This window comes from Lacerta agilis, chromosome 6 (genome assembly GCF_009819535.1).
Source record: "Lacerta agilis isolate rLacAgi1 chromosome 6, rLacAgi1.pri, whole genome shotgun sequence".
NCBI lineage: Eukaryota > Metazoa > Chordata > Lepidosauria > Squamata > Lacertidae > Lacerta > Lacerta agilis.
Window position 1 is genome coordinate 89,227,501 of NC_046317.1, and position 71,471 is coordinate 89,298,971.

Genomic DNA, 71,471 nt, shown 5'->3' on the forward strand with positions numbered 1-71,471 from the left:
CCACATTACTCAGCAGGGAGATGCCAAGGTAGTTCTTACAGTCATGGGAGTACGTCTCATTATAAATGAGATTTCCTTCCGAGTAGATATGTTGGCTGCGTACGCACCACACATTTTAAAGCACATCCACCCGGCCCCAAGGATCTTGGGAACTGTAGTTTGTCCTTCTCAGAGCTAGAATTCCCAGCACCCTTAACAAAATACAATCCCCAAAATACAATTCTTTGAGGCGGGGACATACTTAAATGTATGGTGTGTACTTAGGTAAATTTAAAAGCACGATTATAATGGCTATTTTGGGGGAATATGCCAAGACTATCCAAGGAATAGTCAAAGGAGCAAACTGGGAGTGGGAAACACTTCCCCCCCACCTCTAAAAGGGAATGTTTCGGGGCTTCTGGTCTCCTTCTCTTCCCATGAAGTCTATCCGAGTCAATCCCTGCCTGCCTTCCCCACACAAGTTTTAGAGTTTGTTTATTACAAAGGAAATGTGCAGGCCTTGCTTTGTTTTCCCTCTCTCTTTCTCTCTCTCTCTCCCCATTAGTGAGAGAAAGGATACAGCACATCTGGGGATGGAAGGAGGAAAAAAATAAAGAATCTATGCAGACACTTCCGGGGGAGACCATAGCTGGAGATGGGGGACCTTGGCAGGTGCATTTCAGGGGGGGGACAATTTTTATTTTTATTTTTTATTATTTTTTAGAGGCCTGGGAGAGGAAGAAAGGTGGAGAAGAGGGAGAATAAAAATGTAAATCATCCTTGTATTATTGTGGTTGGTAGTATTGTCTGATACCTCAGGAGATGGCTGGGCTCAGCATCCGGTTGTTGTTTTTCCCACAGTCGGCATCAGGAAAAAGCTGGGGTTTCGTAAATACAAAACAACAAAAACACCGACACCCCCCTCCTCAATTTAATGCTCTTTCCTGACCTCCCCCACAACAATCCATCCCTCTAAACCACCTGCTTCAAGGGAAGTGGGTTGTGTTTTTTTTTAACACAGAAAGGAAATGGGGGGTGTCAATTGAAATCCTAGGTCGAAACCATAAAGGGAGTATAAGGGAGTCCTGCCCCATTTTCTGTCCCTTCTGGTTTATAAGATCACGCCTCTAGGGACTTCCTTAGGGAGCTGTTGCACCTGGGATGCAAATGGCTTGGGCCTCCCTCTGTGTGTGATACTACATAGTCAAAACAAAATAAAATAAGAAATTCCTTCCAGTAGCACCTTAGAGACCAACTAAGTTTGTTCTTGGTACTAGCTTTCGTGTGCATGCACACTTCTTCGGATACCACAAAGATGATGTCCGTCTGTACATGTGCAAGTTTCTCGGTGACGTTGATGGACTTCCATTTCATGCGGCTCAATGTGGTGCCTTCCATCGTTCCAGTTACAGGTAGGTAGCCGTGTTGGTCTGCCATAGTCAAAACAAAATAAAATAAAAAATTCCTTCCAGTAACACCTTAGAGAGCAACTAAGTTTGTTCTTGGTATGAGCTTGGTATGAGGTATCTGAAGAAGTGTGCATGCACACGAAAGCTCATACCAATAACAAACTTAGTTGGTCTCTAAGGTACTACTGGAAGGAATTTCTTATTTTATTTTGTTTTGACTATGGCAGACCAACACGGCTACCTACCTGTAACCATGATATTATATAGTGAGAGATTTTACTTTCTTGGGTTCCATGAGCACTGCAGATGGTGACAGCAGTCACGAAATTAAATTAAATTATTTGCTATTGTTTTGCTGTGTTATAATAAAGCTGTTACTATGTTGAAATTGTTTTTGTAGGGTTGGTTTGAAATGTATTTCAGCTTTTGCATTTTAAGCTGCTTTGAGGATGATTTTTTTTGTGGAAAAGCAGTATACAAATAAAATGAATGAATGAATGAATGAAATGGAAGGAAGGAAGAGCCCCAACAAAAGATGAATGTCAGATGAAATTGTGGGAATATTCTGAAATGGCAGAACTAACAAGCAGAATTCGAGACCGAGAGAAGGAAGAGTTTAAGAAAGAATGGAGAAAATTTGTGGAATATATGAAGAATCATTGCAAACACCTTTAAACGTTAGCAGGATTTGAATAATTGGAACAGAGAAAATAAAATAAAATAGGATGGAAATAGAAGGGGAAAGTAGTATTTTGAATATTCAGTTGAATAGGGGAGACAATAATGAATCATGGAAGGAGGGAAAGGCAAGTTGATGTGAATAAAATTATTTAAATAATTATATAAAATTATATATAAAATTATATATAAAATAAATAAAATAGGGTTGCTATAATGCCCAGTATTTGGCCTTGGTAAACAGTGTATGGGTGAAAATGGCTGAAATGTCTGGTAAAATCCAGACATATGGCAGCCCATATTAGAAGTGCATCTTGGCAAATTTCATTTAAAAGCAGCTCAAAATCTATTTTTTTTTTTAATGTTGAGATGTAGTCAAACAACAACAACAACAAAAAAATACCTCAACAACTTGGCAAAAAACAAAAAAGCTCAGCAATTTTTGTGTCCGGATCTTCACTTTTTGAAATATGGGAATCCTAAATACACATACACACACACACACACACACACACACACACACACATATTGTCAGGCCCCTGACGACAATTTCCACCTGCTTGATGGGCAAGGTCTGAAGCAGTTATCCATGCCACAGGATCAAGTGTCAATCCAGATCGGAGCTTCCTGCTAGGCACCACAGTCACAGTGTGTGACAGTTGCAAATAATACCAATTGGGATGCTTAAGAGAAGACACGAAAACTTGGACCGACCCCTCGCGGGCTGCGGAACACACAAAACGCCGAGGAGGTGGGCAGGATCCGTCTTGAGGATTATGTTTTCATTAATCCAAGTTCCTTCCAGATGTCGTGCTCCTTCCACCCTCAGCTTCAAAGGCCCCTCTTGCGGGTTCTGACGAAGCCACGAGGGAGCGTGGGACAAAAAGAACGAGGGTGGCGGGGTTTTAAAAAGGGGGGGGCTCCTTCTCTGAGCCCCGCTTCCCGGCTTGTCTTTGCACACGTGTGTGCAAAATCCTATTGCCCTCTTAAATTATGTGAAACAAAATGTGCTAACAACATGGAGCATGTGGGGGGCATTTGTTTATTTCGTGCATCATAGTGAGGGGGTGTAGATTTGGTGTGTGTGTGCAAAGGAACATTGTCCCGGGCTGTTTTGTAACATCTTCTTGGCCGCTTGCCCACCATCTTGGCAGCAGCCCGGGGTTCCTTCTCTCCAGACCAGCCGTGCCATTTGCAGCCCAGGGATCCCTGCTTGCTGGGGGGGTAGTGTTCCTTGGAGTGCCTGGGGGGCCTGCCCTGAGAGGCGAGACCATTTGCCACGGAGGCACATCCTGTGCAGCCCAAGAGGAAACTGGTTACATGAAGAAGAAGAAGAAGAAGAAGAAGAAGAAGAAGAAGAAGAAGAAGAAGAAGAAGAAGAAGAAGAAGAAGAAGAATTTGGATTTGATATCCCACTTTATCACTACCCAAAAGAAGTCTCAAAGCAGCTAACATTCTCCTTTCCCTTCCTCCCCCACAACAAACACTCTGTGGGGTGAGTGGGGCTGAGAGACTTCAGAGAAGTGTGACTAGCCCAAGGTCACCCAGCAGCTGCATGTGGAGGAGAGGAGACGCGAACCCGGTTCCCCAGATTACGAGTCCACCGCTCTTAACCACTACACCACACTGGCTCTCAGTGGCCCATGCGCAGTGCCGGATTTATGTATAAGCTAAACAAGCTGTCGCTTAGGGCCGGATTTACGTATAAGCTAAACAAGCTGTCGCTTAGGGCCCCACTCTCTTGGGGGGCCCCAAAAAAATTAAAGGGGAAAAAAACTGGATGCACATTTCCAAAATGTAAGAAATATAAAAAAACAAATAAAATAAAACCTACATACAGCAACAGTGTTTGTGTGTTGTGTAGGCTCCTATGATGTAAGTCATGGGCCCCGCCTGCTAGCCTGCACCCTAAGATATCACTGGTTTGCTCATTTCTATATAAAGTGGTATCTTGGTTCTCAAACTATATATACTTCCTCTTAATTGTACAGTGGTACCTCGGGTTACGAACGCTTCGGGTTACAAACGCTTCAGGTTACAGACACCGCTAGGGTTGCCAGGTCTGCTTCCAAAAAATAGCGGACAAGCGGGGGGGGGGGCGTTAAATTAAATTATATATTTCCTTACAAACATTTTAACACGTATTAAAATACCATTTCATCATAAAGCTTTTGAATAAAAAAATGTCCACTATTTTGTGGGGGGAAATAGTGAACACAATGTGAAAAAAGTGGACTGTCCACTCAAATATTGGACACCTGGCAACCCTAGACACCGCTAACCCAGAAGTAGTACCTCGGGTTAAGAACTTTGCTTCAGGATGAGAACAGAAATCGCGCGGTGGTAGCGGGAGGCCCCATTAGCTAAAGTGGTACCTCAGGTTAACAACCATTTCAGGTTAAGAACAGAGCTCCGGAACGAATTAAGTTCTTAACCAGAGGTACCACTGTATTTCAGTTCAATAATTAAAGGTAAAGGTACCCCTGACCATTAGGTCCAGTCACAGACGACTCTGAGGTTGTGGCGCTCATCTCGCTTTACTGGCCAAGGGAGCCGGTGTACAGCTTCCAGGTCATGTGGCCAGCATGACAAAGCCACTTCTGGAGAACCAGAGCAGCGCACGGAAACACCGTTTACCTTCCCGCCTCAATGTTACCTATTGATCTACTTGCACTTTGACGTGTTTTCGAACTGCTAGGTTGGCAGTAGCAGGGACCGAACAACGGGAGCTCACCCCGTCGTGGGGATTCGAACCGCCGACCTTCCGATCGGCAAGCCCTAGGCTCTGTGGTTTAGACCACAGCGCCACCCGTTCAACAATTACTCTGATAAAATACATATTTTGTTACATGCAAATGGCTTTAGATACCTATTAGGTCCATAAATTACCATATAGCATATATTCAACACAAAAAAACAGTGACAATTGGTTGTTGACAAAGATCAGCTGGACACAGAAAGGGCCCCATTTCCTTCAGTAGCTTAGGGCCTCATCAAACCTAAATCCAGCCCTGCCCGTGCATCAGCCTTTTTTTGAGGTGGGTGTCACCTTTTTAATCATCCCAGAAGGAGGTGGGTCCTTTGCCACTGGGGCACTGTAAGGCTGGCACCAGGGAGGCTGAAAAGTAAATTAAGAGCAGCTGTACTAGACCCTCCAAGTGCCCTTATTTTCCAAGGACATCCCTGATTTAGAGAAGCCACCCCAGTCTCTGATTTGATCCCAGAATGTCCCACTTTTCCTTAGGACGTCCCTATTTTCATTGGAGAGATGTTGGAAGATATGCTAGAATGCCCCTGTTTTCGTTGGAGGGTATGGAGTTATTCAGCCCTTGAGCCAGAACGAATTAAGTTATTAACCAGAGATACCACTGTATTTCAGTTGAATAATTAAAGGTAAAGGTACCCCTGACCGTTAAGTCCAGTCGCAGATGACTCTGGTGTTGTGGCGCTCATCTTGCTCTATAGGCCGAGGGAGCCAGCGTTTGGCCGCAGACAGCTTCCAGGTCGCAGATGACTCTGGGGTTGTGGCGCTCATCTCGCTCTATAGGTTTTTTTTTTTAAAAAAAGGGGTTAAAAAAAAGTTTAATGTTTTATTATGTTTTTATATATGTTGGAATCTGCCCAGAGTGGCTGTGGCAACCTAGTAAGATGTGTGGGGTATAAGTAGTAAAATTATCATTATGGGATGCGACGTCCCTACTTTCATCCAAGAAATGTTGGAGGTTATCCTGTGCACACCCAGCATCTTGTACAATCTGGACCCTCGGGCAATGGGAGTGTAAGACGAGTGAGTTAGTCCAGTGACCCCTCCGGGCCACCAATCCCTGGCATGCAGAAACATCTGGATGGCACCAGGTTGACAGAAACTGGTCTACTCTAACCGCCAATGATTCTCCAGGGCTTCAGAAAGGGCCTTTTTTTCTAGCCCTATAATCATGTGTGTGTGTTCAGTCGTGTCCAACTCTTCGTGACCCCATGGACCAGAGCACGCCAGGCATCCCTATCCTCCAATGTCTCCCGCAGTTTGGCCAAACTCGTGCCAGTCGCTTCGAGAACACTGTCCAACCATCTCGTCCTCTGTCATCCCCTTCTCCTTGTGCCCTCCATCTTTCCCAACATCAGGGTCTTTTCTAGAGATTCTTCTCATGAGGTGGCCAAAGTACTGGAGCCTCAACTTCAGGATCTGCCCTTCCAGTGAGCACTCAGGGCTGATTTCTTTAAGGATGGATAAGTTTGATCTTTTTGTAGTCCATGGGACTCTCAAGTGTCTCCTCCAGCACCATAATTCAAAAGCATCAATTCTTCGGCGATCAGCCTTCTTTATGGTCCAGCTCTCACTTCCATACATTACTACAGGGAAAACCATAGCTATAATCATAGACCCCCTTTTAAAATGAAAATCTGAAAAGGCAAGGATCTGAAACTGGCCCCTTCTGCATGCAGAGTGCATTTTCGGCCAGCGACAGATCCTCTTAATTTTCGAAATGCCAGGCTGCTTTGGCCAGGCTGCAATTGCGCTGCATTCCACCCCAATTATGTTTTACAATGCTAATATAAACTAGTCCCTGACAACAGCATTCATATTTGAATTGCGGTCGGGGTGGGGAGATTATTTCTGCCAACTTCTAAGTGGGACTAACATCCCTGAAGCACATTCCGGAGACAAACCGGCTCTGGAGTGCTCTCACTAATGACTGGCAATAGGTCAGCGGGAACCTGTTTAACCTGATGGGACATTTATAAAAAGGCCCCAGCGGAGCCGAAAGCATTCAGAGCAAGGCTGGCTCGGTTGAGGCTTTAAGTTCAAGAATTACTTCTCTCCATCCCTCTGGGAGAAGGCGAGAAGCTCATGAAGGCAGCGGCCGGTATGTATCTCTGGAGAGCTTGATGATCTGCCTTTGGAATAGACACCAGAATTGAGTGACATGGGATTAGGGACTTCAAGAGCAAATTTGGCCCTCAACACCCTCTCCAAGTGTCTCAATTTTCCAGGGACAGTCCCAGAATTACAAAGCCATTCCGGCTTTTGATTTGATCCCAGAAAAAAAAATAGAAGAAACTTTTTTAAATTTAAAAAAAAAACCTTCAAGGAAAGGCTCAGAAAATAAATATCCCGTTGATGTAGTTCAGAAGTGTCAACAAACCTAGGTTAGAACTTTATAATAGCATTAACTCTTCAGTAGTGTTGGTTCCTGCATTGCAGGGGGTTGGACTAGATGACCCGCAGGCCCCTTCCAACTCTGCAATTCTGTGTCATAGTAAATGTAGACCAAATGAGAGATTCTGAACCCCTTACTGGATTATTGGAAAATACATAACATGCTCCATCCCAGTATATCCTACTGAGGCTCTGTCCTATAGTCAGTCTCAGACTCTCTCTCTTTCTGAGGGGAGCAGGTGGGACTGTGGTCTAAACCAGTGAGCCTCTTGGGCTTGCTGATCAGAAGGCCGGCAGTTCAAATCCCCGTGACGGGGTGAGCTCCTGTTGCTTTGTCCCAGCTTCTGTCAACCTACCAGTAGCAGTTCGAAAGCATGCCAGTGCAAGTAGATAAATAGGTACCACTGCAGCGGGAAGGTAAATGGCATTTCCATGCGCTCTGGCTTCTGTCATGGTGTGCCAGAAGCGGTTTAGTCCTGCTGGTTACATGACCTGGAAAGCTGTCTGTGGACAAACGCTGGCTCCCTCAGCCTGAAAGCAAGATGAGTGCCGCAACCCCATAGTCGCCTTTGAATGGACTTAACTGTCCAGGGGTCCTTTACCTTTTACCTTTTACCTCTCTCTCTCCCTCTCCCTCTCCCTCCCTCCCAAGGGAGGGCACATGCTGCAACTTGCAGGGGTATATATCTGACAGTGGTTCCCAAGAGTTTTCCCCAACCCTAGCAAGGGTTGCACAGGATTGAACCTGGCCGACGTTCACCAACTGAGCTACAGCTCTTCCTGTTCCTGTGAGATAAGTAAAGCAGCGCGGGCCTGCTGGAGATTAAAGGGTTATGCTCCCTCTCTTATCACCACGAATAGACACAAGGGGAGACTTTGCCCTCTGGGGCTTGCAAGGTGGAGAACAGGTGAGGACAAATCATTTCACAGTCCTTGGGTGGGTTTGATCGCACCTGTTCAGCGATCGCTTGTAGGCTTTATGCCGGAGATCGAACCATCACATGGAAGTGGGATCGACAGTGAGAATCCCTCTCCCCTTACCACTCATTGCCTATTCCCAGAAAACAGGGATCAGGTGCCGAGTGCCGTGGGCTTTCAAACCTTGTCAGAGCACTCTTTCTTCTCAAGACGGCTCCTTTCCTCTTTCTGCAACAGGTGCAGCAAACTCCAAACTGGCTTAGAAGAGAGAACTGCCCAGAAGCTTCTGAATTTGCAAATCCCTGCTGTCAGGCAAGTAGAGTCTCAGAGGGCCACCTTCCCCAACCCTAGCGCTCTCGAGAATTTTCTGGGCCATGGTTCCCACCCTACCTAGCCATTGGTGATGCTGCCTGGGGCTGATGGGAGTTGCGGTCCAGTAATGTATGACGGTGACCGAAATTCTCCGCCAAGGTGATAGAAATTCTGTCGCAATAACAGCTGGATTTTGCAAGTGTGCATATCATTTGTCTCCTTATACCCTGCAGGAAACTCCAGGGTATAGAAACTTAGAAAGAGAGAGAACTGTATTTTTTGCATCACTGTACATTTCCGTGTATAAGACCCCCCCCCCCCCCCGTGTATAAGATGCCCCCGATTTTGGGGGACTAAATTTAAAGAAAATGTGGGGAGGTGGTCCAAAGTTGTTGAGCTTTTTCTAGGGGGAATTGCACAGGGCCGTTGCTGGGGGTTGGCAAAGTGGGCAGCCGCTCTCCCCACCCCACCCCACTGCAGGTGAGAAGCTCCCTAGAGCTTGCGCCTCCTGCAGCTGCATGGGGAGAATTGCTCGCCCGCCAAACAGCTGGCGGGCAGCACGCAGCTTCCCCCCCCCCACGCCTCTATCCATGTATGGGACGACCCCAGTTTTTGTACGTGATATTTGAGTCAAAAAACCTTGTCTAATAATGCGGCATTTGTTTTAAATCCCTTCAGCGTTTTAGCGTGCTTTACTCCTAATTTTGTATGCAATTTTGCTTAATGTGTACATTTATGCAAGCCGTTTCCCCGTAAAATAGTGTGTTTCATGTGCTACTTTCATTTGCATAAGCATTTTTTTATACATGCTATCCCTAATGCATTCATTTGCGTGCACATTACCGGCTTGGAGAATTGCACTGCAGCGTTCAGAGGACTGCAGATATTGAAGGATAGATGTGTTTCAGTTTATGTTATCGTTTTGAGAAGTAGAAATTGGACATGAGAGTCCTGTTGCTCTCAGGTGCTGCTTGCTGGCTTCCAATGGGCATCTGCTTGAGCCCTGTGAGGACAGGATTCTGAACAAGTTGGGCTTTAGACCAGGAAACACACACACACACCCCGGATTTCCCTAGGTCCTTAGGTTTATTTGCCATTCGTCAGTAAAGCCAGAAGCCTATGCAACAGTGCACACACGCATCATGGTGGCAGCCTTGGCAGCAGGCAACGTTTGTATTTGCGCACGTGTCTTTTAATGGTTCAAGAAACTGAAAGACACATGCAGTTTGGGAGTGCTGCAGAAAAAGAAGCTCAGTTTCCAAACAGTTTCGAATCTATCGCTGGTTAATGTTTAATGCCACTATTAAAAGATAAACAGTGACAGTACCTTAAACACAGCGTTCACACCAGAGCATCGGATGTGGAAGTTATCGGTCTATTTCCCCCCCCCCATGGGTCTTCCTATATGGTAGGGGGTTTTTTGTTTTGGTTTTTTAAAAAAAGATTTAATATCCTATTGTGTTGTGTAGTGCCAGCTCCAATCTAGCAGTGGGGCTGTGATGCAGGACCCTAGGTGGCAAAGAAAGACCGATAGGGAAGGGGTGCAAGAAAGAGAAGGAATGAAAGAGTTGGCGGGAAGAGACCAAAGGAGTTTGCAGAGGGAGAGAGAGAGAGAGAGAGAGAGAGAGAGAGAGAGAGAGAGAGAGAGAGAGAGAGAGAGAGGGAAGGAGGGAGGAAGGAAGGAAGGAAGGAAGGAAGGAAGGAAGGAAGGAAGGAAGGAAGGAAGGAAGGAAGGAAGGAAGGAAGGAAGGGGGAAAGGGATAGCAGGAAGGGAGAGTGAGAGAGAAAATGGAGAGAGAGAGAGACAAGAGGTCTAAAAAAGAGAGAGCAAGAAAGGGGTGAAAAGGGAGAGATAAAGAAGAAAGAGAATTAGAAAGGGGTAGCAAAAAGTGATTGAAAGAGTATGCAGACAAGAAGGAGAAAGGGGTACCAAAGAGTGTGGGGGGAGGAGAGAGAGTTGGCAGAAAGAGAGATCTGAAGCCAACAAGAATATGGCAGGCATTTTTAATTACCTCTGACTACAGCGCTTGCCAATGAACTGGCTAACCTTATGGTTTTGCCTTCCTCTTTCTGCAGGATCTTCTTGGCATCTCCTGCTGGAAGATGTCCAAAGTGTTCTCCACCAGCCTCCGCTGGCGGTTGCCTGCCTTGCTGTTCCTCTTCCAGGGAGCTGTGCTGGTGATCCTCGCCCTCTTTGTGACATACGATGAGCACACGGACGCTGCCGGCCAGCCTGCCAACGCCGACCCATCTGCCAACCAGGTCTACGCCATCTTCCCCCTCTTCCAGGACATCCAGCTGATGCTGTTGGTGGGGTTGGGCTTGCTGCTGGCTTTCATGAAGGGCTACGGAGTCAGCGCCGTGGCCTGCAACTTCCTCCTGGCCAACTTCTCCACCCAGTGGGCCCTGGTCGTGCAGGGCTTCGTACACTACGGCCAACATGGGAGAGTCCACCTCGGCCTCTACAACATCCTCACAGCCGAGTTTGCAGCCGTGACGGTCCTCATCTCTGCTGGGGCTATCCTGGGTCGAACAAGCCCCATCCAGCTTCTTCTCATGAGTCTGTGCGAAATCCCTCTCTACGTGGCCTGCGAGTGGCTCATCGTGAGTTATTTCCAGGCAGTGGATGTAGGAGGAACCATAACCCTCCACGTCTTTGCTTGCTATTTTGGGTTGGGCACTTCCATCGCTCTCTACCGGCCAGGATTGCAGCTGGGGCACCCAATGGAGACTCCATCTTACATCTCCGACCTTCTGTCCTTGGTGGGGACCATGTTTCTTTGGGTGTTCTGGCCCAGTTTCGTGGCTGTCCTCGCCCACCAAGGAGATGCCCAGCACAGGGCTGTACTGCACACATGGCTTACTCTCAGTGCCAGTGCCCTGACCTCCTTTGCCACCTCCAGCCTCCTGGAGAAGAAGGGGAAACTGAACCTGTGCCACCTGCAGAATGCCACGTTGGCCGGAGGGGTGGCCATTGGCGCAGTAGCAGACATGGTCATTTCACCAGCTGGGGCATTTGCCCTGGGCATTGTTTCCTCGCTAGCCTGCATCCTTGGGTTCAAGTACATGTCACCGTTCTTGGCCACTAGAGTTCGCCTCCAGGACCAGTGTGGTATCCACAACCTTCACGGCTTACCGGGCATCATTGGCGCCGTGGCCGGAATTGTAGCCATCTTGTTGGTGCCGGATGAGGCCTACGGACTTCGCCTTCGCCAGGTCTTCCCTCAGCGTGGCCTGCTGCCACGGAACGTCACCCTGGAGGCAACCTCGGCGGGGGAGAACATGGGAAGGAGCGCCATGCAACAAGCTCTCCACCAGGCTGCAGGTCTCGGCGTCTCCATACTCGTGTCCCTTGTGGGTGGCTACTTCACCGGGTTGGTTTTGAAACTGCCTTTTTTAGCACAGCCGCCTGACCAACTCTGCTTTGACGATGCTCTTTACTTCAAGATCCAAGAGTCAACGGAGAACTCGAGTGCTGAACAGGCTAGAGGGGACCTCCTGGTGCCCCTGAAGGACAAAGCTTGAGGGTCTGCCTGCTTGTGCCTGCAAAGCAGAAATAAAACAGCAGGGCATCACTGAGTGGGAGAGTAACATTTGTCATGGTTTTCCTGGAGTGCCATGCTGTCGGGGCTGGAAGATTTGAAGCAGGACCTTGCCTGCTGCTTGGAGGCAGGTGGGACAATTGACCCAAACACAGAGGTAGCTGCTGAAGTGAGGGCAGCGGAAATGCAGCTAAGAAGCTCAAATCATATACAGTGGTATCTCGGTTTACGAATTTAATCCGTTCCGGAAGTCCGTTCTTAAACTGAAACCATTCTTAAACAGAGGCGTGCTTTCCCTAATGAGGCCTCCCACCGCCGGTGCCCCTCCACCGTTCAGATTCCGTTCTTAGACCGAGGTAAAGTTCTCAAACCGGGACACTATTTCCAGTTTTGCGGAGTTCGTAAACTGAATCCTTCTTAAACAGGACTGTTCTTAAACCGAGGTACCACTGTATATGACTGACACCTGAAATTAAATCATTGTCCAGACTTTAACATTCAAAAACTTTACTTGCAGAAACTTATAGATGAGTTACAACATAACATTTACAGTCACGTGCTTCTCCAAGCATGGGTTTACAGTCTCTTCTTCTAACTTCCAAAACAACTGTATTTTCCTCTCTTTCCAGAGCTCAGCACTCAGTTTTCTGCATCTCAGTTAGGCCATGCCGTGATGCTCCTATGAAATATTTCTACTTTCACCTTCTCCTGCAGCTTAGCTCTCTTTTCTTCCAAGCAGAGAATAAGCGCTCCAACACTCTATTCAACTTAGCAGTGTTCACAGTGGATTCTAAAACACAGCCATCTTGCTTCTCATAAAAAAGGAGTCTCGCCTTCACGAGATACCTCCCATGTGACCAATGTTAGCCAATCATGTGAGAACCGCTAGAGAGCTCTCTAGAATTCAGCTACCGACCCATCAGCTTTAAACACATAGTAATGCATGCAAGCATTTACAATTTCGGTGAATCAAATCACTATACTTAACAGCAGCACAGAGTTGTCAGCTGCTGGGGTATACAGGTTGATTTTCCCCGACCATTTTAGCAGCTCCGAGATGAGTTGTTCCAGCACCCCCTTCTCTTGGACCAGACATAATGACTAGGCCAGGGCTTTGGTAGCAGATACGTCAAGGGAGGACAACTTTTAGTTACAGTGGACATTTTTACCTTAGTGGTATTGGACTTGAAATTGCATACACACATACAATTCTGGGCTGCATCAATAGGAGTATAGCGTCTAGATCAAGGGAAGTAATAGTACCACTATATTCCGCTCTGGTCAGACCTCACCTGGAATACTGTGTCCAGTTCTGGGCACCACAGTTCAAGAAGGATACTGACAAGCTGGAACGTGTCCAGAAGAGGGCAACCAAAATGGTCAAAGGCCTGGAAACGATGCCTTATGAGGAACGGCTTAGGGAGCTGGGTATATTTAGCCTGGAGAAGAGAAGGTTAAGGGGTGATATGATAGCCATGTTCAAATCTATAAAGGAGGGTCATATAGAGGAGGGTGAAAGGTTGTTTTCTGCTGCTCCAGAGAAGCGGACATGGAGCAGTGGATTCAAACTACAAGAAAGAAGATTCCACCTAAACATTAGGAAGAACTTCCTGACAGTAGGAGCTGTTCGACAGTGGAATTTGCTACCAAGGAGTGTGGTGGAGTCTCCTTCTTTGGAGGTCTTTAAGCAGAGGCTTGACAGCCATCTGTTAGGAATGCTTTGATGGTGTTTCCTGCTTGGCAGGGGGTTGGACTGGATGGCCCTTGTGGTCTCTTCCAACTCTATGATTCTATGATTCTATACACACACACCTGCCCAGGTGTTAAGCACTTTTTCTCTCCTATCAATATCAGAGGCATGGTTGGTGGTGGGACAAGAGAGAGCCTTGGACCACATCAGAGAGGCTGAGAGTCTTGTCACTTGGGCAGCCCTGGATCTCCATCCACACTGCCCAGACTTGTGCTCCAGGGAGATCACTTCGCTGCTGCAAATGCAGCGGTTTTACTTCACCCCTGGAGGTGTACTCCATTGTCTCTCAAGACAGACGGATGCCAACATACACATATATGTATCAGAGCATGAGGAGAGTTGGGCGCAGTGTGTTGCGGATATTGAAAATTCAGCGTGCGGCGCTCCGGCGCATGATGCGGGGAATTCTTTGCAAGGGAGCGAAGCTTCCCACACTCGCGAGGCGCCCCAGGGACTGGCCTGACGACACGTTGGCGCCCTTTCAGCGCTCTGGGAGGTGCCGGGACGTTCGAGGTCCTCCTCGTGGAGCCAGAAGCTACCACCAAAAAGCAGAAGAGCTTCTGGAAGACGTACTCGACAACTGCGCCCCCCTCCGCTTGGCGCAGGGCCACGCGCGAGAGAAGGCCCGAGAGCGAGGCTGGGGAATCGTTAAGGCAAATAATCACAAACAGACCCGAGAGCGGCCTGTGTTTGTTTTGTTAATTGTCAGCGTAAAATGCTGTGCAGAGCCTGACAAAGGAACACCAGCGCTGAGTCCTCCACTTGGGGGGAGAAAAAATAAAAGCATCGTTCTCTTGAAAAACAACCCCGTCTCCTTTCGAGGCAGGAGGCAACGGAGGGTGGGGGGTGGGGAGATGCGATGCCATAGGGGAGGCCTAGGGGGAGGGAACCTCAGGAGTCTGTTTGGTATATGGAGAGTACCAGAGGGTACGGAGGTGGTGCGTCAGAGGAAGAAGAAGAGGAGGAGGAGGAGGAGGAGGAGGAGGAGGAGTTTGGATTTGATATCCCGCTTTATCACTACCCAAAGGAGTCTCAAAGCGGCTCACATTCTCCTTTCCCTTCCTCCCCCACAACAAACACTCTGTGAGGCGAGTGAGGCTGAGAGACTCCAGAGAAGTGTGACCAGCCCAAGGTCACCCAGCAGCTGCATGTGGAGAAGCGAACCCGGTTCACCAGATTACGAGTCCACTGCTCTTAACCACTACACCACACTGGCTCTAGAACACCAACTAGAATGGAATTGGTTATCTATGGCACATTGTTTTACATGTTAAAGGCCCCCCATGTGATGCTCAAGGCTGCCAAGCAGAGATCAGAAAGACCTGTGTCTCAAATCCTGGAGAGGCACGGCTGGTCAGGGGTGTCACATGGAAGAGGGAGCAAGTTTCCTTTCTCCTGCTCCTGAAGGTAGGACTCGAACCAATGGCTTCAAGTTACAAGAAAGGAGATTCCGACTAAACATCAGGAAGAACTTTCTGACAGTACTAGCTGTTCGGCAGTGCAGCAGACTCTCACAAGAGGTTGTGGACTCTCCTTCCTGGGAGGTCTTTAAGCAGAGGTCCATGCTATAGGTAGAGAGTGTGCTGTGGAATCCCTTACACTAGGGTGCTATGTCTTTTCACACTTTTTTTTCACCCTGTGTGGGATGCAGGAGAAATTCAAAGCCAAACCTATAAAACCCACGCTTTCCGAAATAATGCACATCTTGAAATAGAGCTATCCTTTGAAAATTCGCACTGCTCTGAATTCTGCAGGGCAGTTCTCCGGCCAAATAAGGTGTGCTAAAATGCAACATGGGACGCGGGTGGCGCTGTGGTCTAAACCACAGAGCCTTGGGCTTGCTGATCAGAAGGTCGGTGGTTTGAATCCCCACGACAGGGTGAGCTCCCGTTGCTCGGTCCCAGCTCCTGCCAACCTAGCAGTTCAAAAGCATGTCAAAGTGCATGTAGATAAATAGGTACCGCTCCGGCGGGAAGGTAAACGGCGTTTCCGTGCGCTGCTCTGGTTCGCCAGAAGCGGCTTAGTCATGCTGGTCACATGATCCGGAAGCTGGACGCCGGCTCCCTTGGCCAATAAAGCAAGATGAGCGCCGCAATCCCTGAGTCGTCCGTGACTGGACCTAATGGTCAGGGGTCCCTTTACCTTTATCTAAAATGCAACATACTAGGGTCAAGTGTGCATGAAAAAAGCATACATATTAATGAAAATAAACTACAGAAATGCATTATATTGGGAGAAATGGCTTTGCCAAAACTGGTATATTTGACAAAATTGCATGCAAAAAAAAAAGTGTATATTAAGAGAAATTTGCACTAAATTGCTGGTGGGTTTTTTTCAGGAGGAACTTTAAAAGGGGGGAAAGCAAACAGCTGTGGAGAACTGAAAGATCAGAAACTGAAAGAAACCAAAATGGATAGTTTCACCCTTCAACCTATGCCACATAGCTATATCTCTATTTTGCCAGTTGAAGACACATGTTTATTGGATTACATGTTTAGGCAAATTTCAAAAAGTATTGTGTTGAAAGTGGCCAGAAAAATAAAACACTAACAAAATAAAAAAACCCTTCACTTGGGCACAAGACAGCCCAGCCGAATCTGGACCGAGTCAGAGACCAGGAGGATAGATTACAAATTACACCTAATAATCCAGTCGCTGGTCTCCATAGCTGGCTGATGGCTGTCCAGGCAAGAAGGGGAACAAACACATCAACTAACACTTTTGTTGATCCATGCCTGGTGGGTAGGAATAGAAAGTGGCATTGCAGGAGGCAAGGACCTAGACCTCTACATGCTCCTTGTTCAGGCATGGTGTGAACTGTGTAGATCCCTCCTAAATATAAGCTCCCCCCCCCCACTCTCTCTCGGCCTTCCCTTTGGTCTAGGAGACAACCTGCCGCAGGCCTGGATTAAGAGCCCTGCAAGGGAGCTGTATAAAACCCTGTTAATAAGCCTGTTAAGCCAGAGAAACTGTGGAACTCTCACCCACAAGCTGCCAACCTGGACGGATGAGACAAATTCACACAGGAGAGGACTATTGATGGCTGCTATCCAATATTTCTGAATGCCAGTTGCTGGAAACCATAGAAAAGTGCCCTCGCGCTCGAATCCTGCTTGCAGATTCCACACAGGAATCTGGTTGGGCACTGTGAAAATGGGATGCTGGACTAGACGGACCCCTGGTTCGATCCAACAGGCTCTTAACTTCGTCTTCTTTGGCGATCGCTCGTAGCCGAGTAAGATTGTCTTCCATGAGCACGGCCTTAACCTACTATATCAGGCTTCCTCAAGCTCGGCCTTCCAGATGTTTTGAGACTACAGTTCCCATCATCCCTGACCACTGGTCCTGCTAGCTAGGGATCATGGGAGTTGTAGGCCAAAAACATCTGGAGGGCCGCAGTTTGGGGATGCCTGCTCAAGAGGACCTAACAGCACAGCCCTAATCAGTTAAATTTGATTTGCACAATCAGGACCAAAGCAGAACTAAATGTTGAGATGTTTTAAAATATACATAAATTATAATGTATAATGGAGCTGGCATGTTCACTGCTGCCCTTAAAGCACACCTGCTTAACTGACTGATCAAAGCATGTGCTAAATTTCATTGGATTTACTGCTGCGAAATAGCATTTTCCCCCTATAATCTCAAGGAGACAGTGGAAACACAAGGAAACAATTCCGGGGTGGTGGTATGCTCAAATTACTTGTGCTTGTCCAATGACTCCCCTTAGCTAACCCTTTTCCAATAGAGCAGGCATACGCAAACTCGGCCCTCCAGCTGTTTTGGGACTACAATTCCCATCATCGCTGACCACTGGTCCTGCTAGCTAGCGATCATGGGAGTTGTAGTCCAAAAACATCTGGAGGGCTGAGTTTGAGGAAGCCTGTACTGTATGAAGCTTGAACTGGATCTGCAAGGTTTGGTGGCCAGGATACCTATTTAAAAATGCTGGGCAGGGCAGGTAATGGGGGCTGCTCATGAGCTGCAGGCAGCCATCCCTTATCCAAAGTCTCTCTCTTCACACACATACACACCCAATGGGAGCCCAAGCGATTCTCTATCCCCTTTCCCCTTTGTTCTGCACTTCATACACCTGCCTGCCTGCCCTCTGTCGGCCTTTCCCATCCCTCCGCATCCTGAACGGAATTCCTCTTGTCTGTCTGGAGCCAGCGAGAGGACAACAGATGGACCCTCCCTAAACGGCTCCAAAAAATCAGGACTGTCTGCCGAAAGTCTGGCCCATGAATTCTTATTAACCACAATCACCGGGCCGTGCACTTGCAGAACTGCAAAGCTGGAAGAGGTGGGGGATATTTATTTCCTATTTAATTGGAAATGCATGTACATGCTGCCCCTTCAGTTCAGGACCAGCAACAATGATCCAGGGTGGTTAACGAGCCTCTTATTTTATCCGGGGAGTAAATCATTTAAGTACGGTAAATATGAAAAATAAGCAATTAAAAAAATCAAACATGAGCCGGGAGAAACGGAAGAATAAAAACATCGAGTCGTGGCAAATGGAATAAAATCAATTCGGCCGGAGCTTCAAAGGACCTGGGGGAGTGAAAAGGGTTGTGATAGGATCGTTGAGTTGGAAGGGGTCCTGGAGGGCAATTAGACCTAAACCGTTCGCTCAGGGCAGGATTTGCAATGCAAGATGCAACTGCAATCTCTGCGGCAGATGAGCATCCATTCTCTACTTAAATGCCCAGAGCAAAGGCATTTTGTGCCACTGCTTTTTGCTGTTAGGGTTGCACAGTGTGCTGTAGTGGTTAAGAGCGGTAGACTCATAATCTGGGGAACCGGGTTCGTGTCTCCACTCCTCCACATGCAGCTGCTGCGTGACCTTGGGCTACTCACACTTCTCTGAAGTCTTTCAGCCCCACTCACCTCACAGAGTGTTTGTTGTGGGGGAGGAAGGGAAAGGAGAACGTTAGCCGCTTTGAGACTCCCTAGGGTAGGGATAAAGCGGGATATCAAATCCAAACTCTTCTTCTTCTTCTTCTTCTTCTTCTTCTTCTTCTTCTTCTTCTTCTTCTTCTTCTTCTTCTTCTTCTTCTTCTTCTTCTTCTTTCTATCGGAAAGGTTCTCCTGATGTTTAGCCCCAAACCGCTTCCCTTCAATTTACATCCCTTGGCTCTAAGTCCTGCACTTGGGATGCCTGCCCAATCTGCTCCATAACAGCCCTTCGGATATTTGCAGGCAGCTATCAAGCATTCCTCATCGGACGTGATTTCCAGATTCCTCGCCGCGTTTGCAGAACTCGCCAGTATCATTCTTCCCCCTGGTCTGCTTTCTCACCTAAGGAAAAACCCCAGATGCTTCAGTCTCTCCTTGTAGGGAAGAACTCCACCTCCATTCTCATTCCATCATTTCAGTTGCTCTGTTCTCCGCAATCTGTAGAGTCACGCATGGGCTGGGGAGAAAGTGCAATATGAGTACAATATAAAACCATCTTTTTCCAAGGGGCAATCTGAACTGTATGCAGTATTCCAGCTGGGCGCAGGTGCACACAGAGAGGCCTTGAAGGCTTTCCTGGGCCTTCCTCAGGAACCCCGGCCCCTCACTCGCCCCCCCATGGCTGCTCTGGGAGGAAACATCCCTCGCCTCCTCTTCCTCCCCCCCCCCCCGCTGCTATTTTGGTGAGACTCTCCTGTCCCCCCGTTTCCTTCTTCCGGTTGTTTTGCTCTGATCCTTTCTCCTCCCTGCCGCTTCTCTCTCTCTCTCCTGCCCCCTCCACTCTTTCCTTCCTTCCGTCCTGAGTTTCCATGCCATCATCCCTCCGAGGACATTTGGTGACATTGTTTCTGCTATGAGGAAATCCATCCCTGCTTTCTCCACCTTTTCAGAACTGAGCTAGCAACTCCCATACTGCCCTCTGACTGAGCACAGAAGAGCGAAGGCTGTAATTGGGAGTGGAATAGCATTGGGGGTTTTTTTTGGGGGGGGGGATTCCCATCCCTTCCTGGTCTTCTTCCAGTCCCCACCACCGATTTTGGGAAGGGTTAAGCAACCTCCCTCCCTCCCTCCGCCATCCGCTGAAATTGGCAACCTCCCACCCCTGCTTTTCAACGAAATAATAATTTGTAAGAATCAAAACAGAAGATGGAAAAAAGAGTGCATTTCTTCATATCTTCTGCATTCATGTGTGCATGTTCTTACAGCCAAGAATCACATCACAGCATTTGGAGAAGTGTGATATCTGTGTGCATGTGAATTGGTTTGGTCTGCCTCAAAACGCAGGCCAAACAAAATCCTGAAGCATCCCTGGACTAGAAAACACCCTCACCTGCTCTCATGGCCACCAAAATCAGGTGTTTTTAAAGGCATGTGTGTCTTTAATGGAAGATAAAGGCTACCAACAAATACCAGCTATGAAAACTCAAAGATCAGAGGGAGCGTATCTCCAAACACCGGTTGTCCAGGATCTTGAGTGCTCAGGTTCTGCTTGCAGGCTTCCCAAACGCATCTTATCGGCCACTGGGGGAGGACTGGACAATGTGGGCTGTTGGCCCGATCCTGTTGGGCTCCTTCTTGCGCTCATCTGTGCTGCACATGCAAAACAAGGTCTCTTTTTAAAGAGGAGCTCTGAAGCTTGGGCAACACAGCCAAGGAACTGTGGGAAGGAGGAAGGGGAGCAGAAGGCTGCCTGCCTGTGGAGCATTCATCCTGATTTGTTTTCAGTGTGGTGTAGTGGTTAAGAGTGGTAGACTCATAATCTGGGGAACCGGGTTCGCGTCTCCTCTCCTCCACATGCATCTGCTGGGTGACCTTGGGCTAGTCACACTTCTCTGAAGTCTCTCAGCCCCACTCACCTCACATTGTGTTTGCTTTGGGGGAGGAAGGGAAAGGAGAATGTTAGTCGCTTTGAGACTCCTTCAGGTAGTGATAAAGCGGGATATCAAATCCAACCTCCTCCTCCTCCTCCTCCTCCTCCTCCTCCTCCTCCTCCTCCTCTTCTTCTTCTTCTTCTTCTTCTTCTTCTTCTTCTTCTTCAGGAAGATTAGGCAACGTTGGTCATTCAGTGAGCGTTCATGCTGATCCGATTGCAGAGAGATTCAATGCCGTTGCCAAAGAAGTGTTATCCTGCATTGCAGGGGGTTGGACTAGATGATCCTCAGAGTCCCTTTCAATTATTCTCAATTATTCTCTCCCACACTTTTAGGTGCACTTCCCCATCACGTTCCCCTTTTTACTACCTGCATTTTACTAGATTTTTTTTTACATCAACTTTGAATTCTATTGTCGTTTACCTACTTTTTTGCTGTTTATAACTATCTGTGCTTTAACTGTGTTAGTTTTAAATTTTGTGAGCTGTCTCGGGTCCTGGTTCTGGGGGAAAGACACAATATAAACAAACAAATAAACAAACAAATGGATGAATGAATGAATTTTGGGAAATCAGGTTTGCAGCACTAATTGCACAACCTGGATTTGCCATGATGTGTCTGAATGCCACCCTAAGACCACGACAGTCTTGAAGTGCCCCGAGTTTCTGCTTCAGACCCTTTCCCAGTATGTATTTTAACACTCCAGAGCGTTCTTGCTTATCTGCTTTAGCGACAGATTCCTCACTTCTTCTTTCAACTGACTGTGTGCCTTTTTTTCCTTTAAAAAGTGGATAGTTGTGGAAATTTAGCAGGGGAATCTTTTGACAACAGTCGTTTCCTTGCCAGGAAAATAAACACCATACAGAACCTTCCCCTGCTAAAATGTCTCTGGTGCTGGGATGCCATGAAAGGCACGGGAAGGGAACTAGTAAAATGAATATAATTAGATTTATAGCAACTGTCAGAAAGTGCTGCCTTTTAGGGTCTGGGGTTTGAATGAATGAATGAGTAAGAGTCTTTCCTCATCCACCATTTCCACCTTTCTGATTTGGCTAGACTGCTGAGACTTCCGACTTAAGCAAAACACAGCAGCAGGTAAAGTATCAGGTTTCTGCCTTGCTCTCTTTATGATTTTTACTGTGTTCTTGAAAATATGCACAAAAAGAAGGGGGAGACTCTCACTGTTTAAAGTGAAACCTTGGCAAAATAATCGTTTTTACCAACTGCACAGTCCCCTTTCATGCTCACCGGGCAGGATCCATACCTGCGCGTGCCCCGTCACTCAACCCCCAATTATCCTGCAGGAAGTGAACAAAGGGGCACAGGAAGCCCCCTTCCACCGGGTCAGACCATTGGGTCCATCTGCCTCTATACCGTCCACCCGGACTGGCAGAAGCAATCTGGGGTTGCGGACAGGGGGACAACACACATTGTCCTCCCTGTAGAGGCCATTGGGTATTGAACTTGCAACCTTCTGCATGCAGAGCGGGTGCTGTAACCACTGAGCTATGGCCTGCCCTCTTTCGCAACCGCCAAACCTTTCCCTGTGGGGTTAAGCAACCCCAGTGAAGCTCACCTGCCGCACATACCTCAATTTCGCCAAGTATCGCTGGTGTCCCTTATTTGAGTTGGCCTGGGCTCCAACCCCTCACTAAATACAGTCATATAAATAGGGCACTCTTTGAATTGACCGTGGGGAGGCCCTGACTTTCCTTTCTTTTTTAAAAGAATTGTTAAACGAAAAATTCAGAACGGAGCATGAAGTTACATCTGCATAGATTTCGGGGAGAAAAGAGATGTTGGACAGCTCTCTGCTGCCCCTTGGTGTTGAAGCTGGCAAGATCTAAGCGAGGGAAAGCTTTAAAAAAAAGTTGAGCTGTATAGAAATATACTCTAATGTGCATGTTTCTGCACAAAGAAGAACCTTTAGACAAGATCAATAGATGGTTTTGTTTTGAATGAGTGCATTAAGTCAAATGCGTTGTAGCTCCTTAGCTCTACACTCAATGGGTTGCGTTGTTCTTAATTAAATTTTCAATGGCACAATATATACCAGTGGTTCTCAGACTTTCCCCCCTCTTTTTGCCACACTTTCAGAATTTTCCTGGCGCCGCACCGAATTTTTTTATTGATTAAAAAATACACTGGGAAACAATAAACAAACAAACCTGCTAGCAGTGCTTAATTTATAACACAGAACACAACTATTTCATGCCCCCATGAATCATTCCTGAAATATAATTATAAATGAGCCTCTTACATGTGTACCTTAAATTACAGGTAGGTAGCCGTGTTGGTCTGCCATAGTCAAAAGAAAATTAAAAATTAAAAAATTCCTTCCTCTAAGTAGCAACTTAGAGACCAACTAAGTTGGTATCTGAAGAAGTGTGCATGCACACGAAAGCTCATACCAAGAACAAACTTAGTTGGTCTCTAAGGTGCTACTGGAAGGATTTTTTTATTTTATTTTCTTTTATATTGTTCTTGCCCCTCTTTTTCGTAATCATCATCATCATCAAGTACACCACACAGGACATAATAAGAGAGGAGTTATACAGGCACCCATCCCAACTCAGTGGCTGATCTATAGCTGATGGGGGGGAAAGATCCCAGTGACCTCTAGGAACAGAATCTGCCCTATAGTCAGGCCACTAATCCACTAAGCTCAGCATTGTCAAGACTGGCAGAATCTCTCAAAGCTCTTAGACAGGTTTTCCCAGCTGAACCTGGGCCCTTCTTGTGCAAAGCTCTACCGCCGAGGTGCAGTTCTTTCCGCTGGCAGATCTTGTTTATACACGGAGAGTCCATTTCACTCCTCACTCCCACCACCCACAATTCAAGACCTGCAACACGCTTATCAGCAGGATCTGGCCCCATCCAAACCATCTTTGGAGATACAGCAGTGGAACAGTCTTTTTAGCTGGGCTTCAGCCCACCGCAAGCAAGTTGGATCTATTCATTGCCATGTGCACGATTCAGCCTTCAGCCGGCATTGCGGTTTATGGCACAAACGCACATACTGAAGGCAGAATCCTGCATTGAACAAGCTTGACTGACACGATGGTCAAGGAGGATGCGCTTCTTTCTTTCCACCAGCAGAGGAGGCTGGAGGTAAATAAATCTCCCCTTCAGGAAGGAGAACTGAAGAGTTCACATGTACATTTGACAGAAAAGAACCATCTTTTTTAAAAAAACAAACAAACAGGGGTGTGCTTTCAATATTCTAATTACAGTATAAAAATCAAGTTTGGGCATAAAAACACACCCCGCCCTGTCATTTGGAGAACGATTCAGGAGAATCTAATTGTTTTGAACTCAATTATTTTGCCAGAATCTTCAGAGGCTTTTTCAGGGTTTCGCTTTCCACTCCTTTCCCAGAGATTGTACTCCCAAATCTGGCACGCCCACAAGTGAAACTATATAAAGTGTGTGTGTGTGGGGGGGCTTTTGGCACTGCAAGATCAGCAACAATTAGAAGTGTGATTGGTCTCAGAGCCCCATGGCGTATGTTGGAGAAACCTATGTAGCAACCTCCAGATATCGCTGGACAATATCTCCCATCTGAAAGGCAAGACATGGGCTACTCCTGGTGTATGGCAAGTGAAATCTCTCCCAGCCTGGTGCCTTCCATGGTTGGGGGTGACACGTGTTTCAGTCTGAAACATCTTGAGGACAAGACATTGGAAAAGGCTAGTCTACCGAATGTCTGGACATCCATGCCCCCTTCCCCCATCACCGCTTTAGGGGTTTACCACTTTATAGAGGTTTTCCTATAGTAAACATTCTGCCTCCACTCCCACCCACCGGTACGTGTTTTTTGGTCAACTCCAAACAACTGCACTCATCTCTCACACACAGTAAAGATCAGAGTCAAAAAAGCATCACAAAACGAAACAGGATTTTATTTTACAGCTTCTTACTATGTACAACCATCATTGGTTCATGTTCTTTTAAAAAAAAAACCAACCAAGGTTTCATCCAGAAACACACAAAATATATCTTAACACAGAAGACGTTTTGGGAAAAGAAATGGTGTCAGAGATGCTGGATTGTTTCATCTGGGGATGGGGAAAACTTTGGTGTGTTTTCATGGGAAGGACTCAAGCAAGGAGATTTATTTTTTAAAAATCCATCTACACGAAAGAAAGACTTTCATCCAAGGCAGGCACACACGTCCATCACTGGGACATATTTATGCAAGTTCCAGTGAAATGAATGGGAGGTTCACACGGACCTGTTGGGACAATTGTGCTGCACCCATTCATTTCACTGGGATGTGTGCAGGTGACATTCCTGCTGGGTTTGTGTACAACCCACAGACCTCGCCGACCCACCTCTGTCCTCCCAAAAAGCCACCTCTTCTGTTTGACATGGAAAGGCGTCCAGCCTTATGCCACCGACTTCTATGGTTAAGCATGTGGACTGCAAATGCTATTTTCAACTGCTGTTCTACTCCTGTGATACCTTTCTCTTAAGAAAGATGACATGTCTTAATTCTGGAGAGAGAAATTTAACAATTGACAAAATCGTCCCTCTACCTTAATGTGGCTAAAGGCATTTTGCTGAGGTTCTGTCCTAACCCCACTGAGCTCCAAACGGGTCTCATCCTGAAGTCAACCTTTTCAACTTTTGCCTTTCTACTGCCACCTGTGGTCTTTGAGCAATCGTTGCCTTCCAGGCCTCGATGGGGTCAAATCTACGCAGCAAACCTGAACTGGTTTCAACATCGCAGCTTCCCACACAAGAAGCACTGCAAACTCCGGAAAAGGTCCTAGGTTTTCCTTAAAGATCCCTAACGTTCTCTGTCAGAGAGAATCCCCCTTGTGGAACACCAGGACAGCTAAACTGGTTTGAAAACAGGTTATATCTCACTGTTTGTGTTCCGCAGGCTGCCATGCCCTAAACAGCTAGGAGTCACTTTCATCGAGGACACAATAAGACAAACTGAGTATTGGAAAACTGAAAAGGCTCAGTTGCTTTTCAAAGGTAACACACCAGGTGGAGTCCAGGCAGAGTGAAATAAAATGCTGGCCAGCTGACAGGCCAAGGTTCCCACTATTCCTGCTTCAGGGTGGCCAAGATAGTAAATAAAGCTCTCTCCCTACACAATCGTTATTTTGCTTGTTAAGAAGTGCTTGGGGGAGGGATTGGCTTTCCTTTTAAAAGCTGACCAGGGGAAAAAGTCTCCCCCTTTTCTCTGCCCTCCAGACTCCTTCCAGGAGCCATAGCCTGAGGGGACGAAGTCCAAGGGGTGGAAGCCAAGCAAAGAGGCCATGGCGTGGCTCAACAAAGCCTCCTCCCTCCTCTAGAAGGTGTTCTTTATCTTGGCCGCCACCAGCACCAGGATCTCGCCAATCTTGCTCTGCCAGTTGCTGATGTCCTTGGAGACCTCACACCACAGCTCTCCGTGGCGCGGCTCTGCGTTTTCACAACGCTTCCTCACCTCCTCTTGCTGCTCCTGCAGGGAGAAAACAGCAGAGGAATCAGCTTTGACCATTTACGTCCAGAAGAATCCCCCAAAACGGTGCAATTCTAGATATCTTTATTCTGTTTTAGATGTTTTAATTTTGTATGGATAAATGTATTTTTTTCTGACTGCCGGTCGAATAAAGAATGATGATGATGATGATGATATCTTTACTCATAAATGAAGTCCCACTGCACTCTGTGAGGCTCACTGACTGGGATGTGCATTTAGGGCTGCAGCTTAGAAGGAAGCGCAAGTTTCTTCCTAAACTCTGCCCTATTATGTGGGTTTGGTTTCACTGGGCTGGGAAGGCCAATCCACCCCTCTCTAAGAATTCCACAGTTCTCAAGTCATGTGCATTCAGTTGCTGGAATGATTGGCAGTGTTGGGGCCAATGGAAAAGCTCACCGTTGCAAAGGGGATGCCCTGAGATCCGCCCAAGGAGCTGTGGAACCACAGGCTAGGAGTACTGCACACTGCTTCCACGTATGAAGTAGCAGGTACATTGCCCATCAATTCCATTTTTTAAAAAAGGACTTTGCCAGAGGACTGCTGAAGCATTTGAAAGGAAGAGTTACATCCTTCAAGAGCTCTTTCGAGAAAGGCAGGCCCTGTCCAAGGGGAGAGATATGGAGCAGGTGAAGGAGCTCCCATGAGATCCTTGCTCGCTCTCCCCAGAAGATCACGGAAGCTCCTTCCCAAGAAATGTGGAATGCTGCTCAGCCGCAGCTTTGGCAGACTTGGAAATGGAAAGTAGCAGGAAAGTGGGGTGCCCCAAATCTCCTCAGCGGGTCCAATTAAAGATTGGCAGATCCCTTCAAGTTACCTCTGTGCCGTGCTGAAGCTCGAATTTGTAGAAGAAAGCCCAGGCATCCCCTAGGTCAGAATCTATCTTCACTGTCCGATGGAACCACTCACGAGCCTTGGTTATTTTACGTTCACTCCAGAACAACCTATGGAGGAAAGAGAGTTAAAGTAGATGAGCTGGGGAGACCAGCAACACCTTTCTGATAACACATTTTGCACCGGGGCATTTGCCCTGACCAGTATCCAGTCACACAGCCTAAGCAGAGGAAACAACTTTTGGGATGCTCTTCAGAATATTATATTGGCCTTTGCAAGGAGATAAAATGCAAATGCTAAGCTGCCTTTTAAAAGATGAGTCGCTCCAGGGAAAGCAGTAAATCATCTCTAGCCTAGCCAGAATGGACCCTCTTTAGTTTATTTGTGCAATGCTCATCCATCCCGCAGCACTCCATTCAACACCTGCATAGCAGTCCCATAAACGAGGGACAGAGAAACAGTGACGCTCCAAATGCTGCCAGGACCTCAATATTTCATCAGCCGCAGCCAGCATGGTCAAAGCTGACAGTAGCTGGAAGCCCAGCGATACTAGGAGGGCAATAGGTCCCCCAACTCTGCCGCAAACACACAAACAGACCTAACTCGGCCTGCTGCCAGCAGGCAGGGGGATTAGGAAATGGAAGACTGTTTAGATTGCTGATCGAACGAACGATGGGCACAGTGCCGCAGAAGTGGTTCCTGTGCGTGGAAATGAATGGGAGCTGCGTCAGGAGACACGCTTGGTGGACTGTGTACAATGCTGAAGTCTGCAACCAAATTAGATCCCCTTCTCCAATAGAGCACAGCTGTTCTACGGAAAATCCACCTGGGAAGCAGCCAGGCAAAGACGCGGAGCACAGCTGTGGAGGGAGAACTAAGGGATATGCTTAATTCCAGAGCTTTTCAGACTGCACGTTCTAAAAATCTGCTTGTGCACTTTTAAGATTTGTCCCCCGATGAACCAGCTGCACTGGCTTTTGTTTTGTTTTGTTGTGACAGGGGTCAATTTATGCACATCAAAAGACAGGATCAGTCAAGACCAACAAATCTCATTTGCTGCGATTTGATAGAAAAGTTGCCTGGAAAGCTGAGCTGCATGATTGCGGCTCTGGATTGCGGCTGATAGAGGAAAGAAACACTACCTGTAAGATTCACATCTGATGCTCTTGAAAGTCATTTTAAAGCCCACTGATTATTATGGGTTGCACCATATCACAGGGCAGGGACACAGGTCACTAGGGCAATGAAATGTTGCTTAGATGACCAGCAAAAGCTAGATGGTTTTTGTAGAGAACTACAGGAACTCCTCATTTACCCTGAAATCTCCCAGGAACCTACCCATTTGTCTTGGAGTTTAGACTCTCCAGGCCAAGCATTCCAGTGGTTTTGCAAATTTATATCTCCATTCGTGCAATTTTCTTACCCTTTTGCTATCTTTAATCCATCTGCCCTGGGATTTTTTAAGTTAACGAAGTGGGGGTGGAATCATTTCAAAGATACGTGTACAGCCAAGTAATCCTTGAACTTATCATAACAAATTAGTAGTGCTGATTGGGTCATGTACTAAACAACCCCACTCCTGAGTGTCTGTAGCAGAACTCGAGCAAACTGCAGGCAGTTCCGAGGGGCAAATGCTCCAGCCCCCGAGGGCAATGCTGGCCAGGCCTGTTGGGGGTCTGTATAGGGAGAGCATGCTAGAGCACAGCCAATGCTTCCTAGTGCATTAACAGGGGAATATCAGGAGGGCAAGCTGTCATTGTGAGAAGACTGTGTCCACCTCTACTCATTTTCCATTCGAGGAAAACTCCGATATTCTCAGAACACAGTTTCAAAGCCACTGCAGTACTTGATAATGGCTGACAAATGTGCTAAAAGCATTCCTGCGCAGACAAGCCTACGAAGTTGCTTAGAAAGTTGAGGCAATTTTAACTTGTTTTAATATTTAAACTTTTGCACATTTTCAAGAAAGGTTGTGAATTTACTGTTTTAGCTTTTTGTAAATCTCTTTAATTGTGAGTTTGTTTGTTTTTTTACAATCAAGCAGTGTATAAATTTTATGGAATTAAGTAAGTAAGTAAGTAAGTAAGCCAATGTCAGCCACTCCAGCATATGCATCAAAATCAAATCATATGCTGTTTGCTCCAACTTATTAAAAGCTGCTCAAGCTGGAGGTGGGAAGATCCGGGATTTGTACAATGCTTACTGACTGTTTTTAACACAACACATACTGTATATTCCGGCGTATAAGACGACCCCCAACTTTTCCAGTTAAAATACAGAGTTTGAGATATACTCGACCACAGATTTTCCACCCGGCGTATAAGATGACCCCCAACTTTTGAGAAGATTTTCCTGGATTAAAAAGTAGTCTTATACGCCAGAATATACTGTAATTTTTGTAATTTACCGCAAGTCTTTAAAAATGGGAAATGTTTTCTCCGGAAATTGGGAGTATGAAAGGAAAAGGAGGCGAGGGGAAGAAGAGCTGTGCAGCGCATGTGCCGACTGTTCCTAACTTCATGTGACTTCTTGATCGCTCAGCCTTTAAGCAAAGTCCACCAAGGGGGACCTGATCTTTCTGAACCAGACTTTTCTTATCCAAAGATGGCTTTATAAAGCCTGCAAGTCAAGATTGCAAAGCAGACGCCGTTACTCACTTGGCCACAGCCAGGAGGACGTGGGGGTCGTGCTCACATTTCTTCAAAGCATCCACACTCTTGGTCTTCCTCTGAGGTCTTGCCTCTAGGAAGATTGCTTCTGACCACAGGATTCCTAAAAGTCAAAGAAGGCTGAAGTCGCACCAGATAACAGACAATGGCAAGTTGCTACTGCTTACTCACAGCAGGTATTATAACCTCCAAGCCAGGAGGCTCCCACAAAAAGACTCCACCGTTTTAATTTAGGACAAACTTAGTTGGTCTCTAAGGTGCTACTGGAAGGATTTTTTTATTTTTTATTTTGTTTTAATTTAGGTAGTTTTGCATACATTTGGTGCCAGCAGATGCTCGGTATTTCTGCATCTCTCTGAAGACTAAAACCTCTGCAGATGCTAATACTGGCAACAGAAGCAGAAGGGATTAGATTTCTGAGACCCCCAGACTGAACAGTGTGCTTCTGAATGATGCTTCTCACCTGTCCTTTTTGCATGTCCCTGCTCAGCAGCAACCTTGCCAGGTGGAGTGGTTCACCGGTAGGTGAACTGCTGTCGCTTACTGGGGAGGGGAGGTTGGGATGGTGGTGGGGAGGTTGGTGTGACGCAAGCACACTGGAACAGCCAATGCAACACTCAAGAACTGCGCTGACCTCCCCACCAGCTCCTTCTTCCAGGTAAGCAACAGTGACCCTTTGTACCTGCCAGGAAGTTAGCATAGCAGCTCTGCACCATCTGGTGAGCCATTTCTGTGACTGCAGTGCAGAACTCCTTGCCCCAAGGGGTCTCTCTAGCTGCCCTCTTGATTAAACTTCTGCAGTTAACATTTTCTGTTTGGCCTGAATTTTGTTTTGACTCTTTTTTCCTGTGCTTTCTAACACAGTTTTATTACTGTTTTTCCATACTTGACTTTTTTTTTTAAAAAAAAAATGTTAACATAGGCAAGTTTTAATCTATGGTGTTGTGTTCAGACTTTTTTTTGGTGGGGGGGAGAAGACGAAAAGAAATAAACTTTGGGGAAGGGCCGTAATTCAGTGGCAGAGAATTTGCTTTGCATGTAGAAGGCCAGAGGTTCAACCCTCGCCATCTTCAGGTGGGGCTGGGAGATTCCCTGACCGAAACCCCAGAGAGGCCAAACACTGTAGACAATACTGAGCTAGGTGGACCAGAGATCTGACCCAAGGGAAGTAAAAAAATCAATCCAAATAGCAAACCGTGAAATCCACTTTGGATTTTGCAGGTATGGACGTGGGGAAGACATAAAATAAGGAAACATGCAGTTTGGCAAGGCAGCCATGAAATCAGCAACTCGGAGGATGGCACCCGGTTTTGTGCAAGGAAGCAACACAGGCAAGCTGCCCATTTGGGGTTGGGCTGAGGGGGAAATATCCCATGTGGGCTAGGAGGGGCTTGGTTTGTGTTGAGGTCACCACCCCATCTGGATAGCCAGGATGAGCTCAAGCAGGAATCTTGCAAAGGAGACCTACACAGATATGCTTTCGTGACTCTGTTTTAAAGCAGGCATGGGCAAACTCGGCCCTCCAGATGTTTTGAAACTACAATTCCCATCATCTCTGACTACTGGTCCTGTTAGTTAGGGATGATGGGAGTTGTAGTCCCAAAACATCTGGAGGGCCGAGTTTGCCTATGCCTGTTTTAAAGAGCTTTATATGATAAGCTGCACCCAGTGGCGGAGCTTCATGCTCCAGCACCGGGGGCGGGAAGCAGGCTGGGGCGGGGCTGGTGCATGATCTGGGGGTGTGGCGCACCGAGATGGAACCCTATTGGGATCCCGCTGCCCCGGGCGCCCTGCCCCCTACGCCCCGCCCTTCCTATGCCAGTGGCCACACCAACAGGTTAAAGAACAGTTTCTAGCCGTGGGCCATGAGGCTGCTGAATGGAAGACAGCAACATTGCAGCTGACGTTCGGGGTTGGTGGTCATACGACAGCACATAGGAGTGTAACAAGGACTGAGAGACTGGGGGGGGGGAGGGGGGCTGGTTTTAATCTCACTGTAAACAAGCGGTACAGTGACAATGAAGTATTTCTATATACATCTGCAACCAACCCACCCTCCCCAATTCAGCCCCTTCCTTCATTTAATTACTACGTAGATAGAAAATAATTATTTTAAATATCCCGGTGATTACTACAAAGGAACATTTTTTTCAGTCACTGCATTCATTTCTCAACATTCAAGGACTAAGAAATAAGCCCCGGTGGGCCGAACTGACCGTTTTCAATCTCTTTATTTGCTTAGTATCAAAGGAGGGCTCTCTCTCTCTCTCTCCATAGGAGGCGGCTTGGCATGGAAGATAAGCGTTAAGGTTGCTCTGGGCACTTTTGGTGTGGGCGAGCCAGCCATTCATTAGGACCACACATAGAGAATTTTAACTGCCACAGATAGACCCGCACAGAGCCTCTCTCAGGCATCATCTCTCATCTCTTCAGAGATAAGCAAACAAGGCTGAGTACAAGCCTCCAGAGGGAGAAGTGTCAGGAAACTGAAACATGCACCATCTGGTAGACGTCTGATGAGTTTCGAAGGAGAATGAGGCCTAAGTAGACTGGGGCTTAGTGGACCAGAAAGAGGCATGGCAATGTCGAAGTTCAAACCCATGGATTGCCCAATATCTATTTGCATTGAGGGAATAACCACAGATCCTGCTCACACCGTATGGTTGTCCCTAATGGCCAGAGCAGGGAAAAGGATGCTATGGAAGTACAAACTGCAGACAGGTATCGTGTGAGGGGGGCCTCACACAGTATGAAGGACGGGCACATTGAGCTTGCTTTAGAAGAGGCGTGCCAGCTAGCCTAAAGTTGTGGTGCTAACTGAGAGGGTTGTGTTTTTAAAAGAAGTCAACTCAAAGGTTAAGCAAAGGCCAACACGCAAAAGAGAAATGACCCCTCCGTCACCTGAGTTGGGACACTCTTGCAGAGCCTTGGCCATCAGAGTATTGGCGATGTTCTTCAGTCCAGCTCTGTATTCTAATCGCACGGATTCCAACCTGCAGGAGGGAAGAGCGCCACGTTTCAAGAGGTTACCAAAGCTGCAGGAGATTTCTAAGAAACGAAAGACACGAAATCTCTGTAGCTTCTCTTGCTCACCACAGGTCTTGGTTCTTTGGATTCTTTAAGCGAGACTTCTCCAAGATGGCTCTGGCTCGGGTGAGCTGGCCGACCTTCTCCTCCAGCCTGGACAACAGCAGCCAAAGGGGTATGGAACCGGGGCATTTCTTCAGCTGTTTGGAAGGGAATAAAGCCTTACTCAAGAGGCCACAACTATGCACACAATTGCAGTCACAGTGTTTTGCTGAAAAGACCTGCGGCTACAAACAGTAAGTATTTATTGGATTCGACTCTTTCCATTGCAGGAGGAATTATCTCTGCACCTTCATGGTTTGGGGGTGGGGAAAAACAAGAATTTATTTGTCCTTAGACAACTGTTCCCGTTAACAAGTCCAAGCTGGGCACATCTTTAGAGAGCCTGGTTTATCGATCAGGTACTTAAGAGCAGCCTCGCTAGTCAGTCACTTTCCTGGAACAACTCATTAATCCTCATGGACAGAATCTGTCCAAGCCAAGCAGTTACGCAAAGGCATGCAAGAATACTGGGGTGGGAGTGAGAAGAACTGCTGATGTGCCTGATGAAATGTTGACACTGACTGAAAGGCTGATGCAGTGGTTGCAACGGTCTGAGCCAGGAGCCTGACCTCTGCTGCTCCTGTTTGGCTTTCCACAGGGACGCTCGACTGCAGAGGCTACTGCAGGAGCTTTCCATCTTCTCCCCAAGGAATAAGGGGGAGGCGAGGAAGAGGAAAAGGAAGCGGGTTGTGCCCTTACCCCTTGGTTATAGGCATCTCGGGCTTTTTCTATCAGTTCCTCCTGCTCCTCTATTTGCCCTTTCATCATCCACAGCTTAGGGAAGTCTTCGTAGTGCTTCAGCGCTTCTTCACAGAGCTCCTGAGCTGCAGCAATGTTCCCAAGAACCCACTCGAGTTTGACAGACTTCATGAAGACCTAAGGGGATGAAGGGGAGGGGAAGAGAGAGAGAGAGAGAGAGAGAGAGAGAGAGAGAAATCATCTCAAAGATTGTCACAGCCAGACTACACGTATTCCAGTCCAAACACACCCACAGCTTGCGAGAGCTATCATGCCCCATGAAGAAGTTTTTGTACTGTTGTTTGGTTGCTCATTTCAACCGATTTAATCGAGTTTCTACTGGGCAACGAACCCTCGGGAAGCAAGATGTTAAAAAAATTCAAAAGCGATTCAAGCAAAACTATTGAAAAGACCCAGACCACAACTGGTCCCATGTTTAAGTGGCAGAGCAGCTGCTTCCCCTTGCCAAAGGCCGCAGGTTCGGTCCTCACACATCTCCAGGACTTTAACGATGAAGGACTGGAAAAGACCCTTTTGCTCAAACCATCACCATTAGACTAGACAAGAGAAATGAGTCCAGTTCTGTAAAGGCAGTTTCATACATTCACTGGGGCCTGGGTGGTGGTGGTTTCAATGCTGAAATACCCTCAGAGCTACGCATGGCTTACCCTGGCTGTTGGGGCGCTGCTACGAGCCTTGGCCAACAACCTCCTTGCTCTTTCGTATTCGTTATTTTCAGATTCCAACTTCACAGCAGCCAGCCAAATCTCTTCGCTGTTCGGGTTGGCCTGAACATTAACAGAAGGGCAGACAAATATACGTAAAGGAAAGCAGTGGTGGGCGTTAAAAGGATGTTCCTTCTTCCGAGATCCACCAGCCCTGTTCTTGCTCTATTCCATTAGAGGTAGCACTTCATATTCTTCACAGAGTGCGGTGCATGAAAGCCCAGTGCTACAAAGTCCTGTTGGCAGTTCAGGAATCAGATACCACCTTCTGATTTGTTCAGTGGAAGCTGCCAATGGATCTCTGATGCATCAGCTACAGTGCTGAAATTGCACACTCACCAAACCACCATTCCTCCATATGTGTGTGTGTGAGAGAGAGAGAGAGAGAGAGAGAGAGGGAGAGAGAGAGATGTGGGACTACACACACACACACACACATACAATTATTATTGCCAAACTTAAAACCATGGAGAGACCTGGTGTGAATAAAGACATTGGATTCTTATCTCGTTAAAAATGATAAAGCTATCTTTAGCCATCTCACCCCTTGCTTTTTCCTGTAAGTCCAACTGCAGTCATTAACAGTCGTCAACAGGTTTACCACCCCTATCAGCCAATCCCCCATTCCCACCACCCTTCTGAGTAATACCCCTCCCCACCCTCTCACTATATATAAGGGTCTGGTGACTTCCGTTTCAGTGTATCTGAAGAAGTGTACACGCACACGAAAGCTCATACCAAGAACAAACTTAGTTGGTCTCTAAGGTGCTAGTAGACGGAATTTTTTTTTAATTTTTTATTTTGTTTCGACAAAAATCAAGAAACATGTTAATTTTCCAAATAATGGTTTGCAAAACATGACAAGCCTCATCAAGGAGACACACAAAGTCATTGACGCATGGCTCTCCGTTTGATGGCCCCACCCAAGTTACACCACTTTTGCTTCAATTGGGACAAGACAGCGATGCCAAGCTCCTCTTTCCAATGGGAGCAGCGGAGGCAGCTCTGTGGACTTGCCTTCTCTGACCATGCCAGCAACAAAGCAAACCCTCTTTCTTTTTGACACTTCCTTCGGGTTCCTTCCTTGGGAACCTCAAAGTGAGCTGCTGCTGGCTCAGGCAGTTTCCCTCCAGGCAAAGTGCTTTTAAACAACTGCTTTTAAACAAGCAAATGGCTACTCATTAACAGCCTCAAAACAGGGCTCTTCAAATAAAATAAATCCGGCTGGCAGTTTTCCTATGAGGAGCAGAGTCTGAAATAGGTTCACTACTGGCTTCAGATCACCAGCTTCTGGCACAGAAAACCCCACAAGATCCGGGCTCAGTCCCCTGATGTGGTGGCCTTTGTCACACTAGAAGGGAGAAGTGGGCAGGTGCAATTTCTAATAGCGCAAACAAGTTCATCGAGGTGCAGGCCTGAAAACAGCCACTTGCTTGGCATGAGCAAGAATCTCCTCAAAGTGATCAAGCACAGGTGCTTGTGTAAAATGGAGAATTAATTAAAGTTCTCCTATGTCCTGCGTGACAGGCCCAACCCTGAAAAAACGGTGTTGACCTTTTGGCAAGGCTACCTTCATCCCTGTAATGTTGCAGAAAATGCTAAAACATGGTGGAACTGACTCCCCAGAGGTCCACCTGCTGCCAACACGATAATCTGTTGGGTATCAAGCATTTTTCATTCCCCCAGAGCTTTTAATGCATTTTTTATTTTTATCTTTATCTCATTTTTCTAAACTACTCTGCGTGCTCCACTGAAGGGTGATATATAAATCTTTAAAATTCAACTGTTTCTTGCAAAAAGCAGTCACTGAGGAAGGCTGCTCAGTGCTGAAGCACTTGTGATAAAGATTAAGCAATATGCTTAATCTTTTATCGCAAGTTTCCAAGAGACTTAGTGAAAAGACCAAAATATTGGGTAAAGAAAAGTCAGGGTATTACAGCCAACATTTTATTTAAATATGAAGGGCACACAGTGGATTATCTGGATTCTGGGGATTAAGAAATTTCAGCTATGGGATCCCGCTGCATTTCGTTGTCATGGAACAAAATACAAGCCTTCAACGCAGAGAGTGCTTCTGGCTTGTACCATCATGTCTTGTCCCCATGATAACGGAAACAGCGAAGGCCGTGCAAAGAGACGCACACTCACCTGGAAAGCCAGAGCCAGGATACTCCTGGCGGCAGGGACGTCTCCAGCAAGCCATTTCGATTTGGCTCCCATGAGCCAGAGGACTTCGGCTTTGGGGCAGTGAGCCACGGCCCTCTGCAGGAGAGCCTCCAAGGATTCCCTGCGGGGACGAATGAGAGCACCAGTGACCCAGAACGCCGAGCTCCGCGTATTGTCACCCAGTATTAGCCACTGCTACCGTCACAAGAGCCCAGAGCCATAACCTTTCCTCACTTATTTCATCAAGGAGGTTGCAGGAAATGCTGTAGCACAACACAAACCACTGCCCACTTAAAACTACAACATCAGCTTCCAGAAAACACTCTCCAAAGTGGTTCATTACGTAATTGGAGAAGGTGAGTGATAAGAAGCAGAGCAAGGATAGCTTGCATTTCCCAGAAGACACTGTTGATGAGCATCTTTCAAGCCATCTATTTAATATATTAGGGATCACAGTAACCAATACTTCTTTAAAAAATGAATCCTACGAGAAGGATCATGGAAGGATACTTCAGAGACCTTCTTCCTTAAACGGGATAGGCCTATCTACAAAAGGGGTTTCCCCTCCCAGATGCAACAGGTGAAAGCAAGCACACACCCTGCAATAGTAACTATCATGATGAGCTGGGATCAAGCAGGACCACGAATGTGACGTACCTGGTTCCATGATTCTTTTCAAAATAGGCTGCTCGCAACCACACACTTTTCTTGCTCGGGAAGACTTGTAAGGCGTAGGCATAGATTGCCCGGGCGCACTCAAGCGCATTGTGAGCGACGCACTGTGGGAAAACGAGAACACAATACTATTGGGGCTTCTGAGACAAAGAGCAAAGTTGGTCAACGTTTATGTATCTGTCTTTTCATGACTTTTGTGTGTGCAAACTCAAAGGCGATTTCTGAGTATTAGTTTCTCTGTCAACCGGATGATTCTAGAGTGGTAAAGAGGATTGATTTCCCCCACCTTGTCAGCGTGTGCATGTGTGTGGATTCCAGTCCAGTTTATATAACTCAGTGATCATGGATCACTCTGATCAGGCTGGTCATTGTCCAGGATAACCGCCCCAGGCTAAGAAGCAGTATCACCTTGCGATTTGCCCTAAAATTGGACGCAATAGCCACAATGCAAAACACACAAGAAAAGGAGTGAGAATGTAGCAAATCTCCTCTTTACAAGGGCTTCACGGAGGGACATGTAGTCACATCTCAAGTTGCTTTTTCGTAATCCACACACTTGGAAACTGTTGTGATGAGGCAGAGTTGATGCTGTGCTCAAAATAGGTTTATGTGTGTGAGAGAGAGTATGCATAACCAAAGAGCCCTCTAGGTTAAGAAATGAGAAACACTTCTTAAACATATTCACACCAGGTCACGCAGTCAAGTTGCACAAAATGCAGCTGTGGACCAGAGCTTTTGCACACTTCAGAACACCAATGGAATCGGCTTTTATGAGATAGCACCGTGGCCTTCAGGGAAGCTCAGATGCAGGCCAGCACAGCATGGAGAAATAAAGTTACCTCCAGCCATCGATCCAATAAAGTCCACACCACTCACCTCTCTAGATTCACTATCCTGACCCATCAGTACCACACATTAGTTAGCTGATCCAGGGTTAGCCAACTTTTGCACTTGGGATCTGAACTTACACTGTCGGCATCTTCCATCCAGGTGTGCTTCCGGTCCTCCTCCTCAATCCCGATCCCAATCACGGCTCTCATGATTGCCTGGCACGTCGCCACGCTCCCAGCTTTATCACACTCCTCTGCATCCTAGAAGCAACATCACTACAATTCATGCCGGGCACGGGAAATTCAGGACTCGACAGTGAAGCAAGAGCCACTTTTTATAGTATTGTATGTTGAAAAGTTTACCTCCCCGCCGGAGTGGTACCTATTTATCTACTTGCACTTTGACGTGCTAAACGGCGTTTCCTAAACGTGCTCTGGTTTCGCCAGAAGCGGCTTAGTCGTGCTGGCCACATGACCCGGAAAACTGTCTGTGGACAAACATTGGCTCCCTCGGGCAGTAAAGCAAGATGAGCATGCAACCCCAGAGTTGTTCGCGACTGGACTTAACTGTCAGGGGTCCTTTACCTTTACGTTGAAAAGTTTAAATAAAAAATATTTTTTTAAAAAGAAATCCTGCTGTATTTGGTGGAGCTTCCTCCCAGCTAAGTGTAGATAGATAGATAGATAGATAGATAGATAGATAGATAGATAGATAGATAGATCTACCTCTCCATTCTGGAATACCTTAAGAAGAAGAAGAAGAAGAAAAGAAGAAGAAGAAGAGTTTGGATTTGATATCCCGCTTTTCACTACCCGAAGGAGTCTCAAAGCGGCTAACATTCTCCTTTCCCTTCCTCCCCCACAACAAACACTCTGTGAGGTGAGTGGGGCTGAGAGACTTCAGAGAAGTGTGACTAGCCCAAGGTCACCCAGCAGCTGCATGTGGAGGAGTGGAGATGCGAACCCGGTTCCCCAGATAACGAGTCTACCGCTCTTAACCACTACACCACACTGGCTCGACACATTTATTCCCGTCTGCGCTTTCGTAGACAAAATGGGAGACACTTAGACCCATGGTGAGATCTTCTGAATGCCCCTCGAGCTATACCCATAGCATCGACCTTGAGCACGTTACGGTGAAAAATGAGGTCATTCTTAAATAGGCTTTCCAAAGAGACAATCCAAAGCAGTACCTGAATCCACTGCTCCCGGTTTATTTCCACCCCGTTAGCCCTTAACGAGGTGATGGCTCGGTCAATGATCTTCTCCACCATCTGAGTGTTCCCGTTGGCCTCCTCAAGTTTGGCAGCTGTGATCCAGATGTGCCTGTCCGTCGGAATGTTCTCACGGGCCTTGTTCAAGACTTTCCGGGCATTCTCGTACGTTTCCAGCCTCGCTAGGGCAAGCCACAGCTGTATTGCAAGGGCAAAAAGGGTCGTCATTACGGCAACAGAACTTATCGCCATGCAGATGTAACAGCAGTTGATTCTCCAAAGTCTGTTCTTTCTCTCCCCCCTTTTAAAAATAAAAAATGGATTACAAGAATAGCCAAAAGTGAAATAAAAAATGGAATTTATAAAAACAGCAAGAAAAAGCCCAAAAATTATTCACACCCCAGCTAACTAGTCTATCTCCAGCAAAATCTCACATAACATCTCAAGGACAGGAAGAGAAATATAAAAATCCACCAATCACTCAACTACCAGAATGTACCCAAAGGAGACTAATTGGGTATTTTGCCACATTCCACTGCCATAACCAAAGCTTGCTAAGCAGCTTCAAACCCTGGTTGGAGTTACTGTGAGTAACCCTGGTGCTGACGTGATACTTAACCAGAGCCAAGGTCTGCAGGGGAATTTGCACTAGAAAAGGAAAACACAGGAGGAAGCACAAGCAAAACCAGAGCACAATAAGCGTTTGAATATTAAGCTCTGTTTTAAAAGTTTAGATTTACAGATTACCGCTTTTTGCAAGAGGATGGTATGACTGAAGCACATTCAGGGGAAAAAGCTGCAGCAATAAAACTACTAGCACATCTGCAAAGCTAAGCAGGGTCTGGTATGGTTTTGAATTGGAAGGGGGAAACCGCGTGTTAACATTCCTGCATTGCAGGGGGTTAGACTAGAAGGCCCTTCCAACTCTATAATTCTACGATTCTGTTATTCCTCCTCCCCCTGCTCCCCTACGCCTGCCCAGTGGGTTGCCTTTTACATTTGAAATGAGATCCATACAGATGAGAAATCGCTAGGATTGCATTTATGTTATTAGGGGCTTTGACTGGATTTTAATGATGCAGCATAGCTGAACTGAAGCATGCACACTCATTATTTGAGAGTGGTAAAATAGGATGGGGTAACTTTGATGGGATGGAAGTGAATGAAATTTGCAGTGGTAGCAAAAAAGAACTCTTCCCAGTAGTCATGTAAGTTGATCTCCCATCCAGTTCTCAGACGAGTTTGAGAGATGGGGAAACCTATCCTTTGTACTTCCCACTGCAAAACTGGGGAGTGGCAAAAAACAACAACAACACCCAGTTGATTTTCATTTGGGGGCCACTGTCTTCCCCACCCTCAAATTCCAGAGTTGTCATCTGAGATTTTTCATCCCAGTCTTATTACAGGACCACCCAGAGCACAGCCTGAAGCGGTGAATGGGAGGGATTTGCCAGCTTACTTCCACGCTGGTGGGGCAACATTCCACAGCTCGGCTGAGCATTATCCTGGCATCCTCAGGCTCTTCCAGCTCCACAGCTGCTTTCCACAAGCGGACAGAGTTTGGAACATGCTCCAGTGCTAGAAAATAGTACAAGGAAAACAAAAGATAAGCTGGGTTGAAGGAGTCGTATCCAGAGTAGGCTGATGACCTGGAAACAATCACTAAAGCATTGCTTGCAGATTCACCGCAAGGGGCAAAACTTCTGAAGAGTGCAGGCGAACTAAAATAACTAGATGACTAAAATAAAATAAAATAAAAACTGTCAGTGGCATACTAGATTTGGGAGGTGGGAATATGCTGTCCTAAAAAAAGGGTGACTTACTCTAACAGGGAGGAAACATTATTTAGCTTCTATTTATTCTGTAGCCTTGACATTTTCTAAAATTCCATCTCCAGCTTTCTTACATTTAGGCGGCAAAGTTATTATAGCATCGAATGGTGCAAGAGGCAGATTTTAATAACAGCTCAACTGCTAACCTTAGCAAGCATAATCTGAGGCTGCTTTTTTTTTTTTTTGCAAAAACCTCAAATCTTAACCTAATAATTCTGCAGAGGCTTCCTCTGTGACCAAATGAATACTTAAATCTCTTGTCTCCCTTACTTTTCTTTCTGGCCATAACATCCTGTTTGAAGAAGAAGTTCTGTGCAACTTGAAACGCTCAACAGCACATTGTGAATTTGGGCTGGTTCTAATAAAAGGCATTATTTTTTTCCTCTCTCTTCCTGTTTGGAACAGTTCTCTAAATGGACCCACACAACTAGCTGCTTTGCTTTTGAAAATAGTTGTGGGCAGTTTTAAAGGACACTCTTCCAAAAAGCAATCAATACCGTGCCCCTAAAACAGATTGTTTTGGGAAAGTTTTCTTAAAATGCTAAGGCCTGGCTTTAATAAAGAAAAAGCTGCTGAGCCCAAGGATTTTCTTTTTCAGCTACCCAGGGCAGTCTCTCCCTGTGTTTATTAAAAGAGACTCTAAAGGCAGTTTTAACCAAGCGCCTTTTCAGCAGACCTGCAGAACAGTGTTAGAAACTAAGATATGAAAGCTAAGAGCTAAATGGCACCTTAAACCTAGGTTATGGGTGCAACAACAGAACATCTAGGCAGGCTTTTATAACAAGAATACAAAGCTGAAAACGAATGAACTGCAGATAAAGTATTATGTTCATTTTTCACATGGAGTAGTTCTTCCCCTGCCCACCCCCCTTAACTTTCTTAAGAGAGTCTCTTCTCCAGTCTTCAGAAAGTAGCTGGAAGGGCGAAGCAGGAAAAGGTCCTCCTTTCCTTCCACTCTGCAGTTTTAATCTGAAATCTTAGGCGCAGTACTGCACCCAGAGCTCAGAAAGTGCTCGTGCTATTGAAATTCCCTGTCGCAAAATGCGCCTAGAACAATGGGAGTTTCCAACACTACTGCAGAACCTCGTGTCCAAGGTGGCAACGAAAAGAGCCCTCTTTCTTCCTGCATGTGGATAACCTAGAAAACTGAATGCAATGATTTTATGGGCAAAATCCCAATCTGCCTGAACGGAGTTTCTACCCTTTTGCTTGCCTTGGTGAATGTGCTATCCCATCCAGGGAGCAGGATAAACAGCAATGCTTCCCTCCACCCTTGGAGCTTCTGGTTGGGGGGGGGGGGAAGAGAAGAGGGAGAAAACCGTCCCCAGAATTCCATGGCAATCCCTGCTCATTTGTTATTTTTTTAGCCCCTGAGCAGTCTAAATTTGTGTGATTGTTTGAAGCTTTTCCTTTTTACAGACTTTGGCTTTCAATAAAGCTTCTTGTATGCCTTTACGGAAATTGGTCTCGCTTGGGTTTCTGAACCTTCCGATCTTGACTACGCTTTTCGAAGTGGGTCATTCATCACAACTGGTCTTTCACAGATGTGGCAGAAAATGGCGGGTGAGGAGACAGAAGAGCTGCAAGAGATGGGTGCCTTGATGTACTAAGAAACAAAACCTTCTCAATATATCGAGCTGGTGCTGGCTCTTTAATTACACCCACGGCAGCCGGCAAAAGATGATGCTTCCTGGAAATTTACTGCGACAACATTCTGACTAGTTGGATGTTCGCCGTCCTTCATCATGTTTATAGTCGCAGCAGGGGGTTCTCTCCAAGCACTTCCCTAAATGCTTGATGACAGGCCCTGATGTTCTGAAACACTACCCAGCGGGAACCGGCATGTTCTTGCAGTGAGAAGATTCAATTCCCACGCATCAGGAAGAACACCTCACATACTGTGGCTTTGTCACATATGCCCAGCTAACACAAAGTGAATGCCCGATCCAGAGACCACCCTTACTACTCTCACCTGCCATCAAGACACAAAGCACCTGCTTTTGAGTAACTCATCGCACGGCTAGGCTGACATTTACATGGCCAAACCAGATGGCCTTTCAACCACAGGTGAGCACTCCACATGGAGACGAGGTGCCAGTTTTGGGGATGAAAGACCTACATAAGCAGGTCCAGCCCATGTGGCTATGTCATTTCTAATTTCTCCAAGCCACTGAAGAGCAACTTACAGAATACGGAAAAGCAGCTTCAAGCAGAAAGGTTAGCGTTTCATAAGACTGTTAACTCCTGAGAACAATGGAAGCCGAAGGTCCAGCACAATACAGCCATACCTCGGGTTACGGCCGCTTCAGGTTGTGCATTTTCGGGTTGCGCACCGCGCTGAACCCGGAAGTACCGGAACGGGTTACTTCCAGGTTTCGGTGCTCGCACATGCACAGAATCGCCGAATTGCAACCCGCGCGTGCGCAGACGCGGTGCTGCGGGTTACAGGCGCTGCAGGTTGCGAATGCGCCTCCCGAGCGTCCACTGTACAGTGGTGCCCCGCTAGACGAAAATAATTCGTTTACGAGTTTTTTCGTAGAGCAAATTTTTCGTCTAGCAAAGCGGCAAGGGAGCGCGGAGGTTTTTGCGCTAAAATAAATAAATAAATAATTCGTCTTGCGAAGCAGCCCCATTGACTTTTTCGTCTTGCGGGGCAGCTTCCGCTAGACGAATGCCGTTCGTCTAGCGAGTTTTCCGTCTAGCGAGGCATTCGTCTAGCGGGGCACCACTGTATTTAGAGGGAGTAAAATACAACTTGAGGTTCCTCTCCCCCACTGCCTTTGGGGTGAAAAGTAAGAATTTACTAGTGTTCTATGTAAATACTTACTTTTCTGGTAGAAAATAGGAGTGTGTATGTTAACTAATTACAAAAATTTTAAAAGTTTGGTCTTTGTATATTCTCCTTTCAAAAGCCTATCTTAAACCAGAGGGCTACACATTCACCCACTATAGTTGCTTCCAGCAGCAGAAGCAAGCTCATGCCTTCCTCCCAAGTTCCAAGGGGCAGGCGGCACCCTTGGCTTTGGATACGGGCTGTGCCATGTAGCAGAGATTAGACACCCCACAACCACCATCATCCTACCACCCTGAAGGGACAAAGATGGCATTGAACCAGGACTATTTGTGGATCCCCAGCTGCAATCATGACAGCTTATTTTTTTTTAATAAAAAAAGACTCCGCGTGTCTATCTTGTTCAAGGGGCCATCTAGGTTGTACATTATGCCTGCCTGCTTCCATCCCTTACCTCCTAGGGGCCTTCTATCAAACCACTAAAACAAAAAAGAGCCAGCGGATGAAAGCACAATGAATCAGGAGAGTCACCTGGCATCAAAAAAATTAAAGCAGGTGTCAGGTGAGCTACCTCAGAGATGGGATTCAAAAGGTACCACAAACAAAAAGGTCCTCTCCCTACCGGGCACCCAACATACTTCTGAAGAGAGGAGCAAACAGAGGAGAGCCTCCAGTCAATGATCTTGGTGACTTGAGCAGAGTTGTGTGGGCTAAAAACAGTCTAACAAGGACCCGGCGCATATCGTATTTTTCGCTCAATAAGACACACTTTTTTCCTCCTAAAGAGTAAGGGAAAATGTCTGTGCGTTTTATGGAGCAAATGCATGGTCCCTGGAGCCGAATTGCCTAGGGGCCAAAAGCAGATCGTGCTCTTTTTTTTTTACAAAGAGAGAAGGGGGTGTTGAAAGGAAGCCGCTGAACAGCTGTTCAGCAAGTGATCAGGGAGAGAGATAAGGCTCCCTTTCCAGCCCCACCCTCTTGCCCAGGCCTCCATTGTTGAATGCAGAGGGAGGCTGTTTGTTTCCCCAGCGACATGTGACTGGCTGATTAGATTATCTGTCTGGAAACTGTAGAAATGGCTGCAGGATTAGAAGCTGCAGAAATGTGAGTTGAACCCCATAAAACGGGGCTTTTCCTCTTTGAAAAAGCTGCACCAGTTTGAGCTGATCCTCAAAAAAAAGGGCTTTTCCCTTTGCAAAAAAAAAGCTACATCACTTTGAGCTGATCCTCAAAATCAGGGCTTTCCCCCTTTCCTCCTCTAAAAACTAGGTCCGTCTTATGGAGCGAAAAATACGTTAAGTTTTAAAATGGCAAGTACTTTTCTGTCCAACACTTTTTAGGTGAGCTTGGAAACAGACCAGGAGTCGAGGCAAGTGTTTCAATACAGGCGAGATGCAGTCCCCTTGCTCAGTCCTAGTTAATAGCCCAGCAGCTGCACCCTGAACTAAACATAATTTCCAAACTTGTCTTCAAAGGGAGCACCCTGCAGCACTTCAAAGGCAGCTCTCTCTCTCTCTCTCTCCCTCTCACCTTTCCGAAGGACACGCTTCTTTGCTCGGATGTCAGTCTCCAGCTCTGCTGCTCTGATGTAAATCCGGACTGACTGTGGAAGGTGGCGAACGGCCTGGGCCACCACAGCCTTAGCAGTATCCCCCGGCTGCAAGCGGGCAGCTTCCAACCAGACATCTTCACTCTGTGGAAACCAGGAGAAAGAGACACTGGATTACAATTTAAGCAACAGATGGACAATGTTAGGCTTAGGGTGGACCTCCAGGCCTATCTGGCCTGTGTGACCCTTCCTATGCCTTCACCCCAAGTCACACTCTTCACTGGCCCTGCTCCGTACCACCCTAGAGTCTTTTGTCTGGCTGGAATGTGTCATTTACTTGCAATAATGCCTCTTGCTTGCCATTTCTCCAAACTAAGAAGTCCCAAATGTGGCAGGCTTTCTTCATAGGGGAGTTGCTTAATCCCCTTGATCATTTCACTGACCCTTTCCTGAACCTTTTCAAACTGTACTCCACATGTGGTCGCACCATAGATTTGCATAATGACATTATGATATTGGCATATATATTTTTACGCTTTCCCAAAATATTTATTTATTCAAAGTGATTTTCTTCCCACTCTTCAGACGGGAAAAAAGGCTTCCAAAGCAGCTTACAGCAAGCTGTAAAAATTCAGTCCCTGCCTACAGGCTTACAATCTAGATGTCAGGACACAAAAGGCAAAGGGGTTGGGGGGGGGGAGGAAAAAACAAATACAGACATTAGTTTTTGTCAGTAGCTCCAGATGCCTGTGTGTGTTGGCTCTGAACAATGGAATGAATCCGAAATTCTTTGAAAAACTAGATTTTGGAAGCAGGATGGGATTGTACAAAGGTTAAATAAGTATTGACATAATTCATTCAGGTGGCAGTATTCTAGACTCCCTGATCATAACATTCTGTATTGGCAGTTTTATTATCAATTCCTTTTCTAATTATCCCTAGCATGGATTTGTCTTTTCCACTGCCGTTACACATTGGGTCCACAACTTCATCGAACTAAACAAGTCCACTTTCTCCATAATTTGCAGAGTTCTCTTTCATGCCCTCCAACCCCCATCTTCTCCCGGGACAAGGAACCTATGGCCTTCCATATATTGCTGGACTCCCAGCTCCCATCAGCCCCAAGCAGCATGGCCAGTGGTCAGGGATGATGGGACCTGGCGGTCCAACAACATCTGGAGGGCTACAGCTTCCCTACCCCTGCCATAATCCGAATAGCCCCAAACACATTTTGCCTTTGCTTGTCAGGAAGTCATCCTTGGTAGCAGAGCCAGTGCAGAAGGTGGCACAAAGTGGAGGAAAGCAGAAAGTAAAGATGTGTCAAGCAGAGCAAAATATTTAATAAGCAGAAAGGAGAATGAGGGGCCAGAAAGCAGGTGTTTGCCTAATCACCACTGACATTTCCCCAGAGCATGTAAAAGCAGCTGTAAGTAAGAGCCACAATGCTCCTTTTCCCAAGTGGATTAAAAAAAAATCACACCAGATCAGAAGAATTTTTATTTGCATCAGCCACTAGCCATAGCAATAAAATAAAATAAAATGTACTGAAGATGGGAGGTAAAAACTTAACTATTCAAAATACATTTTGGAGGTTAACATCAATAATCAAATAATAGATCTTATTCTAATCGCATCTGCTAAAATGTTGGCAGTTTTTGCTGTCACCTGGTTATCTTGATCTGCTAAAAGAAAGGACACAGCAGCAATGGTTGAACAACCTGGCATGGTCAATAGTAGAGGGGTTATAGCCTCACTCCTCAAATCTTTATAAAGAGCGCAAGCCAGAAGCACATGAGCCACTGACTCAGAACTGCCAATCTCCACATGGACATAACCGGTTTTCCAGCAGAATTTTTTGAAATTGGCCCTCAAGTACAGCCAAAGGCAGTATATTCAATCTTGCGTAAGTGGAAGCGCGTCTGTATTTTGGAATGGTTAAATTTTGCAAATAGGGTGCTAACGTGTCAAAATGACAAGGTGGAAAATAATTCCCTTATCGTAGCCAAATTATTCCATTTCTCACTATCATATAGGCGCTGTCTAATTAAATTACCTGCTTTACTGAAGCCCAGTGTTAATAACTGTTGTGGTGATAAACCAGAAAATTAAAGCTTTTGGTTGACAATTTTAGTCCAAGCGCTCTCATAACAATCTTGCGATACTAAGGGTAGTAGACCAGCAAATGGAAAACTTCAATGGAGCAAACGCCGCCTAGGAGCTCCCTAGTGCATCCAGTCCCAGTGGGGAGCACTGGCAATGTCAATCAGCTGATAGGGGATGTCAGTAAGATTTCATTGCCAAGAAACAACTGGGAGCACATTTCAAGCTCCCCATTCTGCCTCTACAGTTGTGTTTTTACCTAGGTAAAAAAAGGGTAAAGGACCCGTGGACGGTTAAGTCCAGTCAAAGGCAACTATGGGGTTGCAGTGCTCATCTCGCTTTCAGGCTGAGGGAGCCGGCATTTTCCACAGCTTTCCAGGTCATGTGACCAGCAGGGTCATGTGGTGCAATGGAGCACCGTGACAGAAGCCTGTTTACCTTCCCACCGCAGCAGTAGCTATTTATCTACTTGCACTTGCGTGCTTTTGAACTGCTAGATTGGCAGGAGCTGGGACAGAGCAACGGGAGCTCACTCCGTCGTGGGAATTCGAACCGCCAACCTCCCGATCAGCAAGCCCAAGAGATTCAGTGGTTTAGGCCAAAGTGCCACCCGCGTCCCCGTCTTTACCTATGTCATGTCCATTATCACATATGACATCAGGTGTGGGGCTGGGGGGTGTAGCTTGGGGTAAACAGCCTCATGGGCCAAATTAGGCCTATAGTGTGAAGAGATCCCACCACCGTCTTAAGTCACAGTGATCAAGAGAATTAATTTTGTGTGCAAAATGACAAGAAATCGGCGCAGGTACTTAAGGAGGAATCCTGGAAAATGAAATGCTCACCTTGGGACACATTTCTGTCCCTTTCATGATAAGGTTTCGTGCCACCTGCAGTTTTCCGGTCACCTCTTCCAAGCGCGCAGAAGCAATCCAGGCTGGCGGGTGGTGAGGGTTAGTCTCCCGCACAGACTTCAGAAGCAAACGTGCTTTCTTGATATCACTGGCAAGGGGAGAAAATGCACCGAGAATAACTTAGCATGCTCCTAGGTATTATTATCTGGCTGACTTGCCAATCTGTAAGAGTCAAAGGTGCTCTCTTGGAGGCAAACCAGGTAGAGGCAACTTGAGAGTGTGCATGCAGGGTCTGCCTATGCGCTGGCACCAACTTTTGGGAAACCTGCACATCCCAGTTTAGTCAACTCTGCCCCATTAAGCAATGGCCAAACAGGACCTATGGGACACACAGTCCTTTGCATCCCTGCTTCTGGAAAGAGGATGGGGGGGGTTGGTGTTCTGTTTGGTACCTCCCACCTTAGTGGTTTCTGCATTCGGTGTCACAAGCAAAGGCTGGACCCTGAACCATGTGCAGATCACTCAAAGCAAAGGGGCCTTCTTATACCAAGGGTGGGGGACCTATGGCCCTCCCGATGTTGCTGGGGTACAGGGCCCATCATTCCTGATTGTTAGCTATGCTGTCTGGGGCAGATGGGAGCTGTAGTTGAACAACATCTAGCTGGAGGGCCACAGGTTCACCAACCCAGCTCTCATGACAAAAAAATCTAATAGCCAGATCAGTGCACCTGGTGACTTACTTGATATCTCCACCGTGTGTGGGAATCATAGAATTCAAATCGGTGAGGTAGCCCTTGGGATCCACCACCGTTTGGCCACTCACAGAGTCAGACACCTGGAGATGTAAACCCAATGATTAATCAAGTGTTTGATCACCATCATCATTTTATTTGTATGGCTTCTTTCCATAGTTAAAACCATGCTCAGGGTGGCTTACAACATGACAAAATTTACACAATCACAAACGTAACAAAAACCATAAACAAATAAAACGCATCAAAAAGCACGCAACCAAACTGAAACAATTTCTGCATAAATTATAATAAGATCTAAAAACAAAGGCGCAAAAATTAGTATCATTAACAACAAAAACCCAAACAAAACGCTATAGACAATAATACAGCCCAAGAGAGTTTTCAACAGCTTTTGTAGCTGGAGTCAATCAAGCCCCTGCCCTCCCAAGCCAGGTAGGGAAATGGTCAGCAAGGCGGGGAGCAGGTCTTCCAGGATCCACTGCCAAGATGGTCTCTGGCCTCTTCAGCAGGCCCAGCTTTTGTAACCAGCGTCATTAAATTTTATCACTCAAGCCTCACTAACATGCACACAGACTTAAAAAAACCTAAATGCTACTAATGCTCTTTCACAGAGAAACTCAGAAAACAAGATCACTTTGTTGTGCAGAATTGGGAACCGCCCCCCAATACACTCTTTGTTCCAACAACCCTATATTTGGGGGTGGGGTGGGGAAAATAAGCCTGAAAAATAACCTCAATGGCAAGCACTCACTTTTCTGCACGCCAAAGCTGGCAGTTCTAAGGCCCAATATCGTCCGTCAGGTTCAATAAGCAACAAAAATCCGCTTTGTTCCTTGATCCTTACCTGGCTGAGTCGCATGTCCATCAAGGTGTTCCTAGCTTGTCCAATCTTCCTCATGTCCAGCTCACCTGTCCCAGGAGTCATCAGCCCAGGTGTCATTCCTCCTGGATAAGGTGTGTTTAAGCCCCCAGGAAAGGGAGTATTCAGACCACCAAATTGCTGTTTTTAAAAAAAAGGAAGGGGCAAACCAAATAATTTAAAATCTCTAGTGCAAAAAGAACACCCACGTCTCCACCGTATCTTTGCCATCAATTTTAGTTGGAAGGGAGGGGACTCTCATCGCTGTGGTAAGTGGGTTATGTACAGAATTATATACTGCCAGGGCTCACTACAAAATGATGGTCAGCAAGGGGAACGGAAAGTTTTGCTGTCACTGTAATACTGCCTCCATGATCAGGGCTTTAGTTTTCTCCCTAAGAGTGAATACCAGCTAGTCACTTGTACAAGAGAAAGTAAAGCAGGACACCGGAACATATCACTGGGGTGAAGGCTAAAACATGACAGAATGTTGGGACCTGGCTTTTACACAGACATACCTGTATTTTGCTGCAATAGCAGAAACATGCCAATTAGCTACATATTAAAGATAATTTAACTGAAGGCTTAGTGAACTTTCTAAGTTGCAATCATGCTATCCACTTAGAAGCAACACTGACTCCACACAAAGCCTTCCCACAATCACTCAAGGTGGCTCATTGCTATTTATGGAATGTAATAAATAGAATGTAATAAAAAACTCACCATAAGACACATCTAGAAAAGCAGAAACAAACAAAATGGTGAAACTATCCAGGAAATGTTCCTGCCTCCACACTAGCAAATAGCCTTTCAAAACAGATGAGCAGTATGAAAACAGAGGAACGCTAATTAACCTCTTGGGAGATTTCATTCCACAGAACTGGGCCAACACTATGAGGATTATGTCCAGATTAAAATGTTGGGTTCATGGGGGGTGGGGTGGAAATAAGAATTCAATGCAAATAATGTCCCAGACTTGCAGCAGCCAATTCCTTTCCATTCCCATCAGCAGAGGAATGTTCATAGGCGTTAACTCCAAAGTTGCTCAGACAATTTTTATGCAGTCTGGTGTGACATTAATGATTACACAAATAATGACCCATATGATGGAACAGCACCCACAGTTTACAGCACAGTCTGCTGTGCATGAAGTACATATTTTAATTTTTTGCCTTCCCCCTCCATATAAATTCTAATTATTATTGTGACAAAATGCTTTTTACTGTACTTATGGTCACCAATCTAAGCAATAAAACAATAATACATTATTACTTACTTATCTATAACTTTGGTATAGACACCTTGACGGAAGTTTGTTAATATACTCGGAAATGTTTGTCCGAGTGCCTATTGTTGTTTTATCTTTTATTTTAATTTTATGTAATTGTTGCCTGTCATATGCTTTAACATAAACAAAGACAGATCTCAATGCAACCAAGTTAAACAGTTTAAAGATGAAAATGAACAAAAACTATGTTACAAAAGAAACCTCTCTCAGGTGGACCTGTATTTTCCTCCCCTTTCTCACCGTTTGCCGGGGATCCACGGATGTGTGATTCTCGCCTGACTGCAAGTGCTTTGCAAAGAAACTGTCAGGAACAGGAGTCAGTTTCTCGTAACGTGGATTCCTCTGGCGTTTGTTCCTTGCATCACCAACTTCAGGGATACTAAGCCACTCTTCCTCGGTGACCTCAGCTAGTTTTCTCTACAAAAAATGCAGACAACAAAATTACAGTGCCATAGTTGAAATCAGCGTGTCACTGAAATACAGAGTTTTGGTTTCTCCCTCTTTTTCATCCACAACTTCTTAAAAGTTATTCTTGGTGTGCAAATGAACAGGCACTCCAAGCGGTCTGGAGAGTCAAACCAAGGCAGTATTTGAACCTAGGTCTCCCAAGCTTAAGTCCTATGTTATTCACCGGTCCACAATGATTTAATAATTTATATCCAACACACACTACACGAAAATTTTTCTGACTCCCCTCCACCCCACCATAATTTTCTGATTTCACCTTTGGAGAACACACACATTTTTCACCCCTTACTTTGAGATCTGAGAACTGCTGCTGAATTTTTGGCCGTTCCATTCGGTACTTTTCAATCTCTTCTTTCTCACGCTGTTCTCTAAAAAATAAAAAATAAAAGGCACAGGCGTCAACCATGCAGGCACCCATTCCAATTTCTAAAAGGGAGATAGCAAGTACTTTTAATACTTCAGGGCCCCAAGTTCCGGCCAAACATATAACCAGAGAAGCAACAGGCAAGGTTCCAGAGCAGAGGCCCGAGATACAACCAGCATCTTTCTCAATGCTGAAAAAAAATCACCTCCTACCTTCTCTCTTTTCTCCTTTCATCCATCCTTTTATCCAAAGCAGCGTAAATTGCATCAGCTTCCTCGTCATCTTTTTCATAAGGTCCACTGGAGAACAGACTTCCAGCATATCCATTGAACTGTGAATGACAAAAAGGTGGCGTTAACTGCAAGAACCCCGTTATCCACTAAGCACACCCCACAGAACCACAGCCAGTAAGAGTAGACAGTATATCTGAAGGAGCGTCTCCACCTCCATCGATCTACCCGGACACTGAGGTCCAGCGCCGAGGGCCTTCTGGCGGTTCCCTCATTACAAGAAGCCAAGCTACAGGGAACCAGACAGAGGGCCTTCTCGGTAGTGGCACCCGCCCTGTGGAATACCCTCCCATCAGATGTCAAAGAGAACAACAACTACCAGACTTTTAGAAGACATCTTAAGGCAGCCCTGTTTAGGGAAGCTTTTAATGTTTAATAGACTATTGTATTTTAATATTGTGTTGGAAGCCGCCCAGAGTGGCTGGGGAGGCCCAGCCAGATGGGTGGGGTATAAATAATAAATTATTATTATTTATTATTATTATTATTATTATTATTATTATTATTATATTAGACAGGCTAAAGGGGGGCAATGGTCTGAGCACAATGTAGCTTTATGTACATTGCCGTCAATGTCAGTCAAGACAGTAAGGCCAAAGACGCATCACCTCATCGTAATTGGTGTCGTTCAAATCTTCGTCATCGTCATCCGCAGCCTGGTTTTTCTTCATCTGGTCGCCAACGGTCCTCTTCCCCGGCGGAGCATGGCGGTCATCCACAGGGTCATTTGCATCCCGAGCAGGGCCAATGTCCGAGCGGGTAGTGAAACCTGTAGCACTAGATGGAAGAAAGCAGGCAGTTCAGTATGAGGGAATTCGGGCACAGGACTGGGCACCAGTCCTTCAAATTCAAAGACCCCGCTACAAGTCCTTCCTAAACCCAGGCTTGCCAATACCCCCTCAACTGTAGCAAGGGAGAACGGTCCCTGGATGCTCAGGCAGCAAAACATCTGCAAATTTTAAATGCTAATCTTTACTTTCCAAGGTTACCAGTGTGCCTCAAATGAAATGTGTGTGTGTCTTATTTTTCCGTGTATAAGACGCCCCCTATTTTGGGGGACTCAAAATTAAGAAAATACCCCTCAGCGCTACCCGTGTATAAGATGAGCCCCAATTTTAAACCTGATTTTTTTGGTAAAAAAAACAAAACCCTAGTCTTATACACGGAAAAATACAGTGTATATATATTTAATTGTTTGAACTTTTATCACCTCTTTTTATCACACTAGGACATCTTACAAGTGTGTACATACACTGAATATAAAATACTGAAGCAGGTCTTCAGTGAGCGTCTAAACCTGCACAATATTGGCACCCATGGAATCACAAACTGTAGAGTTGGAAGGGACCCCCGAGGGCCATCTAGTCCAAACCCCTGCAATGCAGAAATCTCAACTCAAGCATCTATTACAGATGACCATCCTATACTGGCATACCTCTGAATGCCAATTGCTGGGAATCACAAGTAGGGAGAGCACTGTAGTGCTCAAACCCGGCTTCCCATGGGCAACTGATGAAGCTTAAGTGCCCATAGAATAGAATCATAGAATCCTAGAGTTGGAAGAGACCACAAGGGCCATCCAGTCCAACCCCCTGCCAAGCAGGAAACACCATCAAAGCATTCCTGACAGATGGCTGTCAAGCCTCTGCTTAAAGACCTCCAAAGGAGACTCCACCACACTCCTTGGCAGCAAATCCCACTGTCAAACAGCTCTTACTGTCAGGAAGTTCTTCCTAATGTTTAGGTGGAATCTTCTTTCTTGTAGTTTGAATCCATTGCCCCGTGTCCGCTTCTCTGGAGCAGCAGAAAACAACCTTTCTCCCTCCTCTATATGACATCCTTTGATATATTTGAACATGGCTATCATATCACCTTCTCTTCTCCAGGCTAAACATACCCAGCTCCCTAAGCCGTTCCTCATAAGGCATCGTTTCCAGGCCTTGGACCATTTTGGTTGCCCTCCTCTGGACACATTCCAACTTGTCAGTATCCTTCTTGAACTGTGGTGCCCAGAACTGGACACAGTATTCCAGGTGAGGTCTGACCAGAGCGGAATACAGTGGTACTATTACTTCCCTTGATCTAGACGCTATACTCCTATTGATGCAGCCCAGAATTGCATTGGCTTTTTTAGCTGCTGCATCACACTGTTGGCGCATGTCACGTTTATGGTCTACCAAGACTCCTAGATCCTTTTCACATGTACTGCTCTCAAGCCAGACCAAGTTTGTTTTTGTTTTTAGAAAAGCAAAAATGTGTCAGAGGCTGAATATATCCCATGAAATCTGCTGACTTTTGCTGCTGTGGTCCTTTTCGCTGCAACCAATGTAAACAAGTCACGATAAAAATAAAAATAAAAGATATCCAATATGGATTTTCAAACAAAAACTTATCCAGGGAAGCAAACCTGAATCACCGACCTCTGACACAAAACACATGGCTTTGTTTTTGAACATTTTCCTGCACTGGGGCACAATGGAGTTAGCTGAATCAGGGTTAAAGTAACCTTCCTAGGATGCAAAAGGGTACCTGAGCTTTGTGGGGGAAGGAGACATAAGACCCTTCTCTCAAAAGCAGGGTTATAAACACAAAAATGTAAAATATACATAAATAAATAGACTTTCCAAGAAACGAAAGGCAAATACATTAGTAGTAGTATTAATAATAATAATAATACAGTAATAAAGCCATAGGGTGAGTTTATTATTATTATTTATTAAATGTGTATACCACCCTTCATCCATAGATCTCAGGGCAGTTCACAACATGTTTTCATTATTTCCTTATCTTTCCTATCTTGCCAATTTTTTAAAATGAAAAAGGTACTATTCAGGGAAAGATAACGTTTCCTATCACAGAATCATAGAGTTGAAAGGGACCCCTGAGGGCCATCTAGTACAACCCCCTGCAATGCAGGGATCGGAAGGCAAAAAGAACTCTGCACATGCTCTAGACGTCGGGCCCTTGAAGCCTTTTAAAGGCCCCACGCAAACACACGCGCCTTGCTCTGCGGAGAAGGCACTCTGCGTATGGTCAGAGGCACCCTCCACGCGCAACGTGGGCAACTTAGAGCCGAGCAAGGAAACGCTGCAAAGGGCGGGGAGGGAAAGGCCTGACCCGAGGAGGGCCCACTCGAGGAGAAAGCCAGGCAGAGGCCCACCCGCCGCCGCCGCCGCCTCCCTCACTTCCTGGGGCCGCTGCCCAACTCCAGCGCCCGGCGTCGGCCCACTCACCCTCGGCCCAGGCCCGGCACGTAGCCCAGCGGCGCGGGCATCCCCAAGAAGGGCTTCTTCTTCCTGTTCATGGTGCCCGTCAGAGAAGCCGTCAGGCCCGAAGCGCTGCCTCCGCCTCCGCCACCCCCGGAGCCCGCCGCGCTGGAGCCCGCCGGAGCCGAGGCCCCGGAGGCCGACGAGGAGGCCGACGAAGAAGAAGAAGCAGTCGCGGCGGCCATGATGGCGGCTGAGGAGGAGAAGACGCGACGGGCGGCGAGCGAGAAGAGGGCGGCGAGGAGGCCGGACCTAGCCGGTCCTGCTCCGCCTCCCTCGCGGAGGGGCGGCCTCAGGTAGGCGGGCTCGCGGCTTCTTCTCCTCAGGCGGCGGGAGCCACGCTGGGCCTCGGTCGCGCCAGCCGCCCTTCGGAGAGAGTCTGAGGGCGGGAGGGGAGGGAGGCGGCGCCGCTCGAAGAGGGAAGGAAGCCGGGGAGGGAAACGGGCGGCGGCGCTGTTTTTTTATTATTTAATGCATCGTTGTTGTTATTATTATTATTAGGCGCTTTGTTTATTTGTACGCCGCTTTCCCCCACACCCGGAAAGTTACATCGCTCAAAGCAGCAGCGGAAAAGGCGCACTTTTGCTGTCATTGGCGATGGTTGGCATATTTCTATTGTCTGTTTTGCTTATTTTGTAATATTCGTATTGAAATATCCCTATTGGTTGATATTGATAGTTACCTTATATTGGTGTTGGTGTTAACTGATATTTTAACGTTTGGCACCTGCACATTTTATTACAACGACAGCATTTTTATGATGATATGTTGATATTCAATATAGTACATATAGTACTATGTTTTATTTTGTTTTGCTTATTTTTGTAATATTCATATTTTAAATATCCCTTTCGGTCGATATTGATAGTTACCTTATATTGGTGTTGGTTTTAATTGATATTTTAATATTTGGCACCTGCACATTTTATTACAACAGCATTTTTATAATGATAGGTTGATATTCAATATAGTATAGTAATATAATAATATATTGTTATTGTTTTATTTTTATATGCTGCCCATCTGACTGAGACACTCTGGGCGGCTCCCAACAGAAAATACTGTACAGTAGTGATAGCACAATACAGCATCAAACACAGAAAAGCTTTCCTGAACCTTCAGATGCCTTTTAAAAATCACCTAGCTGTTTATCTCCTTGACATCTGATGCACAAAAAGCTAAAAGCAGCTTGCAGCAAAAAAAGTGTAAAGCGTACTTTTACTGTAATTGTGATATTTAGTTACAGGTAGGTAGCCATGTTGGTCTGCCATAGTCAAAATAATAAATAAATCCTTCCAGTAGCACCTTCGAGACCAACTAAGTTTGTTAATGGTATGAGCTTTCGTGTGCATGCACACTTCTTCAGATACACTGAAACAGAAGTCACCAGACCCTTAAATATCGTGAGGGAGTGGGGAGGGGTATTACTCAGAAGGGTGGTGGGAATGGGGGATTGGCTGATAGGGGTGGAAAACCTGTTGGCGACTGTTAACGACTGCAATTGGTCTTACAGGAAAAAGCAAGGGGTGAGATGGCCAAAAATAGCTTTATCGTGTATAATGAGATAAGAATCCAATGTCTCTATTCAGACCAGGTCTCTCCATGGTTTTAAGTTTGGTGATTAGTTGCAATTCAGCCACTTCTCTTTCCAGTCTGTTTCTGAAATTCCTTTGTGTTAAGACAGCTACTTTGAGATCTTTTATAGAATGTCCTGGGAGATTGAAGTGTGCTCCTTCTGGTTGCTCTGTCTTGTGATTCCTGATATAGATTTATGTCCATTTATCCTTTGGCATAGGGTTTGGCCTGTTTGTCCAATATAGAGAGCTGAAGGGCACTGTTGACATTTGATTGCATACACAATGTTAGAAGATGAGCAATTAAAGAGTCCTGAGATGGTATGTTTGATGTTGTTGGGGCCAGTAATGGTGTTGTCCGGGTTTATGTGGCAGCAAAGTTGGCATCTGGGTTTATTGCAGGCTCTGGTACCAGTGTCCATGTTGAGTCCTGTTGTTGTATTATTGTGGGTGAGGAGTTGTTTAAGATTGGGTGGCTGTCTGTATGCGATGAAAGGTCTTCCTCCCAGAGCTTGAGAAAGAGAACTGTCATTGTCTAGGAGATATTTAGCTTATTTTTTAATTGCTGTTTTGCTTATTGTTTAGTTTGTTAATAGTTTTTTATATTTTATAATTATTTTATTGTTGATGTGTTAATTATGATTTATGCTGTATTTGTGATGTTAAATGATATAAATATTTTTATTGTAGAATTATAGAGCTGCATTTCTCAACACCTGACCTCCATCTAATTTGAAACCATACCAGGCCCTACTTAAGCTTTGCAAATGTGCTAGCAATTTTATTGCTGCACCACTAGGAGGAGAGAACACATAAAAATGAATAAATAAGGAAACAGACTTGATGAACCAATCCATCTTTCAGTCTTATTTTGTTTCCATCAGTTGCAGGGTGGATTTGATTTAAATCAAATCAATTTAAATCACTAGTCAGTAAGACTTGATTTAAATCATTTTTTTACAGAAAGATTCATTCTTGCTGGTATAATCTTAATATTTACAACCAGATGAAGGTTTCATTTTTGGAATAATAATTTCTTCGGAGTAGTTTTTACAGTTATATCAAAAATTACTGATTTGGTTATACTATTAAATGTATTTTAATATTAAATGTATTTTAATATTTGATGGAAGCCGCCCAGAGTGGCTGGGGAGACCCAGCCAGATGGGCAGGGTACAAATAAATTATTATTATATTATTACTATTAGAAATACATAGACAGATAATTATGAAATTATTGTTTATATTTGGACAACTTTTCTGCTGTACTTTATTGGAAGGAGAAAAATAATCATTTCCTTAATAACAACTTTAACAATTTATTTAACTAAAACAATAACATTATAGATACGTATCCATGTTTGTTAACTGATGTGGTTAAACGATTTAAAAAAAACAACAGACTTGAGTTTTTGCACACATGAAAAACTTAAAACAAATCCTTATTTCCTGATGAATAGCCTTTGGACTATAATGTAACTTAAATAGAAAACTATCTTTAAAAATATTTTTCCTCCAAAGGCATTTTATTTTTAAAATCCGATTTAAATTTAAAAAAATCTGATTTTTTGTTGATTTTTTTATTTAAAAAAACCATTGGTTTTTATCCACCCTGATCAGTTGCAAGTCAGATATCTCTGGCAAGCCTACAAAGTAGGACAGGAATAGCAACATCCCTTCCCTGCTATTATTTGTCCCCAGCATCTGGATCAAGGTATACTGCCTCTCAACATGGAGGTTCATTTACCTACCATGGTTATTAGCTGGCGGGGATTCATCCTGTGTGAATTTGCCTAACCCTCTTTCCAAACCTTCTGAGCTAATAACATAAGCTGCCTTGCACAATATCAAGACTATGGATGGTAGTCATCTAAGTTTTGCTCAGAGTAGAAATTACAGAACATGACTAAACAAAATCGAAAATTCTTTCTAGTAGCACCTTAGAGACCAACTGAGCTACTAGAAAGAATTTTCGATTTTGTTTTGACTATGGCAGACCAACACGGCTACCCACCTGTAACTAGAACATGACTAAGTTAGATCCATAGATCCATAGACTGGAATAGGCCTATGAGTAAAACTTAGCAGAATACCACCCTAAATATTCATCTAATCAGTACTGTACACTGACTCTCTCCAGGATCTTTTGCATCCAGTTATTTCGTCTGGAGAGGCCAGAAATTGAACCTGGAACCTTCTGCATGTATGCAAGCTACCATCAGTGTGTCTCAGTGGGTTTACTCCTAGGTAAACATGCGCAAGATTGCATCCTTACAAATGTGTTAATGCTGATTGAGCCCTGTTTTCCTCAGAGTGGCTGGGGAAACCCAGCCAGATGGGCGGGGTATAAATATCATCATCATCATCATCATCATCATCATCACCATCATTCAGTGGACACCAGACTGTGAAAGGGCTGGTAATCAGCCTTACTAGCCTTGCCCTCTAGAAATTCCCCCAGGCAGCACGCAATTTGCATGGGTTTGAAGAGTCATATGGCTGAACAGTAGCCCCTATTCCGACTCTAAAATTCTTCGATTCTGTTATTCACATCCAAACATCTGCATTTGGGCTATTGTGCATAAATGAATTTCAGCGTAGAAAATTAAACAGCACAGCACACACATTCTCTGCCCTACTGAGCACAGTATAAAGTGAATAAAAGGCCCATCACCCCCCCCCCCAATGAACACAGGAATATGCAGGATGCTGCCTTATACTAAGTCAGACCATTGGTCCTTCTAGTTCAGTATTGTCTACACTGACTGGCAGCAACTCTCCCAGATTTCAGGCAAGGGTCTCTCCCATCCCTACCTGGGATTGTACCTGGGACCTTTTGCTTGCAGAGCAGAGCTAACATCCTTGTTGGGGACCAACTGCCAAACATTTCAGTCCGATGTAAAAGGCACCAATAGGATGTATAAAAACTCAGAGGGGCATTTTGCAGAAAAAAGGTTTGCATGCATCTCAGTTCTGCTTTCCACCAGATGAAGTACTTAACAGAGCCCCCCCCCCCCAATAATATTTTCCATAGGAGGTTGCAGAGGAAGCTAAAGGTTACTTTTTTGATACTTTCACTTAGGATGCTGCCCCAGTTTCCAGAGCAGAAGATGTGAAGGCTTCATACTCTTCTCTCTCCCCCCCCCCCATATCTTCTATTTTCTTTCTTTTTCTCCATTTGTTCTTTTAAAAACCTCTGGCCGAAATTAATTCAGCCCTCAAGGGGGCAAGTTCTTCACAGCTTGAGTAAAATACTATACGCTTTTCAACCGAGCAATCTTAGCCTAGCTTTGTTCAGTAACTGGGGAGGATTCTCATCTATGTGGCCTTTATGAGAAAATCAATATATTTTAGCTCTTCTGTATGAAGTTTAAATTTAATCTGTGGATGATTTTCCCCCTAGCCTTGCTTATTTAAGAAATAATATCCATAGCTCAGGTGTATGCAGAGCAGTAAACCAAGCCTGTTCTTCATTAAATGCTGGAGCAAAGGTGTTTAATCTGACAGCAAACTCCATTTATATATCATAACTGCTCTGGAGCCATGAAAATTGATACCATTGTCGGATGAGAGAGCAATTTCACAGATATATTCCTGTTTCAAGAAAGGTTTCTCTACTGGTCTAGTTGCACTAGCCTTTTTCTTTCCTCTGGAAGTTATATCTACTTCATCTTCTGTGATTCCACGGCGCTCATGGAAATTCATAAACACATAATAACTCTGCTGAATCAGACCAATCTAGGCTGTTGATGGGAGACAACATCCCCCCCCCCCAACACTGCAAGCCACCACCTTTCCATTTAGGAGATTCTCTCATATAATTGATCCTCGCACACTTTTTTTTTTCTTATTTCATGTTGTCCTGAGAGCAGCTGGCTGCTCACATCGCAGCCATGTCGTCATACCTTCCAGTTTTTAAATTTGCTATTTGAGAGAGGAGAGATCTCCACTTTGCATGTAAAGAATTTCTCTGAAGGAGACAACTCCTGTTTCTAAAGTAAGTTGAAAGGAGAAGGGTAGCAGATAGACTTTAAAGTGCAGAGACTGAAGGAATGTAACCATAGAGTTGAAAGGGACCCCCAAGGGTCATCTAGTCCAACCCACCACAATGCTATCCTTAATGTTGTTTACATTTCTTCCCGCCCCCCTTCACATGGCTTAAAGTCACTTGTAATCAGATTTTGGGGTTGATCTACTGGGGTTGGATCAGTATAAATAGAAGAATGCAATTCTATATAAAGGAGAAATATTCCATGTAAATTGGCACACTTGAATTTAAGCATTGCTTTACAGTCAAGGCTGTAGGAATAAACCAATTTAAATGCTTCTGTACTGTGTAAAGTTGGGATTTTACCCTCAGGACTGGATTGAAACGAAAGTTTTGAACAAGTTTTCTTCAAACCTAAGAAAAATGATATTAGTATAAGACATGTAACTAGAATAATAAAAAAATTCCAAGCAAATCATTGTAATAACTATCGTAATAAAGCACTGCTATATAATTTTCTTAAAATTTTGGTTTCATTCACCTTTTCTGTGCTGAAATGTCATAACCTGAGCGACCATGGCTTGCCCCCCCCCTAGTTTTGATCCTGGGTACGCCCCTGAACGCTGATGTCCTGCCCTGCCCTTGTCTGCCTGTGTGCTTGCTTCTGTGCCTCTTACAATGCCTGCTCAATGTGTGCATTTCTAAACAGGCATGCTATTGCAAACACACAGGGGAAGCCTCCTATGCTCTCTTCTTCAAAGGAAACTTTGTAAAAGCTACCCTAAATTTTCCAGAGACAAAAAGCACACAAAATAGCACTTTGAAGGGAGCCACGGGGTGCTTGCAAAGCTTTTAGATTTCAGTCCTTCCGCTCTACTTTGGAAGAGAAAGAGAGACTGCTAGTGGGGCACTAATAGCTTTCAAGGAGGTGTAAATGGCAGCTAAAGGGACCTTAGCAGCACAGGCATAATAATATATCTTAAGAGTCCTAATTACACTTCTTTGTAAACAGTCACTTGTCTGGTCACCTGTGGTGAGTGAAAATGGCATCTAGGTGATCAGGCATTGGAAGTTTTTTTTTTTTTTTTACAAAGTTGCAAGAGAGTTTATCTTCCTCCTCCGCCATTTTTGTTTTTCCAAGTGACCAATGGTCCCCAAATGACTGTCGTGTCTAGGTATGGACAGTCAGGTTCATAACTATTACTTTTTAGACTGTAGCCTTGCAGTCAGGGACTGCTTTGTTTCAACTGATTATATGTATGCCAGTCTGAGAGCCTTTTTTTGGCTGAAGAACAAGGTACAAATGCTCTAAATCGGGTTGCCAACTTCCAAGAGACTGCGATCTACTCACAGAGTTAAAAACTGGCAGTGATCTACCCCCTCTTGCAGGGTTCAGGTCGATGTTTTGAGCTTATTTTAGGAAGGAAAGCCATCCATGTTTTGGGGGGGTTGGGTTGGGTCAAAGTTGAGCTTTCTTTTAGGAGGGAAAGACCTGCTTTGGGGGCTTCAGGGCAAAGATGTAGAGCTTTTTTAGGAGAGCCAAAGCTGCTGAGCTTCTTTGGGGGGAGCCAGTGTGGTGTAGTGGTTAAGAGCGGTAGACTCGTAATCTGGTGAACCGGGTTTGTGTCTCCGCTCCTCCATATGCAGTCACTTGGTGACCTTGGGCTAGTCACACTTCTTTGAAGTCTCTCAGCCCCACTCACCTCACAGAGTGTTTGTTGTGGGGCAGGAAGGGAAAGGAGAATGTTAGCCACTTTGAGACTCCTTCGGGTAGTCGTGATAAAGCAGGATATCAAGTCCAAACTCCTCTTCTTCTACCACAGATGTCCAGTGATCTACCAGTAGATCACGATCTACCTGTTGGACATGCTTGCTCTAAATAAATAGTATCTATGTTTATTGACATCTTTGGCTCTTGTAGTTTCATAAGAAGCCAGGCTGCTGTCACCTCCTGGTCTTTTTTTTTTTTTTTTGCACCTTTCACCCTACAATGTTCCATGCTTTAGTGCAAAACAGGATCGAAAATTCTTTCTAGTAGCACCTTAGAGACCAACTGAGTTTGTTCCTGGTATGCAAAACAGGAATTCACCACTCTGCATCATTCCATTCCTTATTTGCACCTCTGAGGAGTCTTCAGATCTGTCAGGCAGACAGGCAAGGCATTAATTCACACCATGCACAGATGCTATGTGGCTCATGGAGGTGAGGTGGGCCAGATGTATTCATATGAGACTGTTCCCCCCCCCCAAAAAAGCATACTGAATGCCCTAAAAAAATGATTTTGCTATATTGAGCTATTTCAATGGTTGTAAAAAATGGTTACACATCAGACGCCAGCTGTTTGTATGAAATATTCTGTTATAAAGTGCCCCTCGAAGGGCCAGACTTGACCATATGCTGGCAATGCATAAATAGGCTTCCAACGTTTTTGCTTTATTGCTAAAAAGCAGCACCAGAGATTGTTAATGGAAGAACAGCAAGAGAAAGGCTGCTTAACTCTCTTCTCAACCTTCCCCAACTGCCTTCCTCTTCAGCAACAGCACCCCAGCTGCTTTCCCATTCCTGGAGAAAGTGATATGAGAGGCCCATGTCTTTTCCTCACTCATTTGTCATTCATCTCATTTATTTATTTATTATATTGCATTTATAGCCCACGTTTTTCTCCAGGGAACCCAAGGTGGCATAATGGTTCTCCCCTTAATCCCCACAACAACCCTGTGAGGTAGGTCAGGCTGAGAGGTACTGAATGGCCGAAGGTCACCGACTGAGCTTCATGGCTAAGTGGGGATTCAAACCCTGGTCTCCCAGGCCCCAGTCCGACACTCTGACCACAACACCATGCTGCTTCTAGGAGTGTGCAAGGACTGCATTTGCCTGTCAGCAGCTCCAGAGTTTGTATTAGCTGCATAATGGCGCAACTTGTGCATTCTGGGAAATCCCTGGGGGGAAATGGCAGCTGTTTGAAATATGGCAGCTGCTAGTGCAGACTGCCACCCCCCTCCCCAGAATGCCCCAGAACACTGCAACTTCCATGGAATTATGGGGGAAATAAAATGGCAGCTGCCAGGAGCACCCACAGAAAACTAGTCTGTTAGCATCTGCCATAAGAGTTGGCCGAATTGCTGGTCAAAGGAAGAAACACAGTCTGTGCCAAAAGACAATTGGCACGAGTAATGAAACAAATATTATTTAAGTGATTATGAAATAAATGTGAGAGATCTTTAAAAACAAAAACAAATAGATTAATTAAACAGGGATGGTGGGGGCGGAATAATATTCCACACCCCTAGTCTGGCTCCTAGAAAATCTCTCTGGCTTCCAAAGTTTTGCAACAACCACAAGAAAAAGGAATGGTACCCCGTTTAATCGCCAAACCCATAGGGATGGAGAGTGAGAAAATGACTCAAAATGCCATACAGCTATCAAAGGAGGTTTCAATGTCACCAGTAATGAGTCCGGGCTCCCTCCTCAGGACTCTGAGTGGTTCTGAGAATTCGTTTGTTCTCGGCTGAAATCAGTGACATTCTTATTCATTATTATTTGCTCAGTGCTGGCAGAGCGCCCAGGACTTTCCAGCCAATGTGTTAAGACCTGGAACATCAATAAACAAGTGACATTCTCCCCCACCCCGCAAGTGCTGGAGAGAGAAATGGGATGCAGAGAGAGACCGAGGTTTTCAGTTCAACTGTTTCTCCCAGGAAAATAATTTTGCAGCGGGGCTGCTCCAGAACTGCGAGTTCCACCAGCATCCGTATGCTGTCCTGCCCCTGGGACCTCCACATGTGTCAGAGGAGTCTCTCCTGTACAGCTTTGGCCTGCTGCAAAGTGGGTATGATGCCTCTTCTCATGCCCAGACTGCGAGTCATGACCAACATGCAGGGAGCGAATGCTGGGCAATTCCAGCCACAGTCATAGTTGGAAACAGGGCTGTCTTTAGCATATGTGCTGCCAGTGTACAAAGATCCGCCCAATGCCCCCAAATAAAATTTTATTGAGCTTTTTGGGGACAGGGGAAGCCAAAGTTGTTGACCTTTTTTTAGGGGAGAAATTGCTCACCTGTAACAACGATGCAGCAGAACGAGAGTCAGGAAATTTTTACGCTACGGAGTAACAGAGCGACAGGGGGGGAGGTGTGCTTTCGCTCCATTGCTTTTCACTGTCGCCAACCAAGAAGGACAAGTATACAGTAGGTATACATTTGGCACCCTCCGCACTCCTTGCACCCCCAGATAAAGACAGCCCTGGTTGGAAAGGTCCCCCAAGGGTCATCTGGCCCTACCTCCTGCAATGCAAACATCCCAACCAAAGAATCCCTGACAGATGGCCATCCAACATCCGCTTAGAAGCATCCAATGAAGGAGAAGCCGCCACCTTCCAAACGAGTCCATTCCAGTGTCAAGCAGCACTTACCGCCAGAAAGTTCTTGCTGGTGATTAGCCGGAATCTCCTATCTTGTAATTTGAATCCATTGGCCCAGGGTCTGCCCTCTGGAGCAGGAGAAAACAGGTTGGTGACTATGGGGTGCCTGTTGCAGCTCTTGTGGCAGGCTGTCATTTTGGTTCTCTTCCCCGGGTGCTATAACTTAAAACGTGTTGGAGAGGGGAAGTTACTGAGTTACTTTTGTTTTTGTTTTGATTATGTATTTTGTGTTCTTATATCGTGATTTTATCTTGTGAACCGCCTTGAGACCTACAGGTATAGGGCAGTATACAAACTTAATTAATAATAAAATAATTGCTAGCGATACCCTGCCAAACATCCACCCTCAGATATAGGCAAAGTCCAATCCCGAGAGCTGAAGAGGCAGCAATAGGAAATAGGCAGACATCACCATTGTCTGGAAATGCCTTGACCTGGCTAGAAGTGGTCAAATGTGCAGGAATTCCCGCCCCTGTTAATGGCTGTGCCAGAGAGGGAATGTCAGCACTCAGCACATTTATCATGCAAGCTATATGTGCTGAAATACCCTCTCCTGGTTGCAGCCAAAAACTGGGAGCGCGTCTTCTGGGCTACACACCCATGCCAGTCATATGACCTGCACAAGAGCATGGCACCTAAAAACAGGGTGTCTTGATTTAGTCAGGACAGTTGAAGGGTATGCTGGGTGCCCTAGTATCTTTTGCATCTCGCCACCCTTGGCCTGTCCTAGCCCCTTCTCTACTGATTGTCTAAATGCTAGGAAAACAGTGGGTGTGGTGGCCTAGATTTCAAAAGTAATGTTTGTGCAAGGGTATCTCAGCAGAGTTATGGGAGTAAGGGAATGAGAGGCAGAGCCAAAAGGAGCCAGATATCCCGCCAGGCAACAGAAGTTGAGAGTCAGGGTTTCCTTCTCCTAGATGGGCTACCTTCCCAGGTTGACAAACCCCATGTGCCTCTCACTTCCCTCTACATCATGTGCAGAAACTGCCTTCTTGACCATTGGACCTGCTATTGGTCTGCTCTGCTCTATTCACCAGAGCCTGTCTTCGCATGCAGGGTTTGAGACCCATTGGCTACCTTCACCTGGTTTAGCCGGCCAGTCGAAGCCATTCCCGGAGTGTGGTTGCTGTCGCATGCTGACAGCTTCTAGGAGCCACAGGTGAGAGCTGAGCGCAGGGTGGGGACCAAAGGTGGACCCAGGACCCAGGAAGGAGCACAATGTGTCCCCACCAGAGATACTGTCCCTCATATAATTTATTGGAGAATGGCATGGTTGGCTGACTGGCTGGCATCATGAATAAGTGTCCTCTTGTTAGAAAAGAGGACACACTGCAACATTTTGTTGCAGGCTGCACTTGCGTTTTATCTATATACCAACTCCATTATAACCTGTGTGGTGGTAAGATTGGTAAAACTCTCAGTGGGGAGGGTAGCTTAGAGATTGTTTCTCATTTCGTGTTGGTGGGCCCTTCCAAAATCCAAGGTGAACAGAATTGCTAATGCAATTCATGAACTTGAAGGAGAGGGACATTTGCTACGGGTGAGGAGCCCTGGTTATGTTCCTAATAGTTATCAAACTTTGAATTTTCCAACAGCTTTATTTAACATAAAGAAAACAACAAGAGTCCTGTGACAGGCAGGATCTGATAAGAAAAATTTCTTCTCGGTGCAGCTTGCATCGTACAAAGCCACAGTACCGGAAAATAGATGCAAATGGCCAGATACCCACTCTTCGTAAACAGGAAAGCTTCCATTAAATCAACTAAAGTGATGCCACTTAGCGCCAGATGAGATCTGGCCCATGAAAAACAGCAATTTTCTCCCTGACAAAGGAAGTGGGAAGAATCCTAATAGATTCATCCCAGACAGAACAAAAGGCATGTACATGCATTTAAATAACTTAAGATCCTCCCCCCTTTTTTTTGCTGATTAATTACAAAGCCTGCTCTTTTTCTGCATTTGCAATTAAGACATAGGGCAGATGGGGCAGACTTCCTTTAAAAGGACACATATAATAGTATCTGAGGATTTCCCGCATCAGAGATCTGGAGGCATTGGAAGGCCTAGGAAAGAGGAAAGAGATTGGTGCGGGGAAGATGCTTTCGACACAGAAATGTCAGTCATAAAACAGTGTCAACTTCATAAAGCAGAAAAGTTATCTGTGAGCCCTCTAGCTCACCTCTACCATCGTTGCTCCCAGCACAGCAAGAGAGAGCTGTCTGTGGACAGACGCTTCTGCATGTAGATGCTCTTGCTGGACTGAAATCCGGCTGGATGTGGATGGAAAATGTACGGTGCAAGTCTTCTCTGCCTTACAGGCTCTCACATTACTGCTTGGAGGAGTGTGAGCGTCCCTACTCACTCTCAGATTACTCAGAGTCTTCCATACATGAGTTTGTTGTGACTTTCTTACTACCGGGGATGGGCAATTCTGTCAATGTGGGTTCTTCTCTGTTTCTGATACTTCCCAGGAATTCGAAGAAACCTAAACGAATTGTGATTTTAAAATGGATGGTGTGAGTTGTGGGTTGTTGGGCTGTGTGCGCGCGCAAGACATGAGCACACGCTCGTGGCTCACAGCATCCAAAGGCGTCCAAATGTAGGCAAAACCTGCCTACTCCACCTCTGGAAATAGGATGAAGACATGCCAAAGGTTTCACCCACCATCTTGCTTCAAAATGGCATCCGGTGCCCAAACATAGACAAAGGAACTCACATGCTGAGTTGGTGACAATATACCGAGAATCATCCAGATTGGCACGACTGCGACCCATCATGCCAAATTGGGTGACAGACATTCTGAGTCCAGAATTACGATGGTTGGATCCATCACACCAAATTGGGTGATGGTTAAGTTGGTTGCAAATGAACAGTCAGAGGAGGTGAAGGGAAAAATACTCTGGAAGGAGGTTTCACCCCAGTATATGTAGTATGTGTGTATGTGTGATGGAGGGCACAAGGAGAAGGGGACGACAGAGGATGAGATGGTTGGACTGTGTTCTAGAAGCGACTAGCACGAGTTTGGCCAAACTGTGGGAGGCAGTGAAAGATAGGCGTGCCTGGCGTGCTCTGGTCCATGGGGTCACAAAGAGTCGAACACGACTGAACGACTAAACAACAACAAGAAAAATGTGTGGTTAAATATGTCTCCCTTGTCTCAGTGAGCCCTGTAAATAAGAGTCTCTTCAAGTTATAGACTGTTTTGGTTCAGTTCACCTCAGTGAAGTATTCAGTTTCTTTTCTCTCTAGGCACCATCTACTTTATTCCAGTCACTCTGCTAACAGTGTGTCTGTGGCCACACTCAGCACTTACATGTGGCCCTTGGGAAGTTGTCCACGAGGGAATGTGGCCCTTGGGCTAAAATAGATTCTGCACCCCTAATATAGAAAATAATGAGCTAGATGGACAAACGGTCTGACTTGGTATAAGTCAGCTTCCAAGGTATGTCCATGCCAAGAACACTATTGTTGTATGCATATCTGGAAAAGAGAAGGGGGAGAGTGGTGCATTCTCTCGTGCCGCTGAGTGTGCGCTAAACAATCCCAGCTGTAGGCCTAGGGAAATATATTTCCCCACCAAATAAATACATACACAGATCCTAGGAGATTAAACTTAATCCCTACATTTCTTTATATTAGACTACACTTTCCGAAATTTGTAAATAAAGCAGTTGGAACAAGCTTGTTTCCAAAAGATTATTTTTTCCCATCTGTCCCTCGACCGCCCCGAAATCTGATGGTGAATTCTTGAGGTTGATTTCCCCTTCTGGTGTATTGCAGAGTTCTTTGGGATACAGAGATAAGCATCGCCTAGGAACAGCTGGCAAGATGGAGCCCCCACTGATAAGTTCCTCTGTAGGCAAAGAGGTTGTTTGTTTAGGTCTTGCATCTCTCGGAAAGGTTTAGGAAAATATGTTCTCTTGGGAGCTGTCTTAGTAATAGTCCCATGGGCTTAATCTCTCTTCCTCTCCCTTTCTTTTTCTTTTAAACCACCAACCTTAACACAAGCAGCGTTTTCAAGTACAAAACATTTTCTGAAGACTCAGCCTAATTAAGCCTTAAAGCAATTTCGTTTCCTGCAGCAGCCGCTGCAGGTTGTCCTGAGATGCGAGAAGCTTTAATTTTCGCTTTCCGTCGAGTCCTCAGAGATGGAGAAGGGTTTCTTCAGTGGAAGCACACTTGAAGATGGAACAGAATTCTTGGCAAACAACCCTATTTCAAGCTTATTTAAGGGGCTAGTTTTCCCAGAAACCGGCACTTGCTTCTGACAGCTTTGACTTCATTTCCTTAGAAATTTCACAACACTATTATTTTTCCTTCCCGCCCTGTGGCAAAACTGCAAGCTGCTTTGACTCTCCCTCAACAAATCGCTGCATTTCCTCGCACCCCCTTTCCCTTTCTATCATTCCAGAGAATAAGAGTCTCTTGCATGGTGGGCAAAAGCCGAGTGTAATTTCCATCCATGATTGAACAGTGACGCAAACGCTCTTGATTTTTCATTTCAAAGCTTTGCAGAAATTAATACAGATAGACCCCAGATTAATCCACCCTCCCCTACTTTGGAGAGGAAATATTCAGGCAGCTGAAACCATTGTTCGTTTGAGGAAGGGACACAATAGGAAGTCCCACTTTGCATTTGAGCAGTGTTTCCAGCAGTTTAAACCACTCTGTGTGCATCGCCACATTACTTACTTATTTGCTTATTTAGAAAGAAGCGATATGTTTTCTGTGTCCACTACAGGGACAGGCCCCCGTCTGCAAGCTTACAATTGAATAGGCAATATACAAAATGGAGGGAAAGGGATGAGGAAGGATCAGAAGACCAAGCAAATTGAGGGTGAAGGGCCATAGCTGTCAGGAGCAAGCATGGGCATAGCCGGAGGGGGCAGCTGCCCCCACCAAATCAAGTAAATAAATAAAAACACTTAACTAACTGGCCAATTGCATCACTGATAACTCGGTTCTGCCCCCCTAACATAAATCCTGCCCCCCAATAAATCCTGGCTATGCCCATGGGAGCAAGCCAGCAGTAAATCACACCATGCAAGCTCATTAGCAAAAACACAATCTGCACAGACTTGGCAGAGTGTCAGGCCTAAAGAGCACAGCAACTCATCCTTGGTAGGTCTAGCTCCCATGACTGCAGTTGCTGAGGCTGAAAGTCCCTGCCTTCCCACAGCTGCAGTCCCTTCCTCTCCAGGGTTTTACCCAAGAAATCAGAGACTGCGTCTGCACACAGCCAACTTCTCTTTGACCCTTTTCATGCCCCTTCTGGTTCTGGCAGACCAGTGGGGAGGAGAGCTTGTTGCAGCAAGAGGGGGAGACACCTGTGCCAGACTTACCTCTGCCTCTTGGCCTCCCTCATCTCCTGCTTTAGTTTCTGCCTCTAATTCTGGACTTCTCTCTGCTACAGACACTCCCAGCTCACTAAGCCCTGTTACCCCTGTTCCTCTCTCCTATCCAGATAGCCACTTATTCAGCTTCGTGCATGCCTTACAAGGTGGTTGCCCCCATATTCAGGGTGCGGGAGGCTAAAGCTTTGGCAACTGGCAAGTCCATCACAGAGAGGAAGTTTGAACTGGACACTTCCTGAGTCACCAGTCAATCACTCAGTCACCCAGGCTACGTTGGATCTAATAGGGAAACAAGCAAACACAAGCTGTGCAGAATTCTACAAGCTGAAAAATCTCAGCTCCCCCACCCCACCCCAAGAAATAATGTGCATTTGGAATTTCATTAGAACAGGTAAACAAAACTAAAATAAATAAATAAATGGTGGCATAGCAACATACTGGAAAGGGGATGTACCCAGGAAATATATTTGTAATGCACTGTTCCACACATAACAAGGTTAGCCAGGATGAAAGCTTTGCACCGCTGTCAGTTTGCACTAATGGTGACTGTCAGATTGATGCATTCTTCTCTGCTGGTGAATGTTAACAAGGGTGACCAGTGTTCAATAAAAGTATCCAATTTCATCACTCCCTCGGGTAGTCTATTTTGCTGAGCCCATTTCTCTCTCTCTTTAAAAAAAGGCCAGTACAG

The 71,471-nt window shown here is 45.7% G+C and overlaps 2 protein-coding genes across 2 annotated transcripts; one reads left to right on the forward strand and one right to left on the reverse strand.

Annotated features, from left to right (window-relative positions):
• Positions 1–10,526: 10,526 nt before the first annotated feature.
• LOC117049105 (ammonium transporter Rh type A-like) lies at positions 10,527–12,201 on the forward strand. The gene has a single exon (XM_033153755.1). The coding sequence runs from the start codon at positions 10,558–10,560 to the stop codon at positions 11,977–11,979; it is 1,422 nt and encodes a 473-aa protein (XP_033009646.1). The 5' UTR covers positions 10,527–10,557; the 3' UTR covers positions 11,980–12,201.
• A 12,266-nt stretch (positions 12,202–24,467) lies between these two features.
• PRPF6 (pre-mRNA processing factor 6) lies at positions 24,468–55,620 on the reverse strand. Its single transcript, XM_033153756.1, has 21 exons — positions 55,413–55,620; positions 52,788–52,956; positions 52,102–52,220; positions 51,815–51,893; positions 51,298–51,474; positions 49,755–49,910; positions 48,896–48,990; positions 48,147–48,303; positions 45,186–45,348; positions 40,492–40,610; positions 39,012–39,230; positions 37,957–38,079; positions 36,971–37,092; positions 36,296–36,434; positions 34,091–34,210; positions 33,384–33,560; positions 32,649–32,782; positions 32,457–32,548; positions 29,544–29,658; positions 26,870–26,996; positions 24,468–26,034 (listed from the first exon to the last, which is right to left on the reverse strand). Exons 1-21 carry the CDS (start codon positions 55,481–55,483, stop codon positions 25,882–25,884), a joined length of 2,826 nt encoding a protein of 941 aa, XP_033009647.1. The 5' UTR covers positions 55,484–55,620; the 3' UTR covers positions 24,468–25,881.
• Between the last annotated feature and the right edge of the window lie 15,851 nt (positions 55,621–71,471).

Excerpts from the sequence above, each read along its gene's own strand:
- LOC117049105 (XM_033153755.1), top strand. The coding sequence starts at position 10,558 with ATGTCCAAAGTGTTCTCCACCAGCCTCCGCTGGCGGTTGCCTGCCTTG.
- PRPF6 (XM_033153756.1), bottom strand. The coding sequence starts at position 55,483 with ATGAACAGGAAGAAGAAGCCCTTCTTGGGGATGCCCGCGCCGCTGGGC. Across the intron at positions 52,221-52,787 it reads ACGACACCAATTACGATGAG|TTCAATGGATATGCTGGAAG; the intron begins GTGATGCGTCTT and ends TGTCATTCACAG. Across the intron at positions 45,349-48,146 it reads GGACAGAAATGTGTCCCAAG|AGTGAAGATGTCTGGTTGGA; the intron begins GTGAGCATTTCA and ends TGGTTTCCACAG.